Below are 72089 nucleotides of genomic sequence, written 5' to 3' on the forward strand. Positions count from 1 at the left end.
AAGTTGCACCATAAAGTTTCAACCTGGTTTTAGACATGTGAAAATTCTTGAAGTGGTTGAAGTATACTCTTCTTTAGGCGGAGTATGATAGTTTTTTAAAACTATGATTGTCGGTGAAAATAATGTGAAATTCTTGGAGTGGTTTACCTTCAAGTGAAATTTATTCTAGTATATGATTGTCAGTGTAATAATGTGAAATTCTTGAAATGGTTTATCTTCAAGTGAAATATATTCTTCATGAGAGAGTATGATAGTTTTTAAAATTATGATTGTCGGTGAAGACAATGTGAAAATTTTTGTAGTGATGTAGCTTCAAGTGACTATACTTTTTATGGTGGAGTATGATTGTCGGTGAAGACAATGAAACTTGATGTATTATTTTCAATCAAGATGGATATTATTGAGATTAGTTGAAAATATACATGTTGATACTATTTATGATGGAGTATGGTTGTCGGTGAAGACAGTGAAAGCTTATGCATTATTTTCAATCAATGTGGAGATTGTTGGGGTTGGTTGAAAATATACATTTTGAAGAAGTCTCACATCGCTTAATTTTGTGAATAAAGAGATAGTCAAGGCTATATATAGGATACAAGTTCTTTGAAGTCCCACATTACTTAGTTTTGTGAAGGAATAGAGTGTCCAAGACTATCTAAAGGATTCGAGGTCTTCATTCCAAGATCCATCAGTCAAAAACACTTTACACTTTTATTTGACTTTCTTTGTTCTCTTTATTTGTTCTCTTATACTCTTGTATTAGAATGTTGTGAGTTGTAGTTAAATATTTGTTTTGGAGGATTTATACTTTTGTATTAGAGTGTTGTGAGATGTAGTTAAATACTTGCTTTGGAAGGTGTAGGTGTATTGGGGGTTTGAGTTAGTTGGTATTATTGTGACAATTTTCACAGTGTTATTCTCTAGTTGTCTATTGATAGAAATGATCTATTTCTGTAACTATCAATTTCATAAGAGAAGAAAGATCGTAGCGTAGATTCCGTCCCTCCCAGTTCACAGATGTAGTTGCGTGTAGTTAACTTTTTTCTTCGAGATTGGCTTGGTGTTAAGTGTACCGCTTGTGTAGCCTATGTGAAGCGACCAAGCAAGGGATTGAGCTGCGCGAAAGCCGCGTTCGCGCATTCGTTTTCTTGCTGGGTACAAGATCGAAAAGAATGCATTGGATGGATGCCCGGGCATTGTTGTCTATTGATAACGACTGTGATTTTTTCTCCGATTTTGGAGTTTTCACGTTATATTTTTGTGTTGTGATTGTGTTTCTCCTTTTTCTCTATAATTTATTTGTTTTTTCTCAACATTTTTTTCCTCAATGGGATCATACAAATCTTTTTTGTATAACATATCTTCTATAAGAGTCTTTTAGAATGTATAATTAGTAGAATTGAGCTTAATCATATTAACTCTTGATTTTTCTCCATTTAAAATACACAAAACAAGTCAATCAAAAATTTTGATACCATTTTATTTAAAAATAATTAAATAATCATAATATTTTTCAAGCGAGTCACTTTTTTCCAAACATATGCAATTTAAAAGAACCATTCATACCACAATAATAATAATAATAATAATAATAATAATAATAATAATAATAATAATAATAGTAATAGAAACATAAAATTGCAAAAACACTAAAAAAATTTAACTTTAAAAATTTATTTTCAAATTGAGAAAATAAAAAACACGAGACCTACTCCAATAAAATATTTCCTAATATGCAAAATTCTTCCTAATAACACTTAGGAATACTAATGTTGATTGATAAACTATAAAATTAGAAAACACACTTCCCACAACACTTCACAAAAATTATCCGATCTTAATCAAGATCCAAATATTTAAAAGAATGATTGTGCTATACTCTAGACTACTCTAGACAATTTACTTCCCCATATTGACCTTCTCTATATAAAGCCACCAATAGTTACAAAACATCAATTAGAATTTAAGAGACAAAGAGTGAGTAAGAGAGGACCATCCTTAACCTCCACATATCACAATTCACACACACCTCTTCTCTCTCCTACAAGTTGTGTAATTTGTTCTTCAAAAATGTCCATCCTCAACATAAATCTTTGCTTCGTCAAAATCTAAAAAAATTCATTATGCATTGAGCATTTATTATGGCCACGTGAAGAATTTAATTCGAACACTATTAATAACTATACTTCATAACAAAAGTAGTTGAAATGTCAAATATTTGATGGGCCTCACAAGGCACCCCAATTAAAGTTTCTGATACAGACCCTTGGGATAAGATAAGATAAGAGTATCTATAATCTTTCATAAGGGAAAAATGATATTTGCCTTCCATCTAAAGACTAATAAAATCTTCTATTTTTTCTCACAATATCATTATATTATATTTTCTAAACCATAGTTAATAAGGAAAATGAAAATAATGACATATACCAATATTCTAAACCTTTACGTAATGTCTTTTAGAGCCATATGAAAGCATAATGTTTCAATATCAAATACCATATTAAGTTATGAACATTGTCTATAGAATTTTGTTCTCAAGCTCTATATTTTTTTTTATAAGATGTATCTAGAATTCCAACAATGTCTACACACTTCTTCACAGTTTAAATGCTAAACGTTATTGATTGAAAAAACAATAGCATGGCTAAGATGACCCATGCAAATTGCAGAACAGGTGGTCCCAGAGTTGAAACAAAAGCCTCCAATAACAGTACTTGAATTGGCCATGGACCCCATTTCAAACTAATGAAAAGATATGATGGTTACAAGACATAAGAAACACTTCAATTTGAATTTTTTTTAAATAACAATATTTTCAAATTATGTTCTAAAATAATTAATATTTCAAATAATTTACTAAATTAATCTTGTTTCAAACTAAAAAAATTGTTGACGAGAGGAATTGCCACTATGAGAGGCACATGCTTTCAAAATTTATATAGAAGCGTATACTTTCAAATTTTGTATAACCATCACTTGTGGTGACTACATATAGAAGATGCCACTGCCTGTGGCGAATAATTTATAATATTATTTTATAAAATTGAATTACACAACGATTGAATAGAAAATCAATAATCCGCTCGATTGTAACGCCCCAGGTTCCATATCCTGTCGCATCCGTTTGCCTTCGAATTCTCCCATGATTTCCTTTAGGATTTGGAGTCTCCTAGTATTGGCCTGAGGCAAAGGTGGTTGGTGCGAGGCTCCCGACATATTTAATAAATTTTCAATCATTTCTCCCCAGAAGTCGGAGATGTCGTAGTCGAGTTCGGTGTCCATGTTCTCGTAGTTGGGTCGTGGTGATTGGATTACGTGTGGACGAGATGATTGTTTGAATTGGGACATTGAATCATTTTGGAAACGAAGCAATGGTTCTTGTTGTGTAAGAAAGTCATGTGGTGGATGGGTGTTTTGGCGATGTGATGTTTGGGTGTACATTGATGGGGGACAATGGTGGGATAGGGTGGTGTCGTATGAATTATCGGGGCTATAATAAGATGTGGTGACGACATATGGTTGTTGGTGATATGGTTCGTGCTATTGGTTTTGTGTTTAGGTGTGTGGCATGAATTGGTTGTGGGGTTGGGTATTTGGTGGTTTGGTGTATCTAGTATGGTGACGTTGTGAGGTTGATCGTTGGATTTGGGTGGGTTGACATTGTTGTTGGTTTTGACAATGGTGTAGGGTTGGTTGTTGGACGGGGGTTTGAAGAAGCTCGATGGAGTGGGTCGATCAAATACCTCGACTCAAACATAAACTGTGTCTTTGTAACCGACCTATACAATTCATATAATTTTCAGTTGGTCTAGCACCCTGTATGATAGGTTCGTTTAAGACGTGTCGATGTCGATTCCTCCATTGATGACACATGTATTTAGCAAACTCTTTTCAATCGGAACAACCCCATTGGGCATCGATTCCTCCATTGACAGCATCTTACCAGAAGAGGAGTGATTCTTGGGATATAGGTTTTATGGGTCCAACTCACACTTGCATAATCATCAATTTGATGCAGGATCATCGCAAACTCAACTCTCAGTTAATATGCGATGAAATTTTGTCTGTCATTAGCAACAATATGTCGATGTAGGTGAGTATGATAATCTCGAATGTTGTTACATTATACAATTATACTCCCTCGTACAGGAAGGCATGAATAAATACGACTAAGGCAATTGAACAAGTATTCGGATTGGGAAGATCCGTACAAAGAACTTCCACAATACTTGGTGGAATTTAAGCATTATGCTTCGGGTACTGTTGCCATTTTGGAGACCTTGCTGACATATACCCCAAATAGGACTTGTGTTAGTGGAAATGACATATTCCACAGACTCTTTTGGGCGTATGAACCATGCATCAAAGATTTTGCTTTCTGTAAACCTATTATACAAGTTAATGGAACATGGTTGTACGAGAAATATAAAGGAGCTTATTTGCTCTTTTGTTTGATATCATTCTTCATGGCATTGTGTGGAGACTTGAACTTTTTTCTTTCATGAGAGCTAGTGGCATACTTGTTGAATTATTCAAGTTGAAGCCCTTCTCATGTAAGATGCCTTGGTTCAAGGATTCATACTTGTGAATGAATGGTTGAGTGTTCTCCAAAGAATGACTTAATCCATTAAAACTCAACACTAACATTTAACTAACCATTGACTAACTCTTATTTATTTTTGTTTTTACTTTCAAGTCATTTACTTTATGCAATTTAAATTTCAGTCATTTATCATTCATTGCCATTTACATTTCATATAATTTGTTTATGTTTAAGTTATTTTTCACTTTGCTCACTTGAGACATATCTTGTGATTGTACATATTGTTTGTGTGTTTTGATTTTGTTTGTGGTCTTAGGACCCTAAAACACCTAATAATAACAAAAACCCTAAAAAATATTTGGTGGACTGTTGGGACTTGATCTGAGCTTTTTGACTTAGAATTAGGTAACTTTCTTTGTGCTAAAGGATTTGGTCAATGCCAACATCTGAGACTGAGCTATCTTTGACAGTGACTTTCATCTGATGCAAGACTTTGGATCTCTTTGATTCATTTGTTACTTTTTCTTTGTGCTTAATTATTATTTTATTATTGTCTATGTTTGATGTTTAACTCTGAATTGATCAAGGAATATTTCATCTGATGCATTGGAAGACAATGAAGATTGCTAGCTATTGGAATGCTTGCTTGGATATGGATATCTTTATTTGATGTCTTGATCTTTATGATGTCTGGTTATTACTCATTGCTTATTGCTTGTTGCTTGATCAAAGTCCAAAGGAAAATGAGTTTCTATATGACATTCTTGTTTGTTGGATTGCGTCCCATTGGTCAGATCTTTTCAACTCTTAACTTTTAAATTTTTGCTTAGGTTCAAAATTTCTCCCTCTTTTTAAAAACCTTCTTTGCTTGTGATTTCAAACTTAGACATGTTTTAATGATTAGAAACTTTGGCCTTATGCCAATGAATTTTTAAAAAATTTCTTAATCAAATTTGTAAATAAACTTAACCATATTGACTTAAATTTCAAAATACAAAAAGAACTAACAACCCCCATTTAAATCTTTGGCTTTTCATGCCCTTTTACTTAAATTTTTTTGTTAAAATCAATTCACCAACTTCTTTGGAATTTTACCACGAACTACTAGGTTTTTATCCCTCATTTTTATGTTGGTACGTAGGCACAAGACCGAAAGTCTTGTCAAACACAAAAATATAATCAATGAATTCTTTTCTCATCCCCGCACTCTATATTTTCTCAAACATCTTTTATACCAAAAAACATATGCACACAAAAAAGGGCTCCCTAGGAGTACCTATGACACTTTGGGTGCTAACACCTTCCCTCTGTGTAACCAACCCCCTTACCTGTAATCTCTGACATTTTATTAGTTTTGATTTGAAAACTTCTTATCCTTGGGTTTTGTTCGTGCTTTTACCTTTTCCTTTGGGAACAATAAAAGCGCGGTGGCAACTCTGATTTTATTGACGTCAAGTTTGTCCATAGCTTAATGGTCATGAATTTACCCCTACACTATATTTGACCCAATTTTACCATATGTGTTATGTACGATGCATGGGCTTATTTAAGATCGTATTCTACACCAATGGTTATTTTGTGAAAGACATTAAGTTTAGGTATCAAGTTGGAGAGGTTTATGCATATAGTGAATAAGATACTGATTGTTGGTCCTATTTTGAAGCATGTTATTTAATCAAATGGATAGACTTAGAGTTTTATGTGCTAGTTTAAAAGAAGATTTAAAATCCTTTAGGAATAATGTGGATGCAACTGAATTATCTATGTTACTGAGAAAAATAGCTATGATGTTGAAATATTCACTGAGCCCAATCCATCTACAAGTGAGTCCACATTTATGGATAAGGTAAGAGGGGAAATAAGGGAAAGAAATATGATGAGGATGTTACTCACTCTAGTGAATCAAGTGATGCATATGTCAATGGTATACACTTTAAACACAATGAAGAAGAGATGATGAATGGATTTGATGAAGGTTTCAATGAAAGGTTTAATGAAGGGTTTAGTTTGGGTTAAATGAAGGTGATCCTAGACAGACATGTGTTGCTGATGGTGATTCCATAAGTGAACCACCCAACCATAACTTTATCACACAAGATATAGGTAAGAAATATATCATATAAGAAGAGTATGTGACTAATGAACTTGACAGTAGGGCATATGATGACAGTTGTAAAGATATGTCTAATGTGATTAGGTTCAATGAAAAAGATGCAATTACAAAGAATTTAATTTTCAAGGCTTGAAATGGAATTTTCCTCATTGAAGCAATTCAAGAATGATATACTAGAGCATAATGTCTTGAATGGTAGATATGCTAGATTTGAAGGAAAAATTGATGCAAATAGGTGAAGGATTGTTTATAATCACAAAAAGCATTGTAACTACACTGTGTTATGTAATAGAGTTTTAACCTCCACAACATATACGATTAAGAGTTGTTTCACAAACACAAATGTGGAAGACATGTCTTCAATAAAACTGCCAAGAAAAATTGGATTGCAAAAGTGATTGTTTATGGGTTTAAGAACACTAGCAAGATGAAGTTAAATGATGTCGTGCAAAATGTGAGGCTAAGGTATGAAACAGAGATCCTTGGTTGTAGGGCTTTTAAAGTTAGGCGACTTGATAGACAAATTATTGAAGGGGACTCTAGCAAGAAATATAGTTTGTTATGGTCATATGATGCTGAGTTGAGGAGGGTTTCACCATGAAACACTTTCAAGTTAAACATTGATTGTCCATGACCAGGTCTACATCCAAGGATTGAAAGGTGTTACATTTGTTTTGATGGGACAAAAAAGACTTTAGAAAAGGCCTGTAGACAATTTATAGGATTATATAGATGTCACCTAAAGAACAAATATGATGGAATATTTTTTATTGTTGTTCGGAGAGATCCTAATGATAAGTATTTGCCTATTAATTTTGGAGTTGTTGAGAATGAAACCACATACTCTTAGAGTTAGTTTATTAAGCTACTTCTTGAAGACATTGGTGAATTTAGGTGGTGTTTTGTTTCTAACCAGCAAACGATATGTTTCATTCTTAATAACTATGTTAATTGCTTCATTTCTTATTTTAGTAAACTGAAATTTTGTTTTATTGTTGAAGGGCTTGGTACAAATTTTTGAGTAGTAGTACCCTGGATTTGAACACATATTTTGTCTTAGGCATTTATATGCTAACTTTAAAAAGAAATTTAGAGGTAGAAATTTTTTTAGATATCACATACTATGTTTAGATTTCCATTTTTTTTTGGAAATAGCCTCTACTGCAATCCTACTATTTAAAAAAAATGGTGTAAACATATCTTATCATTTTACTCTAAGTATGATGTGCTAATGAACAATCTTAGAGAATATTTTAATGCAATTATTTTGTTACAAAAGGGACAAACATATTATAACCATGTATGATTGGATGAGAACTTATCTTATGGAAAGGTTTGTCACAGTTAGGGAAAAGTTAGATGGGGATAAAGGAGAGATAATGTCTAAACCACTTAGGAGACTAGATAAAGAGATAGAAAAAACTACAAGTTGTACTACAACATATGCATTGAGATTAATATTTCAAGTTACATGTGTATTATTTACTGATAGCTTTATTGTTGACCTGGTAAACACTACTACAAATATACATTTTATGACAAAATCGAGGTGTAAACTATAGACGCGTCATATTTTAATTTATTTTAAAAAAAGATCATATATTCCCTCGGTTTAGCTGAAAATCGAGGGGTAAAGTATTGGAATCTCAGCAACTACATTTTAGCATTTTTTAATTTTTTAATTTTTTTTATGATATATTACTTCGGTTTTGATGAAAGGGATAAAGTATGTAGAGAACACGTCTTTGTATTTCAACAACTACATTTAAAAAAAATTATGACTTATTATCTCAGTTTTGTTAAAAATACACGTCTTCGAATCCCAGCAACTATATTTTATCATCTTTTAATTTTTAAAAAAAATTATTACCTATTAGCTCGGTTTTTCTGAAAATCGAGCGGTAAACTAGCGTATTTTTTTTTATTTATGACCAATTTAATGAAAAAATTAAGTAGTGAATCATCAATCCACATGGAACATTAATGACCCGCGTGAAACTCTCACTTACCAATCAAAACATGAATGCCACAACTATCCATTTTGGATGCAAAGTACTTAAATTTATACTTAATATATTAAAAACAATGATAATGAAAGCAAGAGCAGAAAAATATTTTATGGTTAGTTTCTTAACGTAATTTTTTCTCTAGTAACTCTTGTTAAAAATGTTTAATGTTAGTTAAAAAAACATTAAATTAACTTATTAATGTTAGTGGTAGTTGTATCAAGTAAAATGTTTAATATTGTTGTTATTGTTGTTGAAATTTAATATTTAACGATTTTATTGATTTTGTTTATTTGTTGTTGTTGTTGTTGAGATTTAATGTTTAAAGATTCCATGGATTTTGTTGTTGTTGTTGTTGTTGTTGTTATTGTTGTTGTTGCTTTTATTGTTGGGATTTAAAAAGGTTAAAAATAAAATTTTGTAAACAGAATTTTACCCCTCGATTATTGTTAAAACCCGAGGTAAAAAGTAGCGTAGTTTTGAAATTCTAAAAAATGCAGTTGTTAGGGATCAAACACATTATCAGTGCCACTTTTCCCATCGGTTATTAAAAAATCGAGGGGTAAAGTGACAAATTTTCATGTCGCCCTTCGTTACCTCGCATGTGTAATCGAGGTTATATCCCATTTGCGTTCGAGATGAAATGAGATTGTTTGTAGTAGTGAAAACACACATGCTCACGTAACTTTTGAGACTTGGTTAGGATACCTTGTAGACATGGTGTGGCTACATTGCATAGGAAAGTTGACAATCCCATTAAATATGTCCATAAGTGATATCACAAAAAAAAATCTTATGTAAAATGTTATGACGAAGGAGTCACCCCTGTAAACAACCAAAACAAATAGTCTTTGATGTTCAAATGTTGATTAGGAATGCCAAAGAAACTTCGTAGAAGGGAGCCAAACAAGACAAACCAAATCAAATGAAAAACATCACATACTAACTACATGTGCAAGAAGTGCTTGGAATATGACACAATAATAGAACATGTAAGAAGGACAAACAACTTCTAATTGTCTCATGTGAAAATTCAATAGTTGAACCGCCTGCACAAACAAGCCAAACTACAAATATACGAGCAACATTAAAGAAAATGGTTAGGTTTTGAACTTATCTATTGTTTGAGTGTACACCATAATTAAGTATTAACACTTTATTCATTTTCCCACCGGTGGCGTAAAGAATCTGTGAATGAGAGAAAAAGTCAAAGGAGCACATCCACATTGAAAATTTTGGAGTCAATTTGATAATTTTAAAAAATATAGTGATCAACTTGTAAAACTTAAAATATTAATAATAATCAATTTGACATTCACAATAACTTATTTTTATGTATCATTTGATATTTCTTAATTTTAATTTGAACAAAATATTTTACAAATCTTCATCATTTTAATTTTTCTTCATATTTTATATCTAAATAATAGATTTTAATTAATTTTTACAAGATCATATAATATTTGTGCCATAGGCATATAGCAATGTTCTTATCATAATTAAATGATTCCTTCTAAAAATATCTCTGCAACTGAAAATAATGCAGAGCACGTATCCTTAAATAGTTCAATCAGTTAAGCAAATGAATTTGTCACATATATGCCACAAACATGCTTTTCATATGTACAAATAAAAAAAAAGGGTAAGGAAATTTGTGACTCAAATTTAGAAAAACGTACTACAAATTATTTTGAACCACTTAATTTGTAACCCTTCTGAATTGAAACTTTTTATTTCTGACAGAAACCTTCCATAACCAAGTTGCGAGCTATTATGCTTCCTTACCATGCAATTACGTGATCCAAGTCTCAAGTTGCATGTCACTGAAATTGAAAGAAAATGACAATGCTACCCTTTCTGTCTTATTGGCCCTACCCTTCACGTGCCTTGTACTCACTCTTAATTCAGAGGACCCTATTTTCATTTTCATGATATTTTATGGCCATTTTGTAGTAGTTAATTGTTGGTATATCAAGTAGTAAGAAGAGTCTTACATGGGATAGAAAAATTGATGTAACTAAACACTATATGATTGAGACGATGATTATTCAAAGTTAATTAATATGATGCTTTTTTACCTCTCAATGATTTATAATGGTATATTTAGAGAAAAACAACTGCGGGTTGGAAGAATTAAGAAATAAGTGTGTGGGAAAGTCCCACATTGATTAGAAAAAGGTAGGTGTTTGATGGATTGAATCATGTTCTTGATATCAAAAATTATGACAAGTGGTGCAAATAGATGAAGGTGATGTTTGGTTATCAAGATGTTCTTGAAGTATCATCAATTTGAATAATAGGTTTGCAGAATGTGAAACCTTTGATGCATGGGTCAAACGCCCAAAAGAGACGGTGAAAGATTATATTACCTGTAACACAGGTTCCGTCTGGCATCATTGCTGGCAATGTCTCCATAATTGCCACAGTTCCTGGGACATATGTTTTTAGTGCCCATAAAAACCGTGGAAATTCTTTGTATGAATCCTCCCAATTGTCGAATACCTGTTCAACAGCCTTTGTCCTCGCAATCCAGGATTTCTTGTAAGATGGGGTATAATTATATGTTATTCTGATATGGGATATAATTATACTCACCTTCACTTATGGGTCTTTATTAACCAACGGCGGAATGTCTTGACATATCAATACAACGCTTAATTTACGGTGATCTTATTCAACGTTAGTTGCAATGCAACTGTGAGGTGGGTCTATTGAAGCTATCTCCCAAGAGTCGCTTTTCTTTTTGTAAGAAGCGGCCAACCGAAACTTACAAAGGATGTTACAACATTCAATGACATACATTCTTGAATCAGTGCGTTTCACTGTAAAATCAGCAAAGTTGTTCATGTGGAATTTTTTGATAGCTCGCACACATTCTTCTTTGGTACGAAACATGTCTCCCACCTTTAATTTGCCTTCTGATTGTGGATACGAGTTATAGAAAACATTGTTGGATGTTTCATCGTCATGCAGATCCATGTTTGTCATATGTTGAGATGGATTATAGACATGACTAGGAGGTATTGGCGGTGGTTGATCATCATCTTCAATGTCGTTGTTCAGCATGTGATCAACCTGTATCTCGGTCTCCTCTTCTTCTTCATCAACGGCGTTCACTTCTGCTTCTGCTTATGGGTTGATGTCATCTGACCATTGTTGATCAAATTCACCAGATTCATCCTGACTGGTTATTTGAGACTGCTGAGATGGTATACATGGTTGAAGAGTAATATACAACTCAATACAACTGCAGCCTGAATGTTCATGACTAACAAACATGTATTCAACATCTTCATCATTTCGTACCTTAAGTGGGAAAAACTTGCATTGACTGTTCTCAAAAAATATTGGATTTTGATACGTGATCTTTGACACAATACCCGATCCTATACAGGATTGTATTCTTTTTTTCAAATGCAAGAAGGTTTCATTTCTCTTGATCGTAAGTCGAATGGTATCGGTGTTTCAAAAATAAAAACTGTATAACTGTTAGTTGTATTTTTAAGTGTCGGGTTTTTGTTATCGTATCCACAGGGATTGTAAGATATCACCGCCGTTCGATGGTTGTATTAATCTTAGCTTAAGTAACACAGGGGGTTTTGGTTTTAATCACGTTATCTTGCATAAAAAGGTAATACAATGCGGTAAAAGTTTGATTTGAATAAATGAGAAATATTGCCAAAGTTAGGGTTCGATGATCACTTTGCATGTATTTGTTCGATCAACAATCTTATAAACTCCTTTAGATGATAAATTATTTCACAAAGTCCTCCCAATATGTTTCTCTCGAACACACATTGTGAGTTTTCCCATTTTGATCCATTGTTTCTCTCGAACACAATCTATCAAAATGACAACTTTTTGGTTCAACCTTATGGTGAACAAAATCATTCATTACTATCTCTAGCTAACAAACAAGATTGGATGAAAACCTAGGTCAAGAGTTGGTAAACATCTCTCGATCATAAACCAACACAAAGAGTTTTAAATAGAAACAAAGTTTTCATCATATATTCACCATTAAAGAGTTTACACATGAAGATCCTTACATTTACACACAAAGCTAGTAATCACCTACATCTAACCTTGACAAATGGATGACTTAGCTACTCATTTTCATGGTAGCTTGGTCGGCAAGTTTCGGAAGAAGGTTGATCAACATCCGAGTCGAATAATCGAGATTGGATGGGAATCCACCTTCTTATAGAGCTGTACTGGGCTGTCATGCTCGCTAGGCGAGCAGAATGGCTCGCCTAGCGAGGGTCAAATTGAGGCACAAGAGGCACCTGCGCCCAGAGACACAGTCTATCTCAGACTGTCATGTTCGCCTAGCGAACAAAACCTTCGCCTAGCGAAGGGCACGCTTCAACCCTTGCTCCAGCGAGGTTGAGAGGTTTGGCTACTGGAATGCTCGCTGGGAACTCGCTAGAGCCTCGCCTAGCGAGTGAGTGCTGGCTGCGCTTTTCACCAAAACTGAACGAACTCGCTACCACCTTCGCTAGCAGCTCGCCTAGCGAATTTATTGATATTTTACTGGAGCTTTTCGCTGGGCGCTCGCCTAGCGAGTGCTTCGCCACAGCCCTCGCCTAGCGAGCAGGCTGATGAATGCTTGATTTCTTTGGTTCCTTTGCCAACTTTCTTGTGTCTTCATTTTCAATTATTTCATGCCTTCTTCCTGCACAATAACACACAAATCAAAGGTACCAAGATCGTTTATCAATGTAATGCATTTCATCTAAAACAAAGGTGGTTTTGACAATTTAGCAAGGAAATGGAGTGAAAGATGCCCACATATGATAGCTCAAATAAGCACTTTTGGGCATCTAACAACTCTCCCCAACTAGATTCTTGCTTGTCCTCAAGCAAAGTATGCCCCTTGAAGGACAAGAGGATTTGCTTTAAGAAAAAGGTTTCTCCGAAGTTGGATAAAACGGCTCAAACATAAGCGAATCAGCATATACAAGTTTCCAACGGTTCGAATAAAATAATACACAAGAACTAAAACTTAATAGCTATGCGAAATATTTATCTATCTACAACAATATTATTCTGAATGAATCACCCTATCTCTCCTCTTCGAATAAGGAATGAAGAATTTACGCATTTGCAACCGCGGGAATAATCTCACTCTCTAACAAATAATGAAGAAATCAATTCGATTCATACAATGTCTAACAATTATAAATGGTAATGTGGAAGCACGAAGATCACTAAGGGCTTTTCGGTTGAAGCTTGGTCAGGTTAACAAACAAGGGTCATTTCTAAGGCCATGGAAAACGAAATTGCCGATGCAAAAGAGACATTCACTGTACACATATTCACACATCTCGACTTCGTTCCATTTGTTTCTTATTTGAAACCTTCACAACTCTTATTTCACAACTCAATTTTTATTTTTCACTATTTTTCTTCCAAGCAAGCATTTATTTTCATTCTTTCTATTTTTGTTCTTTTCTTTCACATCATATTTACAAAACAGATGTTTCTTTTCTACATTTTTATTTTCAATGCTTGCTCGGTTTTTCATTTCTTTTTTCAAGAGTTGTGGTACTTACCGATTCTCCCCAACTTATTTCTTACTCACCCTAAGTGAATGCTCTTAACTTTTTACAGCAAAAGAACAATAATCAAGATTTTTCGGGTTGTAAAAAAAAGATTTTTGAAATCTCACTTTATTTCAAGCCGAGATTCAACTGTTTAAGCTCAAAGGGGTTAACGAATACTCTCTCTGCTCACAGGTAAGTTGTTTTTGGATGTAGTTGTGCTCGAAAGAAAACAAGTGCCTTGATCATTTCTAATTGCTTCCACAATTTCACAATAATAAAAGACAAAGCATGAATCAAATGAATCAACAAAACTTATTAGAATCCAGCATTTAAGTGTACAATGGAGGTTTCCTCACAATTTGTGGTTTTAAGTCCTAGATGACACATTCATTCAATTATGTTGCAAAAAGAAAATATTCAATTTACCAAAAAGAGTAAAGTTCTTAATGCATTCTAAAATTCTAGCCAGAGGTAACCATGTACCTTAGCCTCATTCACTTGTTTATTCTTATCATTGCCATCCAAGCTCGGATGCACCTTCATTGGGTACTTCTTTGAGGAGCAACCAATCTAGAAGGTTTGCCACTCAATCAACCAAAAATTTATTAAACAAACAAAATTAAAAACATAAATAAATAACATTACTGAAAATTTAAATTTGTTCATGGGGGACAAAACACCCCAAAAGTACAAAACCAAAGTCAAAATACAGAATCCGAAAATACAATAGAAATAAACATAAAAACTGAAAAATACAACAACTTAACCCTCCAAGGGCTCAGAATCCTCCTCGCTACCGGCTTCAGAACCGGTAGCCTCATCATCCTCAGCATCATCATCATCATCAGCTGCAGCACCCGAAGACGCACCAGCGTCCGCCCCCTCACCATACACAGGCCAGTTGGCGTTAAGCAGAAACTGCTCACGCGTCATCAAGGCATGAGCACCACTTCCCTGCAACTGTAACCGCTGCATAGAATCGTGCATATCTATCATGGCACGCTGGGATGCCGCCATCCATTCAAAACTGAAATCACACACAGCCTGCAGGTAAGGATCTGGTCCAGGAGTAGAAGTACCAGGACCATCAGAAGCCCGGGTACTCTCTGCAGCTGCACTGCCTCTGGCATTCTTCGCTCTATAATATTTGGCCACGTACCGGTCATCGATAGGTGGCAGGATCCTTACCTGACCCCGAGACGGTAGTTTCACCTTTGCCTGAATGCACAAACGCATGATCAAGCACGGGAAAGCTAGGGGACAATTCACACGAGCCCCCGACTTTAGCCCGCTTTCGATCACGGACTTAAGCTCATTAGCGATGATCCTCGCCACATCGATCTGGACGTTGGAGAGGATACTGTGAACCAAATGTGCCACTGGGATCGGCACTGTAGACGTGTGAGACTTTGGCTGGATGTTTGTTAGAACCAAAAGCAGTATCAGTTGAGCCAAGGGAGTCATGTCCTCCCTATGATACCTCATGGGAACCCCAGATGGGTTCCGCTCAACAGATTTCCCTCTTAATAGCAGGGCGGCAGAAATGGCTTCAACATCCCGGTGAAGCCGTAAATCAGTGTGGTATGTGTCTCTTTCCTTAGCTCCCAGCTGGAGCGGCTCACCAAGGACTCGGTTAATGGCATCCCTATCAAATGCAACTGGACGCCCTGCCACTCTAGATACCCAAGTAAAGGGCTCGTCGTCATCAGGCAGTGCATTTGCATAAAACTCACGCACCGTTGCTATGTCATAATGCTCAAGTGGGGAAATTAACCGATCCCACTTCATAGTGTCCATCAACCCGGCAAATGCTCTGTTTGTTCCTTGGGGGTTGATGAGGAATCGCTTCTCCAGAAGAATTTTCCGTTTCTCCAGAGCAACGTACCTGGCGGTCTGCTTCGCCCCGACAAATTTGTCATTATCAAATTGGATCGTTACTGGACGGGAAGTGCTCGTTCCCTTTCTCTTCTTTGAATTTCTAGACCTTGATTCCATCTGGTCCTTAGCGAGCAAATTGCTCAAAGGCTTAGCCACCTTTGAGAAGTCCTTGATAAAGCGCCGATAGAACCCGGCGTGCCCCAAAAAGCTACGGATGCCCTTCACATTCACCGGAGGAGGTAATTTTTCTATCACTTCAACCTTAGCTCTATCCACTTCAAGCCCCCTTCTAGAGACTTTGTGGCCTAGCACGATCCCCTCGGTCACCATGAAGTGACACTTCTCCCAATTAAGCACCAAATTGGTCTTCACACATCTTTCCAACACCGTTTTCAAGTTCGCCAAGCATAGACTAAAAGACCCACCAAATACCGAGAAGTCATCCATGAAGACTTCCATTGTTTTCTCTATCAGATCGACAAAAATGGCTTGCACACATCGTTGGAAAGTCGCAGGTGCATTGCACAGCCCAAAGGGTATTTTTCGGTATGCGAACACTCCAAACAGACACGTGAAAGTCGTCTTCTCATGATCGGTCGGGTCAACCGCAATTTGGTTGTACCCGGAGTAGCCGTCCAAAAAACAATAGTATTGTTGGCCTGAGAGTCTTTCGAGCATTTGATCCATGAATGGGAGTGGAAAATGGTCCTTTCGAGTCGCGGTATTCAATCGCCTATAATCAATACACATTCTCCACCCCGTTGCAACTTTAGTAGGGATCAATTCGTCCTTGTCATTTCGGATTACGGTAATTCCACCCTTCTTCGGAACCACGTGCACAGGACTAACCCACGGACTATCCGAGATCGGGTAAATCATCCCCGCATCCAACAGCTTTACAACTTCCTTACGAACAACCTCCTTCATGGTAGGATTTAAGCGGCGTTGTGGTTGAGCTACCGGCTTGAAATCCTCTTCCATCAAAATCTTGTGCATACAATAGGAGGGACTAATTCCTTTTAGATCGGAAAGAGTCCAACCCATGGCTTCTTGATTTGTTTTTAGCACGGTGATCAGACGGGCTTCTTCTTCATTTGTCAAAAGGTTGCTTATGATGACCGGCTTTGCCTCAGTCTCATCTAGGAATACATATTTCAAAGTAGAGGGTAGTATCTTCAATTCAATAGGCGCTTTTTCGTCCATAACCTCCTTCTTCAAGTCTTCTTCCTCTACTTCCCACGGTTGTAGGTCGTCTAAACTATCAAGTTCCTTTAAGCATTCCTCAAGAGCTAGCTCTTCTTCAACAGTGAAAACCTCCAATGAGTCGTCAAGAGCTAACTCCATAGGAGATATCTCATGAATATGCTTTGAAACTTCCAAAATAGCGTCTTCGATCACATCGATGCGAAAGCTATCATTTCTATCTTTTGAGTGCTTCATTGCTTCGAATAGATCGAATGTTACTTCCTCATTTTGGACTCTCACCTTCATTAAACTGTCATCAACATCTATCATCATTCGCGCGGTCTTCATGAATGGTCGGCCCAAGATGAGCGGAGCATCATCATCTTCCTCCATATCAATAACAATAAAGTCGACCGGGAAAAAGAATTTGTCGACTTTAACCAAAACATCTTGGGCTACGCCATGAGGATGGGTTGTCGATTTATCCGCCAATTGCAACGTCATTCGGATGGACTTAATTTCTATGTTGCCAAGCCTCTTAATAATAGACAAAGGTATAAGATTAATGCTCGACCCCAAGTCAATTAGTCCTTTCCCGACATAGATATCGCCAATTTTAACCGGCAAAGTAACTCTTCCCGGATCAACCTCTTTTTTTGGAAGCGTCCTTTGAATAATTGCACTACAGCTCGCATCAAGGACGATGGTCTCCGGTTCCGTATACCTCCGCTTTTTTGTTAGTATGTCCTTCATGAATTTGGCATACTTGGGCATTTGCTCCAAAGCTTCGGCAAACAGAATGTTGATTTGTAGTTGTTTAAAAATATCCATGAACCGGGCGTAATGCCGTTCATTCTCCCTTTTGGACGGGGCATGAGGATAAGGGAGGTTTTGGATTGGAGTAGTGCTCACTACCTCCTTTCCCTTTGCAACTCTAGAACTCCTCCATCTAGGCTTTTTCACTTCCTCACCCTTTACTTCATCACTCGTATTTTTCTCAATCTCCACACTTTTTTTCTTTTCAACTTCACCATTCTTTTCGTTATTTTCAACTTCTTCCTTCTCACTCCACTCCCCCACTTCACCATCAATATTTTCCTCCACTATTTCCTCCTCCTTTTCTTTCTCATCTCTTTTTTTATTCTCACTACTCAACTCCCTCCCACTTCTCGTCATGATCGCCTTACAATGTGCATTAGGATTTGTTTGCGTGTTTGCCGAAAAGGAAGGACCGGTTTGTTGTTCCGCGAGTTGCTTAGCAAGTTGCCCAACTTGAGTCTCGAGATTTTTTATGGCCGCGTCATTGCTCTTTTGGTTAGCCATTGACATTTGCATGAATTGCGTCAATGTCTCTTCCAATTTAGAAGTTACGACCGGCGGTTGTTGAGGTTGAGGTTGATAAGGATTTTGGGGAGGGTTTTGACGGCTAGAAGAACCACCTTCATAACCTTGGTTATGGTAATAGTTACTCCTAGGTTGGAACCCTTGGTTCCCTTGGTAATATTGTTGTTGATTTTGAGGGTGCGGTTGATAAGGTTGTTGTTGTTGTGGTCTCGGTTGGTAGTCCCTTTGGTTTGCCATGTAGTTTACATCTTCGAATCCCGGAGGTGGACAGAACCCGGTGTCATGCTCACCTTTACAAAGCTCACAGCAAGCTATTTGTTTAGCTTTAGACGGTTCTCTCAACTCTTTAATTTGTTGCGTTAAGAGTTCCACTTGTTGTGAGATGAGCTTGTTTTGGGCAAGGATGGCATTGTTCGTCCCTAGCTCAAGCACTCCCGGCTTCTTCAAAGAGTTGCCTCGACTTTGACTCTGAAGATCATTTAGAGCCATTCGATTTATAATGTTTGTAGCTTCTTCGGCACTTTTTGACAATAAAGAGCCACCCGAGGTAGCATCCAACAACGTCTTGCAATTTGGTTGAAGTCCATTTTTGAAGATATGGATTTGAGTCAATTCATCAAATCCATGCCCTTTACATTTCCGAAGCATGGACTTGAATCTTTCCCACGCTTCATTTAAAGATTCACTGGTTCCTTGTGAAAACACCGAGATGGCCGTCTTGGATTCCATGAACCGGTTATGGGAGAAGAATCTTTCGATGAACTTTTCTTCTAACACGTTCCAGTCTGTCATGACGGGTGGTGTTTGGTCTAAGTACCAATCTTTTGCTTTGCCGAGCAAAACGTGGGGAAATAATCTTCTGAATAACGGGAGCTCCTGAGCCTGATCCACTCCGGCCGCCAATGCTATCTCATAAAATTTTGTGAGAAAAGCAAATGGGTCTTCATGGTCCATTCCGGTGAATGGACTTCCATATAATAAATTTAGAGTTCCCGTTTTCATCTCAGCTTGCCTTCCCGTGTGGTTGGCAAACTGAGCGGTGTTTCTTGGACTGTTTATGCATGGAGTAGAAATAGGTGGTGGTGGTGGCTCCATGTTTGGTATGAATGGTGGTGGATTTATGGTCGAAGAACTTTCTCCTTGCTCTTGACGTTGTCTAGCCTGTTGCCTCCTACGTCTCGTTTTGCTATTGTTCCTCCTTGCGGTTCTTTCGATCTCGGGATCAAAAAGAAGTTCGTCCACAGGGATTTGCCCTCGCATAAAACGTAAGCTGCACACTAAACCAAACAAATTACAAGCACAAGTCAAAAATTCAAAAGCTAAAAATTAAGCAACCATTGCGATGCTCGCAATATCAATTTACAATCCCCGGCAACGGCGCCATTTTGTTAGTTGTATTTTTAAGTGTCGGGTTTTTGTTATCGTATCCACAGGGATTGTAAGATATCACCGCCGTTCGATGGTTGTATTAATCTTAGCTTAAGTAACACAGGGGGTTTTGGTTTTAATCACGTTATCTTGCATAAAAAGGTAATACAATGCGGTAAAAGTTTGATTTGAATAAATGAGAAATATTGCCAAAGTTAGGGTTCGATGATCACTTTGCATGTATTTGTTCGGTCAACAATCTTATAAACTCCTTTAGATGATAAATTATTTCACAAAGTCCTCCCAATATGTTTCTCTCGAACATACATTGTGAGTTTTCCCATTTTGATCCATTGTTTCTCTCGAATACAATCTATCAAAATGACAACTTTTTGGTTCAACCTTATGGTAAACAAAATCATTCATTACTATCTCTAGCTAACAAACAAGATTGGATGAAAACCTAGGTCAAGAGTTGGTAAACATCTCTCGATCATAAACCAACACAAAGAGTTTTAAATAGAAACAAAGTTTTCATCATATATTCACCATTAAAGAGTTTACACATGAAGATCCTTACATTTACACACAAAGCTAGTAATCACCTACATCTAACCTTGACAAATGGATGACTTAGCTACTCATTTTCATGGTAGCTTGGTCGGTAAGTTTCGGAAGAAGGTTGATCAACATCCGAGTCGAATAATCGAGATTGGATGGGAATCCACCTTCTTTTTGTAAAAGATGGTTACAAGATGAAGAGAAATGAAATCTAGGGCATAAAAGATCCTAAGAACAATGCTGGAAAATATCTCTAAGAAAGTACAAAAGTGGAAAAATTAGGTAAAACTAAGGTATGGCTTCAAAAGTGGCACTTGCTACTTATAGAGCTGTACTGGGTTGTCATGCTCGCTAGGCGAGCAGAATGGCTCGCCTAGCGAGGGTCAAATTGAGGCACAAGAGGCACCTGCGCCCAGAGACACAGTCTATCTCAGACTGTCATGTTCGCCTAGCGAACAAAACCTTCGCCTAGCGAAGGGCACGCTTCAACCCTCGCTCCAGCGAGGTTGAGAGGTTTGGCTACTGGAATGCTCGCTGGGAACTCGCTAGAGCCTCGCCTAGCGAGTGAGTGCTGGTTGCGCTTTTCACCAAAACTGAACGAACTCGCTACCACCTTCGCTAGCAGCTCGCCTAGCGAATTTATTGATATTTTACTGGAGCTTTTCGTTGGGCGCTCGCCTAGCGAGTGCTTCGCCACAGCCCTCGCCTAGCGAGCAGGCTGATGAATGCTTGATTTCTTTGGTTCCTTTGCCAACTTTCTTGTGTCTTCATTTTCAATTATTTCATGCCTTCTTCCTGCACAATAACACACAAATCAAAGGTACCAAGATCGTTTATCAATGTAATGCATTTCATCTAAAACAAAGGTGGTTTTGACAATTTAGCAAGGAAATGGAGTGAAAGATGCCCACATATGATAGCTCAAATAAGCACTTTTGGGCATCTAACAATAACTCAGACTCGTATGTTTCACCGTTGCAGTGAACGTTGACACTATATTTTGGTGAATATGACATTGTGCAGATGAAAACTATTTTCTTGCTGCAGATGAATGTGGGTTGAGTCTTGGATGTTGATAGTAAGACACTTAAATAGGTGAGTGATGTGTCTCACATGCAAGCTAGTTCGAAGTGATGTGTCGCACATGTAAGCTAGTCCGAAATGATGTGTCAACCATGCAAGCTACTCATAAGTGACATGTCCAGCATGCAAGAGAGAGGACAGCCACATGTCACACATGCAAACACACACTCCAAATGAATTAGCGCATCCTTTCATTCCTTGCACATGGGCGTCAATCCATTTGGTGACACCTTGTCTTGCATGCATGCAGACCTCGAAACCAAGAAATCATACCTATGTGTGTCATGCATGTCCCTATGGAGGCGCCAATTTGAATGGAGACACCATGTACAATATGCACATGGGCGCCAATTCAATTGGAGACCACATGCAAACACAACTTTTCATGCTCCAATTCATTTTCCTATAAATACATTCACACCATCAACACTTCTTCCACACCATCACTCACTACTTCTTCTACAATTTCATCTACAACAACTTCTTGTAGTTTCATCTACACCAACTGCTTTCATCCCCGATAAAATATCTATCCTCACAATGGGCGAATCGCACAGAGGAACGGTTGCAAACATAGCAACTTATGTAAGTGTTTTATTGTTTTGTTATTTGTTTTAATAGAGTCCCTTTTAATAACATACCAACTTAGTAAAGTTTTTTGTTCTTTCTTTTATAGGATGTTTCAAGGTTCCGGACTCGGGTCCACGAATATGTCCACATGGACCCGATGATTCAATCTTATGTTGAGCTCGCCGATTTTGGTCATATAAGCAAGATTTTATCTTGGTCGGTAGATAACAAATTCATTCTTGCTTTATGCGAAAGATGGCGTCCCAAGACACACACATTTTGGTTCCCAACCGATGAGTGTACCGTGACGTTAGAAGGCGTCTACATGATTTTGGGACTGCCCATTGAAGGTAAGGTTGTAAGTGGTAAAACCAACTATGCAAATTCAATTTGCATGGACCTCTTGGAGACTGATTTGTTAGATGATAACTCAAGAGGTCAAGGTATACTCCTTTCACGCCTTAAGTCATACTATAACAGTTTATACTTAGATGAGCATTCTACTGAAGATGCTTGAATAATAAAAATTAGGTGTTACATTATGCTTTTAATTGGTTCTTTTTTATTTCCCGAAGGTAGTGGTTCTAGTATGCATATTATGTATTTACCTTTACTTAGACATGTAGATAGAATAGGAAGTTACAGTTGGGGATCTGCTTGTCTTGCCTATCTCTATAGCTCTTTGTGCAAAAATTCACACAAAGACACATCTACATTTTCTGGATATGTTGTTTTACTCCAAGCATGGGGTTGGTCAAGATTACCGTCCCTAGCACCTGTCAACAACAACCCTTTCACATTCCCGTATGCACAAAAGTAAGTTGTTTAAATTGCTATATATTTACTTACTTCTTTAAAGATTATTATCTCTAACTAATATTTTTACCTTTTTGGTGCAGATGATCTGCACGTGGTATGAGTTATAACAGATGTCCTAGACACTGTATTACTCAATATCGTAATCTGTTGGATCACCTTCGACCGACAGACGTAAGGATAATAACCTCATTATTTCGTTATAATTTGTTAACTTCTTCTACCAAGATTATAATCCTATTTTCTTTCACATTTTAGTTCATTTGGCGTCCATACCTTAATTTGGATCATGACCATGAGGTCAACGCTGAAGACGCAGCCGTATGGACTGCATGCACACCGATAATATGATTCACAACTGTAGAGATGCACAATACTGATCGTGTGAAGTTACAGTTCGGTATGCCCTAAAACATCCCAGATCCCTCAGCAAGCCTAGGAGAATGGCATATGCGCAAAGTTAACGATCAATGGAACTTAAATCCATGGAAAAGCTTCGCAAGATCGGACTGTCGCAAATGGAAGCACCGCCACGACCATGTCTTAACTAACGTAGTCATGTCAAATGAAGAAAAACCAAGTCGTACTTATATGGCTTGGTACAGATCGGTTGGTTTTCAGTTTATCGCCGAGGATATGTACCTGTATGACCCACGTCAACAAACTTACACACCAGATACCTCAACATCTAACCCCCAACAACATTGTCAGACCAGATACACACAACCCCCTGTCCGTCAAACTTTTCGTTCCACCAACACACAAATATACAACCAAAACATGACATACACCCAACCCCGATACCAAAAGTATACCCCATACCACCACCAACAAATTGACCATCAACCTGAGACCCAACATCGCTTTGCGCCCAACACATCACCCTACCAAAGCCGCCTTAGCCAGAACACCCAACGATCATTCAACACCAACCGTCCCTCCTCCTACCATAGCCAAGAAGCCCAAACCTCACAAAACCAAAACCTCCAACAACCCTATCTCTACCAAACACCCCAACAATCTTTCCAATCTTTCCTCGACACATCATTCACAACCATGTATCCCTTCAACCGTCCCGGTCACCCACCAATGAGTCAAACACAACCCAACTACTCTGACATGGGTCATGAACTCAGCTACGGCGGTACACCCTCGATGCATACTGAAGACTATGCCGACTTGTCTGACTACCTCAACAGGCCATCTCCTGTAGTTGGTAGTGACGCTCCTGGCCCCTCGGATGCTCAAACACCAGTAATGAATCATCTACGTGGGTTAGGGTCACGGGTTAGGGTAGCTAGGGGATGTGGGACAGGAGGTCAGTTAGGTGATCCCGATCATCACCATTAGGCTTTTTTGTGTAAACGGAAAATTTTATTAATATCAATTGGTCCTATTTCAAAATTATGTATCTGTAGACCATTTAGCAAAAAAAATACATTTTAAACTGAGGTGTCAATCCAATTGGCGTCTCCTCTCAGGTAATACACATGGGCGCCAATTGGATTGGCTAAGGCATGTGCCATAGCCAATCCAATTGGCCCCTCCATTCAAGTTTTAAGAGGAGCCGCCAATTGAATTGGCGCCTCCTCCTAAAAGTTGGGTAATTTGAGAATTTTTTTGAAACCAGGGATATTTTGTAAATTTCCTTAAAAAATTGGGTTATTTTCGTAAGTCTTTCTCTTTTGGTTACTTGCAGCAATGTTGAACTTATTCAAAAGTTCAAGGATGGCATTAACCTAGTATTTGAGATGTCATATTTTGAAGAAATGTATTATTTCCTTGGTATGGAAGTTGAGCGGAAAATGGTGATATCATTGTCCATCAAAGGAATCATCCAAAGGAGATTCTAAAGATATTCGACTTGGAGAACTGTAAAATCATGAGTCTTCCTATGTGTCCAAAGGATAAGCTGTGCAAGGATTATGAGATAGAACAAGTCGATGAAACATTACTGCTTAATGTATCTTACAATTACAAGACCAAATGTTTTGTATGTTGTAAGTATACTTTCAAGATTCATGAATTTCCCTAAAGAATCTCATCTCAACGGAGAAAAAAGATTGTTGAGGAATGTCAATGGAGCCTTAAATTATGGTATCAAGTTATGTCTATCACAAAATTTCAAGCTTCAAGTTACTCGGGTTGTGATTAGGCAGGATCATTAGAAGACATAGAAAGCACTTCTGGCTACTATTTTAGTTATGGATCATACATATTCTCTTAGTATTAAAGAAAAGAAGTTATTGCACGATCAACATCTGAAGTGGAGTTTATTGTAGCCACTATAGATGTTAATCAAGCGGGCTAAGAAAAATATAGATTTTTTTCTTCTAATTTTTTCTGGAGTCATCCGCTTATTCACCAACATAGTTTTACAGTATTGTTTGATAATACGATATTATTGTAATTAGGTTATGGATAATCCAAACGTTTATGCTTTACTCTATATTATCTATTTTTGTCATTTTTATTTTTGTCATTTTTATTGAAACTCCAACCTCTTTTCTTTTTCTCTTCTTTCTTGTCATCATTATTATCTTGATCCAACGGTATAATTATGTAAAAGTATAATTGTGCAACTCTAGACAATCAGTACCCTCATATTGGCCTTCTCTATATAAAGTCACCAAGATTTACAAAACACCACACATAGTTTAAGAGACAAAGAGTGAGTAAGAGAGGACAATACTTAACCTCCACATATCTCACACACACATGGCTTCACAACTTGTTAGTGATGTAAGATGCCAACCATTACTAATGCAGTATGCAGCTTCTTATGGTGAAAGAGGAAGCAAACAAAAACCATTTCGTCGCCAAAACTATGGTTATCGTCGAATAGAGAATAGCATAATCCAACCTGAAGAAAGTGCCTTCAAAGAGCACAAAAATAAGAAAGAATCATCACAAGAAAAGGGTGCAAAACGTAGCACAAATCTAGCTCAAGCACAGAAGCTTCAGAGGTTGGGAATCTCTTACGTTGCAACATCTTTTCTTTACATGGTAATTAAGGTTAAAGCATTCTACAAAGGATTCATTGGAGATGTTGCTAGTGAATCAAGAATGGTGGGAATTGAAGCACCTGTGGCAGAGGCATATTTCTCAGTTCCAGTTCTACCAAATTGAGATAGCAACAATAATATCATGTTTGTAATGTCTAGTATTAGTCCAAAAAGTATATATATATTACTAGTATCAAATTTGAGCTGAACTATTGTAATTAATAAGCTTAGATTTGCTAAAATGTTCCCTGCTTTTGCAGTGAGATTACAATTATAGGAAGTGGTTAATTTTTATTTAATGAAGCAATATTGTGTACAAGGGCATTTTCTATTGTACAAGTTCTATCACCATAAGTAAAGTTTGGATATCTAAACTTGTACATTTTCATAAATCCCATTACTAAAAATTTCTCTTTTTGATCCAGAACATTCACCACTATTGACTCTACTTGATAAAAAATTAGTTAGTAAGGAAAATGAAAATAATGACATATATCAAATAACCTACTTCCTCTATTACTTAACCTTTTCGCATTAAGAAAAATAAATAAATATATTTTTATTAAAATATCCTTATAATGTATTGAGAACGATGAGAATAATATTAATTAAATGATAAAACTGAAAAATATGCATTAAAAAATAAAATGAATTATTTATTTTGGAATATTATTTTACTCCAAATAAATCATTTATTATTAGACAAAATAAATCACTCATTATTTAACGAATCGAGTATATTATAATCCTTTACTTAATGCCTTTTAATGTTTCAATATCAAATACCTTATTAAGATATAAACATTGTCTATAGAATTTTTTTCTCAAGCTCTATTTTTTATAAGATGTGTCTAGAATTCCAACAATATCTACACACTTCTTCAGAGACTTACCAGTTTAAGTGCTAAACGTTATTGATTGAAAAAGCAATAGCATTGCAAGTTGCAGAACAGGTGGTCCCAGAGTTGAAACAAAAGGCTCCAATAGCAGTACCTGAATTGGCAAGGGACCCATTTTAATCTAATGAAAATGTATGATAGTTACAAGACATAAGAAACACTTAAATCGACATGGACGAGAGCCGTCCAAATTTGAGATAATGCAGTGCAAATTAAGCTATGAAATAACGACCTTAATCTCAGTCAGATACAAGCAAAATAAGCTATGTACTAATGTATTTGGTTTACTGTTGGCACATGTTCCAAAGCACGCCTACGCAATAAATGGCTGTCGTGGACTGACGGGCATTTGCTCTCTTTTAACATTAATCAAAACATGCTAGAAGTGTAGGAGAGACTCGGAGGTGCGGGAGCAACAATCTCAACATTAGATATATAAATCATCTCTCTTATAAATTCAAATTGATGGTGAAAATTGCTATTTAGTCAAACCTACTGTCAACCTAAACATACACAAATCATTTTGGCAAAAATAATGTACAGAATAGCAATTCCAGAATGAATTCTGTTATTTACAGTAGCATATAATACAAGGAGATAGAAAAACAATAGTGATACATACAATCTGACAAGAATTGGCAATAGAAATTGATTTCTTGAATCAGATGGATGTTGTTAAACTGCTAGTCGTTATCTTAGAGCCATCAAATAACATCACTATTATGGTTATCAATCTCTAGCTGAACTGGCCAGTTTACCAAAATGGACCACATAACATGAAAAATTAATAACAAGGATTTACCAAAGAGTCTGGTAAGTGTGATAAATGCCTGGTAGAACATACCTGATAAGCACAATTGATAACTATCATTTGAAGATCAACAGAAAGATTGGAATATTTTACTTTGCCTATTTTCCTTAGAAATTAAAAAGAATATTACACAACAGAGTTTATTGCCTAAAATCAATGAGATAATGTTACATAAATCAGAGTATAACAAAAATTTCACTCTATCGAATTTGATATTATAATCACTTTCTTTCTTCAAAACTGCAAATTTATCGAAGGTAGGAAGTTCAACCTAAGAAATTTTAGTCATGGAACAAAATATCATACACTGTTTGCATTTTGGTGGTATTTCCCTTCTAGGCAAGTGGCTGTATTGAGCTCATGACCATGATAATACTTGTGCGCTTAGGCTTGCTCTCCTATTATTTCAAGACTGACAAAGGAGAAATGACATGGAACGTGAAAAACAGAGCTCAAATAGCACTTGCCAACAATATTTATTCCTTCACTATTTCGAATTCAGCACCAATGGGTAGATGATCACTTGGATGACTCAAGTTTGGCAGTCCACCAGCAATATCTGTCGCTTCGGAGTCTGGAAGCTCAAGATAGCTAATTGGTTTCATGTAGTCAGAGGGGCAACATAATATATAATCGAGTGTTCCGGTGAAGCCAGGTGTATAGTTTGTAAATGGTGGCTCTCCTCTAGTAGAAGCATAGACACTACTTAGAGGAATGGGAAGGTCCTCTATACAGTCGGTTATCAGTTCTGATGAAGGGTTGCCAGATATGAGGTACTGATAAACCTGTAAAACATGAGATCAAACAGTTAGTAAAATCTGACTCAAATTATGAGAGCCCATCTAAAGCTATAAACAAGTGTTCAAGCGTGAATCAGAGAAATGAGAATGAACCAATTGAAACAGCGAAAGAGCAATGCTAATTCAAATTCCTCATTGTTGTACATAATATAGTTTTATAATTATTAGTCAAAATTTGTATTCGGCTCATTAGTCCATTAAGGTCCATTAGGTCAGAATAGTCTATATATACAGATTAGTGCTTGTAATTATTCACATTTGAAATACTCTCAGTTTTCACACTCATAATATGGCATTGTTTGTTCTTGCTCTAACTAAAAAGTCCCCAAAGCTGCTATATTTTACACTCTACAATGTCTATCGATGGATTAATTTGGTTTAACCAATGGTGCAAAGGTTTATTAGAGTATATGGTGATTTCATATAACTTAAACAGAAAAGGTTATTGGTTTAGTTTGGTTATCAAATAAAATATATGTATGTATGTTCATTTTAACAAGAAAGAGGAGTGTAAAAAATTTAACTATCAGATCTGTGGCCACTTTTTGAGACTGAGGCTTGACTTATAGTAGGTATATGCGGCATAAAAGATTTCAGGGCAATAAACCTAAGTTCTGAAATAGGAATACCTTAATCAAGAAGCAAACATCAAGCATCAGGACAACAACCAACCAACATATGAACATGACAAAGGCACATGGACAAACGAATCTAAACGAAAAATAGGAAATGGACAACTTAAGATTTTAGAAATGATAGGTACCGGATCTCCTGGCTGAGAGTTGAAGTCACCGGCCACAATCACTTCAGGTGTGCATTCAAATCTATCAGATACCAGTGTTTTAAACTGTGACAGGCGAGATAGAAGATATTTAGCTTGTGCAAGTTTGACATCAGCCCACTCAGGATTCCTGTTACAGAAATTTGTATTTAACTTAGAAATGCTACAGCTTAAGTTATGCAAACTCAGATTTAGATAAATCAATCCACATCGAGTCAAAAATTCATTTCAAGTAACAGATGAGAAAGAACAAACTCGAAATCGGAAGCCGCTTAAGTACCAATAAATATGTGTGTTGGCTACAATAAGAAATTGATGAGGGGGACCTTTGAATTTGAATGCAGCCAGAATTCCAACACAATCACGCTTTAGTCTCACACGAGGATCATTTGGATCTCCATGATCATCTGTACTCGATTTAGGTCCTGCATCAGAAAACCAGTTAATTAAGAAGTAGAATGCTCATAAGCATGTACAAGTAACAGAAAATCTCATTTTCTGTGCTAAAACAGTCAATGAAGCAAAAGATACTAGAGAGGAAAAAACAGAAGATAATGTATCCAGGGAAGGAAAGCAAGAGAAAACAGCAGCAATATCAATGACGTGACAGAAAGTAAGTTTTACTTCCACAAGTTTATCAAAAAGATATGTAAGAACACCAAACAGTACAAGCTCGAGAATAAAGATGATATGAAAATCCTTGTCATTAAGAAAAGAATTATATAGAATAAACAGAACCATTTTATTTCAATTTGCATTTACCAGTATTGGTCGCAACATCCTTTTGTTTATCTAGCTGGGTTGTTTGGACATTGTTGTGTCCATCGTCTTTTGAAGAGTTCCCGTCTGGAATTGTCTTTACAAGATCATTGTATTCAATTTTTTCCTCCAAGACCAACTCTGCACTAAACAGCACAGGATAAGGATAAATTTCAATAGAGATTATAGGTAACAGACCAAAAGAGCACCAATGAAGATTGAATGACATTCATTCCATTGTTTTGGAAAATGAAAAAAAAAATGCAAGAATTAACCCCAAAGGACGAGAAGGGAAAGACAAGGCACAGAAAAAGATAACCATAGTTGCCCGAATACCAATTAACTGATAACAGCCACGACCCATGGCCATTTACAAAAGCAAGAGTGCCATTATTGCTGAATTCAATTACCATGCATGAAACTACATTCAGATTTTTGTTATTCACTTATCAGTTTATCTGTTAACCAAATTTTTCTTAGGAACAATATAAAATAAGTTCTCATGAAATGGAAATATAATAATAATAATAATAATAATAATAATAATAATAATAATAATAATAGTATTCAAATCTTTCCAAGGGTAAAACTTACACTAAACTAATATTTTGATATAAGAGAAAAGGGTTTTAAATTTTAAAAATCAATAAAACACAAACTTTTGGCTCTTGGATTAGCAAATTTATTGTAGTTGCTTTACTCAATAAGCATTTATCCTTGTTAAGGTTTTTATTAAATTTTGGGTATTTTATAGAACTCAACCTCACAAAATTGACTTAAACGTGACGATTGGCCAAACCTTATAAGCACTAGTTACATCATACTCTAGCTTACGTGGGACTCTTAACACACACCCTTACACTCTGTATTGGACATCTGAAACGAAACGTGGATCAATGAGGGTGGAACGAGAAGGATCTCAACACACCCCTTCAGGCGGAATAATAGAGATCTTGGCCAAATAATTGATCTATAATAAGCTCTGATACCATCTTACAATTCGAGTTATAAATCTAACTTAAACCTACAAAATTGACTTATTTAGCTCAAGTCTCATAAACACTACTTAAACCATATCTTTAGTCATCGAGGGATTCTCAACTGTTTTAAACAACACTCGCAAACGCATTGCAATTGTTGATATTGAATAAAATTGCAATCAAATATAACTAATGTATCCGCAAGCTCCTGACAACTCACAGATTATATCTCCGGTAACTCTAAACAAAATCTAAATCATAAACCGGTCTATGTAAAACTACAACTTCATCGAGTATTGCAAAAAGGAGTTGTACGCACAGTTCATCCTTGTAAAATATCCCACATCCATCACGCTTTTTCTCTCCGCTCCTCTTCATATAAATTGAAGAATATCCCAACTCCTGCATCTTTCCTTTGTAAAAGCTATCAAATTCATCAAGTTCCTGAAATAAATAAATAAATAAATCAACACAAAAAATAACACCATTTAAAAGAAAGTAACCAACTAACTAACTGAAACTCAGCACAGAATTCGAAATTAAATAAACTGAAAAGAAAAAAAAAACCTGCAGACAGAAAAAATCAGCTCCCAAATTCTTAAGAACATCTAAAATCGAGTTCGAACGACGACTCCATCTGCAGTAAGCAAAATCAATAATTACGGTTAAAATTCAGTTATTATGTTGTGAGTATTGAAATTCAAAACTGAAGATGAAAAGTTACCTGAGAGACGAACGAGGAGAGTATGGGAAAATAATGCTCTTGACATAAGCCTGCATTACAAAAATATTTATAAAAAAAAGTTAATTAAATATAAATAGTGAAATTATAAAAAGATTATGAGAAAATAGCATACCTGAGCCAAAATGTTATAGGAGACAAGGCTGAATCTGAAACCTGAATTAAAAAATTAAAAAATTAAAAAATGGAATTGGATTGGATTATATATTAGGATAAATTAGAAGCATAATATGAAGAAAAAAAATTAGTTACCGTCTGGTCTAGTTCTGGAATGTATATCAGCGGCTTCAACTGAAATGAATTTGGGAAATGTTGGTGAAGAACTCATTCTCCTCGCAACACTAGACGCAGTCAAAATAGATTGAATGAAAAAGATGGTTTGAATATTAATCGATTAATTGAATTGGAATGAGCTAAAAAAGAATGAATACCTGGATGCGGAGAGGGAAGGAGAAAGCGCAGCAAGAGGTTTTAGCATTAGCATGTTTCTTGATTATATATGCAGTAATTTTCTTCTATATTCTAGTATTCATTTGTGTTGGAAGACCAGACGACACTCACCGCGCCGACTTTTTTTACTATCAAATTTTAATTTTCTTTTTTAGGGTGACTCGGGAAGGGTTACTTCTCTAGCCCTAAAAATTTATTACTTCCGCTTGAAAAACTAAAAATATTTTTGGAATTTGAAATTGTACTTTAATAAGCACAATAATTCACACTTTTTTTCTTTGTATCGGTTGAATTATAGGTAATATGGCTCGGTTCGTAGGAAAAGAGTCCGACCTTCGAGATCATTGGGTGATGTCAGATTATTTGATGTGGATGCGTTAATTTATGGGGTTTAGGTGTCTTCGGGTTTGTCTTCCTGAAAGAGGCAGGTGTCACCTCTTGTTGTCCCGGAAGTTCCGTTTGTCTAGGTTGATGCACTTGTTGTCGATGTAGTTGTTCTTGAGAAGTTTTAAGGAGGCTCGTGTGACTTATCATTGTTGTCTCTGTATGAAAACCATGTTGTCAGGCATGTGTGGGATGGAGAGGTAAAACTTATATGTATTTAATCTTTGAAACACAATTATTATAATATTTGTAGTATCGTGATGCTTTAAAATGCATCAACACTGGTTTCACGATGGGATGCAGTTATCTGAGCTGCAAGATTTATGCATGATTGATTGTACCACTATTAACCATGGTATGCTTTCATTGTTCGTTGAGACATGGCACTCTAAGACATTATTTTTTCACACTTGATAATGTGTCATGTTTGTTGCATCTTCCGATCAAAGGAAGATTATTATACCACTTCATGATTACCATAGATGATGCCTTGGAGAAGATGATGGATATTTGGGAGTTGATTCAGATGATGCCCTGAAGGAGATAAAAGACATATGAGGGTGTCATACTAGATTTGGATTCCTAAAGAGGTTGTATGCACACTAGTTGAGTGTTGCATAGCAGGTCGATGGTGATGATGAACTGGTTATGCAGCATATAGCATATGCGTTAAGGAGATGCTTGTTGTACTTGGTTGGCATGTCCATATTTGTGGATAACAGTGGCTATTACATGAATGTGGTTTACCTCAAATACTTCACTGACTTGGAGTAGAAATATGAGTACAACTAGGGGTGCTTGTTTGGTTTGCCTCAAATACTTCATTGACTTAGAGCAGAATTATACAACTAGGGGTGCTTGTTTGATTTACTTGTACTCCAAGTTAGTTGAAGGTTGTCTTTAGAAGACCATACAAATTGTAGTATTGTTGAATTTTCTATGTATTTCTCATTACTGGCAAAGGGTACATATAGTACATTAGTGTTAACCTAATTTCCTTAATAGGAACGTACTTACAGGTAACTAATTATTACAAATTGCTTACAAAATAATTACAGAATAATTTTATCACACCCCCACATTCAAAATGGGAGGTCGACAAGGCTCTTATACTAGTCCGAAAATCATTAAAAAGAATTTTAGGAAGGCCTTTAGTAAAGATATCAGTAAGTTGGTGTCTGAAAGGAACATGAAGGATGTGGGTCTGACCACAAGTGACCTTCTCTCAAACAAAGTGAATATTCATATCAATGTGTTTAATACGATTATCCTAGATACGATTGTCGGATAAGTATATAGCACTAACATTGTCACAATACACCAAAGTAGACTCGAAAAGGGGAAAATGAAGCTCCAAGAGAAGGTTGTGGAGCTAACATGATTCTGAAACCATATTAGCAACGCCCTAGTACTCAACTTCCACACTAAAACGAGAAAGCATAGTTATCTCTTGGAAGACCATAAAATTAGGTTATCACCAAGAAAACACAATAACCAAAAGTAGATTGACGGGTGTCAGGATATCCACCCCAATCAGTATTTGTGTAGGAAACAAGCTTGTCGATAGAAGAAGGATAGAGATGAAAAACATATTGTAAGGTGACCAATACATAATGTGTGATGTGTTTCAATGCAAGCATGGGCTTGGTGCTGGGAACACGCATGTGAAGACACGTCTATTAGACAACCTAAGAAATGTCAGGATGAATAAATATGAGATACTGCAAAGCACCAGCAAAATATAAGGTAGGATTGTCATATGGAGTATCGGCAGAGGTATTGAGCTTCTGCTTGGTGTCAACTGGAGTAGTAGAAGGTTTGCACGAGGCCATGTCACCTCGAGCAATAATGTAACTGGCGTAGGTACTCTGACTAAGGAAAAGCACATATGCATGTCTGGTCACTGTAATATGTAACACCCCAGAATTTGATTAATTTATTTAATTAGATTATTTTTGTTTTTATTTAATTAATTGGTATTTGGTGTGCTTTTAATTAAATATGTATATTGAGTTCTGTGTGCATGCGGGCATTGGTGGGGTGTATTGAGAGCATTAGTATGGCGGTAGAAGGAATAGAATGATTAGAATAATTAAATAATTAGAAATAATTAGAATTATAATTATTTTTAATTAATTAATTAAAATAAATGAGAAAATAAGTTTTTGGGTGGAAAATAAGAAATATGGAGAAATAAGGAAAGTGGTGATCCTTTTTAAAAGAATTGGGTGTTAGTATAATTATCTAAAAATTAAAATTAGGTTTTTGCGATAAAAAGGGATTAGAGACCTAAGAGTTGACAGTACGTGAAATAGAGTTTGGAAGAGCAATGGTAGTTAGAGCTTGAAGAAAGAAGAACAACCATCGCCAATTCAGAATTTTGTTGGAAATCTAAGGTAAGGGGGAGGAATGGATTTTATATGGGTGTATAGCATGAAGGATAGAGAATAGATACCCTTACTCTCTTTAGGGATTATGTGAACTCCTCATGAATTATTATGGTTACATGTTGTTCTGTAAATTGATTAATTTAGGTGTAATTATTCAATTTTCGTGAGTGAAAGTGTATGTATAATATCTTGTTTGTGCACATATGTGTTTATGTCATTGTTGGAGTTGTTGAAGGTTTGAACATGAACATGATTTTGATGAATTTGGTAAATCAATTGTGTAATTATGTGATTTGTCATGTTGTTATGATGTGATAACCTGCTATATAACTTTTTGGCCGTGTTGGGGATCGGATTTTGGAGTTCAAGAGGACTCTCATGGCAGAAATTGCATTTTTCCCTTCTGGTGAAGGGTGACAAACGTCACCCCAGATGGCGGGTTACCCGTCATGCACCTTGAGACGCTAATAGGCGCCAGTGCTCTGACGGGGATACCTTCGTGATCTCCAGGATTGGTTTCCCAAGTCAGTCATCATTTCAGTGACGGTCTGAGAGTTTGAGGCGGATGACAGGTTACCCCTCATGCTGTCCGAAGGGGTGTTCTCTTCCCCGCTGCATGGCTTGAGCTGCCGATTCAGATTTTTGATGATGTATTGTTGTTTGGGTGATAATTAGTGATTTCTTGACTGTGTTGAGATTGTTAATTAATTATCATGAATTAATTAATTTTGTAGAATTATCGTTATTGAAGGATAAATTGTTTAGTTACTTATTGATGTTATATGATGTGAATACGGTTGGCATGTCACTTGCAATGCATGATTATATGATGATTAATTATGTATTGTTGATACACATATGTTGTAATTATTGATAGATAGTAATTCATAAGAGGGGGTTCCTAGTGTGCCAATGCATGTTGTTTATTGTCAGAAAGGGGTCGTAAACATTGTTATTTTTGTTGCATTAATTTGTATGGACATGTTTCATTATGTCGTGTCATTGAAAGAGACATGTTCACTAGCTCAGAAAGGGGGGTTAGTAGCTTGTCCCAAGCTCAGAATGGGGATTGGAGCTTAGAAGGGGGGCTCATAGGTTCGGAATGAGGGACCCGGTTCCAAAGAGAACCAAATATTGAGTTGGTACAACATTCATAAGTGTCACATTATGTCGTGAGTCGCATTACATATATAATTGGATATTGTAATGAATGGGTGTGAGATTATGGTGATGTTGATTATGTATTGTGTGTATTTCTCTACCTTCACATTCTTTACACCGTTCATATTGAAGTTGTTTCTCACCTCTTTTCTCAATGTTGTCCCCCACTGGCATCTTGCAGATACTCGAGAGTGGGGTTGTTACGGTGTGTGGAAGGTGGTTTGTTGGAGCTATTCTTCATTTTTAGTTTTCATTTTATCCCTATTTAGTGGTTTTTAGTTTTCATTTTATCCTTGGGATGAACTGGTTAGAGTTCAGCCATGTGCATATCAACTATTACAACAAATTTATGTCGTTCCTTGAAATCAATGAAGACGAGGGAGTGTTTGTGTCAGCTAAGAAAATGAATGAGGTTGTGAATGATGATGCAGATGTGTTTGTGATGTTGGAATCTATGAGTTCATAAACCAGGGAGGTGATTAATGAGTTACCGGTGGCATGCGAATTTCTAGAAGTATTTCTAAATGATATCAATGATTTGCCACCAGAGCGAGAGATTGAGTTTACTATTGACTTAGTACCTGGTACTAGTCTTGTTTCAATGGCTCCGTATAGAATATTTGCTTCAAAGTCGAGCAAACTAAAGAAACTGTTAGAAGAGTTACATGAGAAGAAATTTGTTCGACTAAGTATTTCTCCTTGGGTGTGCCGGTGTTTTTAGTGAAGAAGAAGGGCGATAGTATGAGGTTGTGCGTTGACTAACGATAGGTGAATAAGGTGACTATCAAGAACAACTATCCACTTTCGAGGACTAATGATTTAATGGATCAGTTGGTAGGTGCTTGGGTGTTTAGCAAGATTAATTTGCAGTCGGGATACCACCAGATTCAAGTGAAACTATAAGATATTACGAAGATTGCATTCAGAACGAGATATGGTCACTATGAATATTTCGTAATGGCGTTTAGAGTGTCAAATTCTCCTGGAGTTTTCATGGAGTACATGAATAGAATTTTCCATCCGTACTTAGATCAGTTTGTGTGGTGTTTATCAATGATATCCTTATATATTTGAAATCTGATGAAGAGCATAAGGAACAACTGAGGGTGGTGCTTCAGACGTTAAAAGATAACAAGTTACATGCCAAGTTATCCAAGTGTTAATCCTAGTTGGAGAACGTGAGTTTTCTCGGGCATGCGATTTCTAGTGGTGGTATTATTGTTGATCTGGCGAAGGTTGATGTTACGTTGCAGTGGGAGACTCTAAAGTTTGTTACTGAGATTAGAAGTTTCCTTAGGTTAGTTAGTTATTATCGCAGGTTCATATAAGGTTTTTGAAAAATGGAAATGCCTTTGACTCAGTTGACTTGAAAGGGTCAAGCTTATGTGTGGGATGCTACTTGTGAAGAGAGTTTTGTAGAGCTCAAGAAGAAATTGACAATTGCTCCGATTTTGATCCTACCGAATCTAATTGAACCTTTTATAGTATATTGTGATACTTAGAAGATGGATCTTGGAGGTGTACTAATGCAGAACATCAGGTTGTTGCTTATGCTTCTAGACAGTTGAGAGTTTGTGAGAGAAATTATCCTACACACGATTTAGAGTTAGCAGATGTTGTGTTTTTACTTAAAATTTGGAGACATTACCGTTTTGGTTCCAGATTTTGAAGTGCTCAATGATCACAAGAGTTTCAAATATTTATTCAATTAGATATAACTGAACATGAGGCAGAGGAAATGGCTCAAGCTCCTGAAAGATTATAACTTTGGTCTAAATTACCATTCGGGTAAAGCAAATGTGGTAACTGATGTGTTAAGCAGGAAATCCTTACATATGTCGATGCTTATGGTATAAGAATTATAGTTGACTGAGCAATTAAGAGATATGAGTTTGGTGTGTGAAAGAACTCCTAACAATGTTAAGTTTGGTATGTTGAAGTTGATTAGTGGCATTCTGGAAGAAATCAGAGAATGCCAGAAGACTGACTTAGGATTGATTGACTAGTTAGTGTTGATTAACCGAGGTGAGGGTGGTGACTTCAGAGTCGATGAGAACAGTGTAATCAGATTCAGAAACAAAGTTGCATTCTAGATGTACCATAACTTAAAAAGAGTATTCTTAAAGAAGGCTAGAGAAGTGGGTTAATTATTCATCCAGGTGCTAATAATATGTATCAAGACTTGAAGAAATTATTTTGGTGGGAGGATATTTAGGAATCCTCTGTGTTGGTACGAATCGGGCGAGAGAGCTGTGCTTAGACCGAATATTGTTCAACACATGACGAAAAAGATTAAATTGATTCAGGAGAAAATGAGAGGTTCTTAGAGTCGACAGAAGAGATACCGTGATAAGAGAAGGAAAGCCATTGAGTTTGAAGAAGGTGATCATGTGTTCCTAAGAGTTACGCCAGTCATTGGGGTTAGTCGAGCTTTGAAATCTATGAAGCTCACTCCACATTTTGTTGGTCCATACCAGATCTTACAGAAGATATGAGAGGTGGCCTGTCAAATTGCCTTGCCACCACCGCTTTCTAATCTTCATAATGTGTTTCATGTATCCCAAATGAGGAGATACATTCTGGATCCATCTCATGTGATCCAAGTGGGCGATATGTAGGTGAGAGAGAACCTAATTGTTGAGACATCTCTTGTGCGGATAGATGGTCGGGAAGTGAAGCAGTTGTGTGGTAAGGAGATTGCCTTGGTAAAGGTGGTTTGAGGAGGACCAGTTGATGGAAGCATGACTTGGGAGCGTGATGAGCAGATAAGGGAGTCGTACATGACTATGTTTTCCTCAAGTGTTTTTTTAGGGTAGAAATTCTTTAAGTGGGGGAGAATTGTAACACCCCGATTTGGAATTATCGATTATTTTGTTTATTTATTTAAGTTAATTGGTGTGAAATTGATTAAATAATTATTTTGTGTGAATTATGTGAATTAATTAGTTCGTTGGGTAGATTTAATTAAACTAAAATAATAGAAATAGAGAATTAGTAAGAATTTGGTGGAAAGTTTGAATTAATGGAAATAAAGGGGAGCAAAGAGTAAGAGATTTAGTTAGTTGGGCCAAAGATGTAATTAGAGAGAGATAAATAATTATTTGTAAAAACATAAAATTAGAGATAAATAGATATCATTCTAACAGCACGTGAAATAGAAAAAGGTTTTGAAGAGAAAGCTTGAAAAGGATTGCTAGGGCTTTGAGGAAGAACATCAATTCACTTTGTTTTTGCTGAAAATTTCTGAAATCTAAGGTAAGGGGGAAACTATTCATCCATGGGTGCTAAATCATAAAAGGGTAGAAAGGTTTCATTAACCTCCAATAGGGTTTGCTCTTAAATTGATGTTTTGGTGAATGTTGATAAAATTTGATGTAGGTTGTTGAATATTGGTTGATTGTTGATGAATTGTATTATGATAATTTTGTTTTCACATGATTGAATTGAATTGCAATGGTGTGTTGTTGTAACATTGGTGTGTTCTTGAGTTTTGATGAAAATTTGGTGTTTTAGAGTAAGATTTTGGGTGATGAAATCATGAGGAAAACTGTAGTTGTGACGATTTTATTATGTTTAATCCATTGGTGATGTTAGATGTGATTTTGAGAGTTTTTGATTGGTTAGTTTGGTTCTGGTATGAGGTTTGAAGGTTTGGAAGTGGTTCTGTAATCGTAACAGCGAAAATCATTTTTTTTAGAAAATCCTTCAGTGTCAATCGGCTGCACCCTGATTGCAACCGATTGCACTAGTGTAATTTTTTGGAAAATTCTTCAGTGATAATTGATTGCATCTTGACTACAATCAATTACACAATGATTTTATTTGGAAAATCCTTCAGTGACAATCGATTGCACCCTGATTGCAATCGATTGTATAGTATAATTTTGTGAAAAATCTGTTTTCAAATTAGTTGACATTTCCCGACGATTTTAGTCATAATTTTCATTTCATAAGTCTGATTTAGATGTCGTTCAAAGTGTTGGAAAGATGATACAATGAAATACACAGTAGTAGTGAAAGTTAGGATGATTAAATTAGTATTATATGTGTATTGTTATTGTGTTTTTCATGATGATGTGACAAACCGCTTAGCGAAACGTTGAGTTTCTGTTGTTGATGAATTGACATGGTAAATTTCTAATATAATTGCAAGGTGTTTAATTGTTGTGTTTTGATGACATATGGGTTGTGATGTATAGTTTAGATATGGAATTGTCCTCTTTATGTTGTACAGGAAATTATACGGTTCGATGTGATATTGTTTGTGTTGTTGACTTATTGTGATGATGCATACATTCATTCATGCATCATGAGTTATTGTTATTTTGAAAGAGGCGATTACATGTTTCGAAGTTGGTGACCTATAATTGTATCAAGCTTTATGTCGAGGCTTGGAGATTGGCGTGAGGCTCATGGGTTGGGAAAATAGAACTTGGTTCATAAAGAGAACCATTTTTGAGATCGGTACCACATGCATATGAGTCTATAATATTGTCGAGAGTCACATTACATATTGATTGTATATTATTGTGAAATGGGTGAAACTTGAATACATGTGTTATGTTATATAATGGGTTATGTTTGAACTGTAATGTATTTATTTTACTCTGATTGTTCATGCACCGTTTATTATTTAAATGTATCATTTCTCACCCCTTTGCTTGATTGTTGTCCATCATGGACATCTTGCAGATATTCAAGAGGCTGCAGTAAGTAAAGTTAGCTCAAGGAGTTACTTCTTTAGTTTTCGTTGTTTTTAGTCTCTGATCTTGTAACATCAGGGTCGGGAACGTTTTATTTGATTATTCTGTTGAAATATAATAGTTCATTGGCTTGTGTTGAAGTGTTTAAGAGTTGAGTTTAATAACTCTTGTTTTTGAATAAGGTTAAATACTAAATGTTGAGTTTATGTTTACTTATCCAATTAGGAAAGATACCGCCGCAATAATACCATAGGTGAATGTGAGTGTGTGATGACATATGTTATATGACGTTAGTATACTCCGCTGCATGGTTATAAGCCGTTGAATGATTTTAGAGGTTTGTCGTTGGTGACACCTTAAATTATCGTATAATTCTTAATACATAAGTTTCGGGGCTTAGGGTGTTACAATCATGGGTTCAGAAGGGGGGACTCGGTACCAGCGAGAACCAAATATTGAGTTGGTACCATATGCATAAGTGTCATGTTGTGTCGTGACTCATATTACATATATAAATGCATATTATTGTGAATGGGTGTGTGGTTATAATAATGTCGATTGTGTATTGGATGTATGATATGTTATGTATTTCTCTGCCTTTGCGTTCTTTACACCATTCATATTGAAGTTGTTTCTCACCCCTCTGCTCAATGTTGTCCACCATGGATATCTTACAGATACTCGAGAGTAGAGCTTTTGTGGTGTATGAAAGGTGGCTTGTTGGAGCTATTATTCACTTTTAGTTTTCATTTTATCATTATTTAGTGGTTTTAGTGCTTTGATCTTGTAGCATAGGGAACATGGAGTTTGTTGTGTTTTTTAATTAATATCGAACTATGTTTTTTTAGTTGATAATTTATTTGAGAAGTTTAAATTGAAGTTGACATTATATGATTTTCCGATGCACGATGATAATTGTTTGATAGTTGTTGTGTGGGTTGTCATTGATGACACCTTAATTGTGGTGTAATTCTTTTTACATAAGTTTCAGGGTTAGGGTGTTACACAATACCCAGAAAATAGCTCAACGGTCCCACATTCTTCATAGCAAACTCTAAGGCAAGAAGTGTAACACCCTTCTAAAATACCCCAAGTATATAATTAAAATAACACATATCAATCAGAGTAAATATGCAATCAAGGGTGTCACACAACATTTCACACCATAATAACTGTCATGCTCTTTCATTAACTCAAAACATAAAACATTTGCACAATACGCAGCGGATAGAGATCAAATCGATCATTCAAAACATGCAACATACTACATGTAAACTGGTTCAACAATCATCAACAACAATATTAAAAATGTTCCCTCCCGATGTTACATCTATCAGAGCATGACCCACTTAGGAGACTACACTAGACTCCAAGCATAAGCTTCCACTCAACTCATTTGTTCGTTACCTGAAAAAATAGTTGTAAGGGTGAGTTCCTCAATCGATACAATAAGCATTATAAATCATCATGTAATGCTAAGTAAATTCACACATTTCATCACCCTAATCGTAACATACATCCAGTAACGGCACATCAACTCAAACGTCATACTTAATATCAACACAATTCCACTCCTCAATTAAATTAAATATCCATACAACAAGCCAACAAGATGCAACTCTAATGAGACTCGACTCGTCATGCATGTGGTACCATTCGGAGTAAAACTCCCAACTTAAAATCATTGCCATTTTATTGGGCATCAAGGCATAAGCCTTCAACTTTCAACTTAAAATTTGCCAATCCAGGCCAACGTGGTGTGAGCAAAGCTCCGACTTAATGCATATGAATGTACATGGCATACACGACTTTAACTGTCGACAACATAATAATAATAGCAATACAACAATGTTTTCAACAACATCAACTTATAATCAACTTTGGCTCACCAAGCCTACAACTCAGTATTTTCAACAACTTTCCATACACGGAACAACTCAGCAACATAATTGTATCAACACTTCATAACATAAATCCAACAAAATTACTCATCACAATTAACGATAATAGGCCAATCGCCAATTAGGTTCACAACATTAAAAATATCAATTTTTTCTAATTTCCAACAGTGTTAACCGGTTAACGCCCTAGGTTAACCGGTTAACGCAGGACAAAACACACTTTCTGGCAAAACGCAACAGTGTTAACCGGTTAACGCCCTGGGTTAACCGGTTAACGCAGGCAAAACAGCACATTTTCACAAAATATAACAGTGTTAACCGGTTAACGCCCTGGGTTAACCGGTTAACGCAGACAAAACAGCAGTTCCTGCGCTAACACAAGGCAGAATGCAGAGTTCTCCGCATTTTCCGCCGTTGGAGGACTTCCGGACCTCCGATTCAATTTCCGTAAAAAGCTATACGTTCGGGGGAACACGACTCACACAATTACGGACTCAATTACAGCTTTAATACAACTTATTCATCACAATATTTCAGCATTCAACATCCCAATTAGGGTCACTTCAACGGTTTATCACTACCCATGACATGTTAATCTATAATACCCATTAAACGACGATAAACCCCCCTTACCTGAGATAATCCGGCAATCTCTAAGCTTCAAGCTTTTCCGTTCTTCAACCTTTGCTCTCTAGCTCTTCCTCTTTGCCCTTTCTCCACTTTCCACTTTTCAGCCGCTTCTCTGTTTCACGTGAAAACTCTTTACCAACAATGAAAACCCTTTTCTCTTATTCCAACTTATATATTTTCCACTAATTATTATTCCAAATAATAATAATAATAATAATCCAATAATTCAATTTATTTAATTAAATTAATAAATATATTATCAACTTAATTTAAATAATTCTCTTATTTTATTCGGGGTGTTACAACTCTCCCCTACTAAAAGAGTTTTCGTCCTCGAAAACATACCTCAAGCAAATAACTCTGGATAAGACTCTTTCATCTGACTCTCCAGTTCCCAAGTCACATTGCCACCTGCTGGTCCTCCCCAAGCTACTTTCACTAAGGCAATCTCTTTACCCCGCAACTGCTTCGACTCTCGATCCTCAATCCTCATAGGCGATATTTCAACAGTCAGGTTATCTCTTACCTGTACATCATCTACTTGGATCACATGCGACGGATCATGAATGTACCTCCTCAACTGAGACACATGAAAAACCTCATGCAAATTCGCAAGTGACGGCGATAAAGCGATACGATAGGCTACCTCTCCTATCCTCTCCAAAATCTGATAAGGACCAATAAATCGAGGTGTCAACTTCTTTGACTTCAAAGCTCGACCAACCCCAGTTATCGGAGTAACACGAAGAAACACGTGATCTCCCTCTCGGAACTCAAGTGATTTCCTCCTCTTGTCATGATAACTCTTCTGACGACTCTGAGCAATTCTCATCTTCTCCTGAATCATCTTAATCTTTTTCGTAGTTTGTTGAACAATCTCCGGTCCAACCACATCACTCTCGCCGGACTCATACCAACATAACGGTGTCCGACATCTCCTACCATACAAAGCTTCAAACGGTGCCATACCAATGCTTGAATGAAAACTATTGTTGTAGGTAAACTCAATCAAAGGTAAATAACAATCCCAAACACCTCCCTTTTCCAAAACGCAAGCTCTCAAAAGATCCTCTAATGACTGAATCGTCCTCTCAGTCTGACCATCAGTCTGCGGGTGGTATGCAGAGCTCAATCTCAGTTTAGTTCCCAAAGCCTTCTGCAAACCTTCCCAGAATTTCGATGTAAATCTAGGATCTCTGTCCGAAACAATACTCGACGGAATACCATGCAAACTTACAATTTTCTCAATATACAACTCAGCTAATTTCTCTAACGGATAGTCCATTCTGATCGGAATGAAATGAGTCGACTTTGTCAATCTGTCAACAATCACCCAAATAGCTTCAAAATTCTTAATTGTCCTCGGTAAACCAGAAACAAAATCCATACTGATACTATCCCACTTCCACTCTGGAATAGCCAACGGTTGCATTAGCCCAGACGGCTTCTGATGCTCAATCTTTGACTTCTGACAAGTCAAACAAGAATAAACAAAACTCGCAATTTCTCTTTTCATTCCCGGCCACCAAAATAACTTTTTCAAATCATGATACATCTTCGTAGCTCCAGGATGAATACTCAGACCACTACGATGTCCTTCTTCAAGAATACTCTTCTTAAGTTCGATAACATCCGGAATACACACCCGATTACCAAATTTCAAAACATCATTCTCATCAACTCTGAATTCGCCACCTTGACCTTGATTCACTAGAGTCAACTTATCAACCAAAAGCACATCGGATTTCTGACCCTCTCTGATCTCATCCAGAATACTACTTGTTAACTTCAACATTCCCAATTTAACACTATTGTGAGTACTCTCACACACCAAACTCAAGTCTCTAAACTGCTCAATTAAATCCAGTTCTTTAACCATTAACATAGACATATGCAATGATTTCCGACTCAATGCATCAGCCACTACGTTTGCTTTACCCGGATGGTAATTCAAACCAAAGTCATAATCCTTCAGAAACTCTAACCATCTTCTCTGTCTCATATTCAGCTCTTTCTGATCAAACAAATACTTTAAACTTTTATGGTCACTGAAAACCTCAAATCTTGACCCGTACAAGTAATGTCTCCATAACTTCAGAACAAACACCACAGCCGCCAACTCTAAATCGTGCGTCGGATAGTTCCTCTCATGAACTCTCAGCTGTCTTGAAGCATAGGCTATAACCTGCTTATTCTGCATCAACACGCCACCCAAACCCAACAATGAAGCATCACAGTAAACTTCAAATGATTCCGACGAACTCGGTAATATCAGAATAGGAGCAGTAGTTAACCTTCTCTTTAACTCTTGGAAACCTTCTTCACATTTTGAGTCCCAAACAAACGCTTGCCCCTTCCTAGTCAACATCGTCAATGGTAACGCCAACTTAGAAAATCCCTCAATGAACTTCCTATAATAACCAGCCAAACCAAGGAAACTTCGAATCTCAGCAACAGACTTCGGAGCTTCCCACTTAGATACCGCTTCTATCTTAGAAGGATCAACAACAACGCCACCTCTTGAAATCACATGACCAAGAAAACTCACCTCTCCTAACCAAAATTCACACTTGGACAATTTAGCAAATAACTTCTTTTCTCGTAGAACTCCCAAAACCACTCTCAAATGTTCAGCATGCTCTTCTTCGGATTTCGAATACACCAAAATATCATCAATAAACACCACAACAAACTTGTCTAGGTACGGATGGAAAATCCTATTCATGTACTCCATAAATACTCCAGGCGCATTAGTCACACCAAAAGGCATTACAGAATACTCATAATGTCCATACCTTGTTCTGAAAGCAGTCTTCTGAATATCCTCGGTTTTCACACGGATATGATGATACCCAGATCTCAAATCTATTTTGCTGAACACACTTGCACCAACCAACTGATCCATCAAATCATCAATCCTCGGCAAAGGATACCGATTCTTGATCGTCACTTTATTCAGTTGCCTGTAGTCCACACACAACCTCATCGTACCTTCTTTCTTTTTAACCAATAGCACTGGTGCACCCCACGGTGACACACTCGGACGAATAAATTTTTTCTCCAACAGATCTTCCAACTGACTCTTCAATTCAGTTAACTCAACAGCAGACATACGGTACGGAGCCATCGATATCGGCCTAGTACCAGGTACCAAATCAATCGAGAACTCCACTTCGCGCTCTGGCGGTAATTCATTCACCTCTTCCGGAAACACATCAGGAAAATCACACACCACGGCTAGATCGCCAATCACCAGTTTATCTTTAGCCTCCAAAGTCGCTAACAGCATAAACAACTCTGCCCCATCAGCTACTTCCTCATTCACTTGCCTTGCTGATAGAAACAAACTCTTTCCCTCCTCAATCTCAGGAAAGACCACCGTCTTATCAAAACAATTGATAGAAACTCGGTTAAACACCAACCAGTTCATACCCAGAATAACATCAATCTGCACTAGTGGAAGACACACTAGGTCCATCCCAAAGTCTCTACCAAAAATACTCAAAGGACAATTTAAACAAACCGAAGTAGTAGTCACTGAACCCTTCGCAGGAGTATCAATTACCATACTACCAAACATCTCAGATATCTCTAACTTAAGTTTCACAGCACAATCCAAAGATATAAAGGAATGAGTCGCACCTGTGTCAATAATAGCTACAAGAGGAAAGCCATTAATATAACACGTACCTCGGATAAGTCTGTCCTCACTGGAGGTTTGAGTTCCAGTCAATGCGAACACCTTCCCCGTCTGAGATTTCTTTGGCTTCTGACACTGACTTCCAATATGCCCTTCTTCGCCACAATTAAAACAAATCATTTCCTTGTGCTTGCAATCAGCTATTGCATGGCCAGTCTTACCACAGCGAAAACACCTCTTTACTTCAGCAATGCATACATTACTCTTATGACCAGCCTGACCACATTTGAAGCAAACTATACCAGCAGGAGCACCTCCCCTACTGGTCCTCTGAGCCGGAGCAGCTCCTTGTTTCCCTTTTCCCACTGGGGCATCATACGGCTTTCCACGGTTTTGATGTTGCTTGCCCCTGCGGTCACTGACAATCTTGTAATGAGCATTATTGTCTTCTTCAAATATCCTGCAGCTATCAACCAATTCAGTAAAAATGCGTATCTTCTGATACCCAACAGCCTTCTTAATTTCAGAGCGCAGTCCATTTTCAAACTTGATGCACTTTGAAAATTCAGCACCAGCACCAGTGTAATGAGGATAAAATTTGGACAGCTCCACAAATTTCGCAGCATAATCAGTGACAGACATGTTTCCTTGCTTCAGCTCAAGGAACTCAATTTCCTTCTTACCACGGACATCTTCCGGATAATACTTTCTCATGAATTCCCTACGGAATACATCCCAAGTAATGACTTCACCTGCCACGGTCAACCTCTCGTGAGTCTCTAGCCACCAGTCATCAGCTTCGACTGCTAGCATATGAGTACCATACCGAACCTTCTGAGCTAGAGTGCAATCCATAACACAGAAGATTCTCTCGATCTCTTTCAACCATCCCAAGGCTGCATCTGGATCATGCTTCCCTTTAAACACCGGCGGATTCTCTCTCTGAAAAGTCGCCAAGCTACGTGATCCAGCATCTCCACCAGCATTTGGCAAGTTCTGCACAGCTTGTGCCATTGCTTGCATTGCGGCAGCCATTGCAGCATCATTCCTTCCAGCCATTTCAACTTAACAATACAACACAACTTAAAAGTTAGATTAGTAACAATACACAATTGTTAGACAGTAACGACACGACAACTGGCCGGACAGACCGACCTGCTCTGATACCACTAATGTAACACCCTTCTAAAATACCCCAAGTATATAATTAAAATAACACATATCAATCAGAGTAAATATGCAATCAAGGGTGTCACACAACATTTCACACCATAATAACTGTCATGCTCTTTCATTAACTCAAAACATAAAACATTTGCACAATACGCAGCGGATAGAGATCAAATCGATCATTCAAAACATGCAACATACTACATGTAAACTGGTTCAACAATCATCAACAACAATATTAAAAATGTTCCCTCCCGATGTTACATCTATCAGAGCATGACCCACTTAGGAGACTACACTAGACTCCAAGCATAAGCTTCCACTCAACTCATTTGTTCGTTACCTGAAAAAATAGTTGTAAGGGTGAGTTCCTCAATCGATACAATAAGCATTATAAATCATCATGTAATGCTAAGTAAATTCACACATTTCATCACCCTAATCGTAACATACATCCAGTAACGGCACATCAACTCAAACGTCATACTTAATATCAACACAATTCCACTCCTCAATTAAATTAAATATCCATACAACAAGCCAACAAGATGCAACTCTAATGAGACTCGACTCGTCATGCATGTGGTACCATTCGGAGTAAAACTCCCAACTTAAAATCATTGCCATTTTATTGGGCATCAAGGCATAAGCCTTCAACTTTCAACTTAAAATTTGCCAATCCAGGCCAACGTGGTGTGAGCAAAGCTCCGACTTAATGCATATGAATGTACATGGCATACACGACTTTAACTGTCGACAACATAATAATAATAGCAATACAACAATGTTTTCAACAACATCAACTTATAATCAACTTTGGCTCACCAAGCCTACAACTCAGTATTTTCAACAACTTTCCATACACGGAACAACTCAGCAACATAATTGTATCAACACTTCATAACATAAATCCAACAAAATTACTCATCACAATTAACGATAATAGGCCAATCGCCAATTAGGTTCACAACATTAAAAATATCAATTTTTCTAATTTCCAACAGTGTTAACCGGTTAACGCCCTAGGTTAACCGGTTAACGCAGGACAAAACACACTTTCTGGCAAAACGCAACAGTGTTAACCGGTTAACGCCCTGGGTTAACCGGTTAACGCAGGCAAAACAGCACATTTTCACAAAATATAACAATGTTAACCGGTTAACGCCCTGGGTTAACCGGTTAACGCAGACAAAACAGCAGTTCCTGCGCTAACACAAGGCAGAATGCAGAGTTCTCCGCATTTTCCGCCGTTGGAGGACTTCCGGACCTCCGATTCAATTTCCGTAAAAAGCTATACGTTCGGGGGAACACGACTCACACAATTACGGACTCAATTACAGCTTTAATACAACTTATTCATCACAATATTTCAGCATTCAACATCCCAATTAGGGTCACTTCAACGGTTTATCACTACCCATGACATGTTAATCTATAATACCCATTAAACGACGATAAACCCCCCTTACCTGAGATAATCCGGCAATCTCTAAGCTTCAAGCTTTTCCGTTCTTCAACCTTTGCTCTCTAGCTCTTCCTCTTTGCCCTTTCTCCACTTTCCACTTTTCAGCCGCTTCTCTGTTTCACGTGAAAACTCTTTACCAACAATGAAAACCCTTTTCTCTTATTCCAACTTATATATTTTCCACTAATTATTATTCCAAATAATAATAATAATAATAATCCAATAATTCAATTTATTTAATTAAATTAATAAATATATTATCAACTTAATTTAAATAATTCTCTTATTTTACTCGGGGTGTTACAAGAAGCGTCATGATAGATTTGTGTAGGTCATGAGAGGAACTTACCAGGATAATGTCATCAACATAAAGCAAGATGTAATACATGTCAGAGCCACGCTAGTAGATGAAGAGAGAGTGGTCTGAGGTGTTGTGCTGAAATCCAATGGTGGAGACATAGTCGGTGAAACACTGGTACTAGGCAGGGGCGCTTACTTCAAACCATAAAGAGATTTCCGCAAGCGGCACACATAATCGGGGTGATGAGGATCACGGAAACCCAATGGCTGATGCATATATACAGTCTCATGAAGATCATATGTAGAAAGGAATTACGGACACTTAATTTATGAATGGGATAAGACTTGGAGAGAGAAATGGTGAGATCAATGTGAATGGTCACAAGTTTCACCACAGGGCTAAAAGTATCATCACAATCCACTCCTACAACTTAAGACTTTTCATCACCTACAAGACGAGTCTTATAACTCTCAAAACAACCATTATATTTCTTTTCATGCCTGAAAACCCATATACAATTATTAACTTTAACATCACAATGTCAAGGAACTAATCCTATGTATTATTTCTAATAAGAGCATAATATTCATACTGCATTACGAATCTCTAATTAGGGTCATCAAAGCCAAGTTTATGGTTTTGGGAAAGAGGTGAGATGATCAAATCATCAATGGTAATAGACAGGTTAAAAAGTTTCCTAGATTTGTAAATACCTTTCATGTTGTGAGTGACCGTGGATCGGGTAGGAGGTGCGGGTTGGGTCGATGGTGTAGGTGAGGGAGAGGTGTCCAGGTGATTCGAAGAGGACGAGAGGATAATGGCTGGGGAGGCTGGTGATATATGGTGAAGGTCAGGTATAGGTGATTGTCTGAGAAGGCCATCTGGTGGAGTCTGTAAAAACTGATGAGTCCACTGATGTATACTATAGAGGCGTAAAGCATCAGTGACACAGTCATATGTAGGGGCAAGTGTGGAGGATAGACATGCAAAGGGAAATTGAGTCTCATCAAAGATAACATGTCGTGAGATGATGGTTTTTTTGTGCGATAAATCAAAATATTCATAACCTTTGTGATTAAGGGGATACCTTAGTAAAAAACATAGAGTGAAGCGAGGTTATAATTTGTTAATGTTAGTGGAGGGAAGCAAAGGATAACAAAGACAAGCAAAGACGTGAATATGTGTGTAAGAGGGATCACAATGACACAAAAGTTGAGTAGGAGAGAGATTAGACAATGTTTTTCAGGGAAGAATGTTACGAAGATAAGTAGCCACTTGAAGCGCATGATTCCAAAATAAGAGAGGAATGCAAGCATGGGCAACAAGAGTGCGAACCATGTTGTAAATGGTGCGTATTTTTCGTTATGCCTTGCCATTTTTTGATGAAGTGTGAGGGCAAGAGAAGCGAAAATGAGACCATTAGCAGCACAACATTTGTGAATATTCTAGTCCATAATCATAGTGAAAACATTTGTCAATTTGAGAAAATTGTGTGCGAATTTGATTTGATAGATAAGTGAACATTTTAAAAACTTGAGAATTATTTGTTAGAGGAAACGTCCACAAAAAATTAGAAGAATCATCCAAAAATAAAACATAATAATGATGGCAAACTAAACTTAAAACTGGTGATGTCCATAAATCACTATGTAAAATATCAAAGGGCGTCACAGTAACATTATTGGATGAAATAAAAGGCAACCTAACATGTTTGCCGAACAAACAAGAAATTCAAATTGTCCTAGAATTTAAGTGTTCATAACTAATGAACTTGTTACAATGAAGTGACTGCAAAAGTAAAGAACTGGGATGTCCAAGATGATTATGCTAGATACTGTAATCAAGACCAGCAAGAGGATAAAAAGTAGTAACTAGAAAGAGGTCGCCAAGGCTATCACATATCATGAGCAGAATCCCCATATGGAATTCATTGACCGAAAAGCCAAATGTATCAAAAGAAACATAAATATTATTGTCAGTAGTGATTTCTCGCACAAAAATCAAAATTTTGATAATTTGTGGTGTGTGTAAAACACGGGTAAGGTTCAACGACTTGTGTTTATGGGAGGTGGATAGGTTTGTGTCTTCAGAGCCTAGAATTGGAATACCTCGTCCTCAACAAACAAACAGTTTCTGAGAGATTATCATGTAACATTGTTATATAGGAAGAGGCATATGTGTCTATCTACGATGTGTCGTCCATATGAGTGAGAGACATGGTGTGCATAACAGTTGTGATGTTAGTGGGTGTTGGTGAAGTCGTGGCAGCGTAAGCCTGAGGACGCTGGCCCAAAATTCCATGTTGATGGGGAGAAGTAGAATGGTGAGTTCGCTAAGAAGTAGAATACAAACACAAAGGCATGATCATTGGTGGCGAAGTCCAAATTTGATGATGGTAAGGGGGATACTAATGTTTTTACCAAGGAGGAGAACCATGTGTGTTGCCACTATGAGGATATCCATGGTTACGATGATTACCACTCTGGTTCTGAGTGTTGTGAGAATGGGAGCAGTTTCCATAGTGGTGGTTGGTGCTCTATGATGAGTCGTCAGGAAGACATTGTTGGGTGACAAGATAAGATGCAGGAGACTCGGTAGGCGTTATCATAGATAAATTGGCTTCTTACAATGTGAGAATGGAATGAGCCTGATGAAAGAAGGGGAATATATTGCTCTGTCGGATCAAGGTGGAAATACCCTAATAGTCATCAGTAAGGACGAAGATGAGATGAAGGACCAAACAATGATTATTCACAGGAGCACCAACATCTCATAACTTGTCAGAAAGCGTATTTAGAGGCTGACAATATGCAAAGATATTTAGAAAAGTATCCATGCGAACACTAGAGAATTCATGCTCAATAGCAATAACATGTGCATTTTGATTATCCTGGAAGAGGTCATCCAAACACTTCTCGGAACACACGAGGCTTGACCTTCTTATCGAATGAGTTCTTCACTCTCTGTTGATGTAACTGACCTTGCCACATGGCAGTTAATCTCTTCTTTTCGATCAGATTCACTTGGTCGTAACGACTCTGAATCCATTCAGCATCAGTCAACTTGGAACTTTGAGGGTGCTATTTTTCTTGTTTCTTTCTTTCTTTTGACTTTCTTTTTGTTCTTTTTTGATTTCTTTTGATTTCTTTTGACTTCTTTTGATTTTGCACCCTCCTCTTTCTTTTTTTTTGTTTTTTTTTTGTAATGCCCTAGTTGGTTGTTCTGCTGATTCTCGAGATGCAGCTGAGTGATCTTCCTTTCTTACTCAAGGAGTCGGGAAATACCGTCAGGAATCCCTTCAATATCATCTTCTTCCGCTTCGAATACAGGGAATTCAAAATTGGGAGATGGCGTCGGATCATTATGTTCAATGGGTTTAAGAAACAACCTGCATAATGATTTTGATATGAAAAGCTTTTTGGAAATCAAATAAGACAATCGTTATGCAGATGAAAAGATTGCTTTTATTCTTGTCTTTGGGTTTTTTTGTGATCACCAATTTCATGCAAAAAGCGAAAAGGGAAAACAAATGGAAAAACAAATGTTTTAACATGCTTTTATTTGAATGAAAATATCATTGCACAAAATGTTGCCAACAATGTCATCACTTCTCCTTTTGGCATGGGAGAAGGGTTTTTAAACAAAGTGATTATTACTCTGACTTATGAACAACTGTAGGAACACCCACAGTGACCCAATTGCGATAGATCCCACCAGGGATGACAAATGTCAGAATCCTTTGCACCAGCAGCTCCTACTCTTGAATAACTCTTTTCGTTGAGGACTTCAGAAGAAAAGCCACCGCCAGCCCGGGGCTTGTTATCTTCAAGCTTGATTAACATGGGGACCCAAGTCCTCGAAGCTCAGAATCCCTGCTCTGATAAGGTCCTGCACCTTATTCTTCAACTGAAAACAGCTTTCCACATCATGACCAGGAGCACCCGAATGATACACACAATGCTGATCAGGCTTATACCACCACCGAGGGTTGACGGGTATAGCCGACGGGTCTCTGGGAGTAATCAAGTTCCGCTCTATCAAAGAGGGATACAACTCTGTGTACGACATAGGGATCGGATCAAAAATGATCTTCTTCCTCTCATTACTTGTACTGGCTTGATTACCATTGTGGGGCTGGTAAGCCTGCTGTTGAGGACGATGTTGTTGTTGCTGATATTGCTGAGTTGATCTTCTCTGCTGTTGGGGTTGAGTTGCTGGAATAGTCACAGCAGCAACCTGACGGTATTATCCTCTGTTCACATTCCTTCGACTGTGCACAACATTTGTTTCACTCTCTCCCCTTTTGGGTGCCCCAAAGTATGTCTTCTTAGAATTCGAAGAACTTGAAGAGCCATGATCTTGTATCTTTCCTGATTTAATGAGACTCTCAGTCCTCTCCCCACAGACAACAACATCAGAAAAACTAATGAATGGGCAACTCCCCATGCGGTCCATGAACACACCTTGCAAGGTCCGATGAACATGTCAGTCAGCTCTCTCTCCAACATCGGAGGTTGTACTCTTGCGGCTAGCTCACGCCACCTCTGGGCGTACTCTTTGAAGCTTTCACCAGATTTCTGAGACAAGCTCTGCAGTTGGGTTCGGCTCGGCGCCATATCCATGTTGTGCTTATACTGCCTCAGAAAGGCTTCACCCAGATCTTTCCAGCTTCTGACTGATTCTTTCTTCAGATCCATGTACCAGTCCAAAGACGCTCCAGACAAACTGTCTTGGAAAAAGTACATCCACATCTTCTCATCATCAGTATATGCGGAGATCTTCCTGTAGTAAGCCTGCACATGGGTGCGAGGACAGGAAATGCCATTGTACTTGTCAAAGGACGGCGCCTTGAATTTGTGGGGGATCCTCAACCCATCAACCAAGCCCATATCGGTTACATCGAAGCCCAAAGAATTCTGACACTCCATGGCACGGATTTTCTCAGCAAGGGCATCCATTTTTCTATTCCTCTCTTCAGTTCTCACAACTTCATCATCCTCACTGAGCAGAGTGAACATGTCCTCTTGCCTATCAACAAGCAGAGCAGGATGACGAACAGGAGCCCGGGTAGCTCTGACATTGACAGTCTCTGCAGCAAGAGGTTGTCCGTTAATTCTTATCCCCCTCAGCTCATCACCTACAGCGTAGTCGTTGGCGGGAACGGCAGTAACATTCTCATGAACGGGTGCACCAACGGGTGAAGCACGGTTGGACGGCGGAATCGTGGTTTCCAGTCTCTGGGCTAAGGCATGCAACTCCTCTTGCCCCATGAACTGGGCCATGTTTGCCCTCATCTCAACTAATTCTGCCTGAACCTGGTCCATACTTCTCTCATGATTGAGCCTGGTTGAGTAACGATGCGGTCTCTGATCAGCTATCCTGTCTCAGTCAGGAACCAAAGTGAGAAGTCTCTCCCAAGCATGTCTGTAATGATATGTGCATGATATGCATGATACGGATGTTATTTTATCATGAATGATCCTGATAAAGGATATGCACATGCAAGTTAACTTTTTTCTTTTTCATGCATTATTATTTTTTTTGAAAATAAATATGCTATGATGCAAATGATGGAGCCATGACTGGTCGGCTGAGTATCACGCGGCACGGGATCAAAGCTTCGGCCTGAATTCTGGCATCACAAATCATCTGAAACCCAAAGTCGTCTGAGACCCATAGTCATTTGAGCAAGTACCCTCAAATTCAGCCCAGGGATCCGAAATAAATGGAACCCTCTGATCAATACCAGGGTCAAACCTCCGGCGTCCAGAAATAACGATCCATAAATCCGACTTAAGATCATCAACACAGCATCACTGGCAGAAACCTGTACTTGCAAGGATCAGACCCTCCCCTCACAGGTGAATTCTAACAAGGTCATCCTAAGGCGGACAATGGTCTCGACAATCGGGCAAAGATACTCAACGGGTTTGCCCTTTCGGGTGTGCCGTTGCAGCTCTCTTAAGATCGTCTAAACCAAAGATCCGGGAAAGAACGGTCACCGAAGTCAATAGCCCAGATGAGGTGAATCAACCAAAGTGGATACTCCACAAAGGAAGAGCACACTCAACTGAACCTCGTCCGGCTTGTGGTATGTCACGTCGCCAAAAACATGTTGACCTAACATGAGAGGCAACATGAGACCACACTAATCCTAGGTGTATACTCGGGCCTGGGTTTTAGCCCCACTCAGAACACCCACCCCAAACAGAGGAACCAACCTGTACAGGATCAGCACAATGATAGTATGATGCATGCAAACAGATATGCACATATATACAACATAATAATCATAAATGCAATAAATAACAGCAAACAGCAACCAAAACCCTAACCTAGAGAGTGCTAGGAGAGACTCGCTTAGGGAAGATGGACCAGCAAGAGGTCAACTTCTTCTAGTCCCCATCAGAGTCGCCAGCTGTCGCATTACGCGAAAAACCGGCGGGAAAACGAAACAACAGAGCCGCCACCATGCGTTATTTATCCCAAAAGAGGGAAAGGAAACGCTCGAAGTAAACCTGGAAAAGACATGGTCTCCCGACCAAAGAGAATGGGATCGGGAGTCGGTTATGGGAATGGAAGGTATTAACACCCCTACGCATCCGTCGTACTCGACAGGATCCACGCACAAAAGGAAGGATAAAGGTTGCTAAAACACTGCTCACAAACAAACACACTGGCTGAAAGAGACACAAGAAAACAAACGAAACTAACTCGGCAGGATATCGCATCCTGGGCCTACGTAGTCTATCAGGCATAGACATCAGAGTCGACGTAGTTCGGACAGGGGGAAACGTGCTCCCTAGGATGTCGCATCCTATGCATACGTATCTTCTCGGACTAAAGAAGAATTAGAGCACTCGTAGCTCGGCTAACGCACGCCAAACAAAACCACACCGGAAACCGACGGCCAATCGCTGGACTTACGTCAGACTCCACACAAAACAGGCAAACATGGAAACCGAATGCCAATTGCTGGACTTACATCAGACTCCGAACCAAACACACACACACTAGAAACCAACTGCCAATCGCTGGACTTACATCGGACTCCAAGCACACAACAAGAGGATACAGAATGCCAATCGCTGGTCTTACATCCATCTCCTGACACACACAATAAACGAAACAAAAAGGCGCCCGGAGAGATCAGCTCATCTCCTGCCTACGTACCTCATCTGGTATGAGGATCAGGGCGACGTAGTTCCCCTACGCAGGGACAAAGGACTAGCCTAGCCAGATACAGAGGGAGACACAAACTACTAGGGAGACTACGACTCGAGCCTAGAAGTTGTCATGCATATCATCCCTAAGTTAAGGTTGCTATCTAACTTGCACAGGGAGCAAGCTATCTTAAACAGCACAGGCAAAGTAAACAAATCACACAAATAGCATACACTATATACACACAAAGTGGGCTCACACAAGGGTTAGGCTGTGAAACACAAGCCAACTGGAATCGGGTGATGTTAGCTCTTAACCCTAACATTGAGAGTTAGGGTGAAGCAGATGAAATGGGAAGTGAAGATGAGACTTCACAGCTCTTATCCCTGGCCTGGGAGAGCTTTAGACAAATGAATGTGTGGGTTCAGAAAGTTGGAACCCTTCTACACATATGACTGACTCAACAAGGATCTTGGGTTAGTATCCACAATGCATCAACATGTAATGTGAGCAAAGGGATGACACACTGAATAACAGGAGATGGATTGCACATCTCTTTTATCTACCAATTGCCTTATCAAAGGTCTTTTCCTGCTTGGCACAAATATAAACAATCACAAGCATTGCCTCTTAAGGAGGACTTCAGACAGGTGCCTGCCCAAGTAACAGGACAGGTCTTCCAGACTACATGGAGTTAGTGGAATTTTACCTCAATGCTCAAGCTATCAAGCAAAGCAAAAGTAAGTTCACAATGAACTATAGCAACTAAGGTACCTGAAAACAATCCAACACAATCAGTACACAACTCAAAAAGAAAGTCAACAGACAGTTAATAACCAATGGTCAACAGACATAGTCAAACAGACAAGCAAGCAATGCATCAAGGCAAAGCACAAGCTCAACTCAAAGGAGCTAATCCACCTACAAAACAACTCAATGTTAATCAACATCAATCAAATAGGCAACTCAAACCAATGGATCAATTCCTCAAGGCCATATGCTTCTTAACCTGCAAACCAAGCTCAAACATGAGAAGCAAACCACTAGGACAAGGCCTAGGGTCAAAGTTGGAGAAATAATTCAAAACAGAACATGAAAATTGACAAGAATCAAGCTCAATCCAATAAGAACAATATCCAAGTGGTCTCATATCAATAGAATCAACCAATTTCATTTCACAAGTCACATAAGGCAAAGCATGTAAATTGAAAGCTCATTGAAGCAAACAGAATGAACCAAACCACATCAACTCAAAAATGATTCAATAAATCTCAAGAAAACTCATGGCTAAACAGCACACATAACATGATCATCACACCAAAATTCAAGGCATTTGGACAAGTTTAAGCATAGCAAATAAATTCCCTAAGGCAAGGCTAGCATAAACAAGCTCAAACAAGGCACAATTGGATGCATCATCTTAACACAAGCCTAAAACAGAATCCAAACATGATATGGACATCAAACTAAAGCCAAGACAAACTTCAAAGTGTCTAGAAAACATGTGCAAATTTTCAGGTTCATATGATAAACATCCACCATTTCACAAATCATTTAAGTTCATGACTCTCAAAAAGTCCAAACATGACCAATCAGCAAAGAAAATCTCAAACAAATTGGAGATGCATTCAAAAATTCTACCAGAATTCATGAGCAATCCTAACATCCAGAAGTAGCATCACACAAAAAATCTCATCAATTGGCATTGAATTGGCATGGCAAATTAAATCAGCAAAGTCAAGCAATGAAAGGTGTGACATACATTGTCACACCTACATTAACCACATCATATCTCCATAACCAGAAATGCGAAAAATGCAAACTCTATACCAAAATGACCATCAGGATGTCTATTTTAAGCACACAAAATTTCAAGAGTGTTGGATAAAATCTCATCATTTCACAATCAAAATGGCAAGGTAGGTCAAGATAGGACATGTATACACAATCCCTAAGCAACATTAAAATCCATGCGTGCACAATTTCTGGAAAAATCATCAAAAAATAGTAGACATGATAAGGAACATTATCAAAAAATCCCAGGCCAATTGGATCATTATTCATGGAGTTATGCATTTTTGAAATGAATGAAAAAATTAAACTCAATAAAGCACATGGCATGAATAGCATGTAATGAAAATGCAAAGGCAATATTGGAAACATTCGGAGCCAAGGATCGATCCGTGTTAGGATTTGAATTTGGCGCTTTCAATGATACGCGTCATTTCATTAAAGCCTCAGTGGCAAGGCTTATGCGCCCAGAACCAATCGAAATGCCACTCAATGTCCAGCGTGGACCAATGCATGGTCATAAACAACAAATTACATGCAAAACGCGCTAATGAGAATCAAATCACTTTCTGGAAACAAAAACCTAAAACCTTCATACGTTTTCATCAACATTCATAGGCTCAAGAACAAATTTGCACAGAAATCAAAAACTCTTATATCATTGGAATCCTCTTCTAATGTACATCACTAATCTAAGATCAGTTCAACCTAATTCTCAATAACATGTCTGGATCGAGCAAAAGAAATTTCATGTATCAAACTTAAATTCAACATATCTTGCTCGTTTCTTGATGAAAATACACGATACAAAGCTCAGTGCAATCAGTGATCCAAGATCTACAACATGCATATCATGATTTCAAGAATTACAAGATTCGAATCCTAACCTTCAAAGAGATGCAGAACTGAAATTGGTTGTTTTAAGCCTTGTAATGTCCAAACAGCTCCTCCTCAACTCTTGGATGAATGAATGGATGAAGGTTCAATGCTCAATCTTGCACGATTCTTGCAGAAAATCCAACTGCCATTGATGATGCTAAGCTCCAACAGTTCCAAATTCTGCTCGAAAATGATGGATCCTTGCTTCAATCCAGCTCCAATATGATTGTGGATGATGATTCAGTCGAGAAAATAGCAATGGATTTGAAGAAATTTGCAAAAAAAAGTGAGAGAGCAAAAAATGAAGATTATGCAATTGGATCTAGATCTGAGCCAAATGAAGTGTTAACCCTGAATTCTATTTTGATTATCTTTATATATGGTGTGCTAATGAAGTTTTTAATCATAATTAACCAAATGCAAATGGATTAAGTGAAATGAAGGTGTTATGCCAAATTTGCAAATTCACCTTATATGCATGAGATGAATGCTACAGTGCATGATTTTTGAGCCAAATCACTTGCAAAACCTGTTTTAAGCCAAATGCACATGATTGGAAGTGAAAACAATGCATGGTTTTTGAATTGTACTTTTCCCTCCAAAATTCAAATGCAAAATGCCAAAATTTTGTAATGGAAATTCATGGTTTTTGATGTATGTTTTGGATAGCTCATGTTAAAACAAGAATGTTGCAAAAAGAACCATTTCATTTGGCCTTTTGGTTCAAAAGTTATGCACTTGTGAAGTTCAAATTTGCTTGACAATGATTGATCCATATCTTGCCAACCATACATGAGAAATTCATGTTCTTGGACTTTTTGGAAAGGTGAGAGCAAGATCTTCAACTTTCATGTTGGATAAAATTTCATTTGAAGCTTTCTTGATGATGTAAACTTGAGGAGAAAACCTTTCCATTTTTGACAGTTTGAAATTACAGGTCACTTACTATTTTTGGAAACTTTTCATCTGACCTCAAATTCTTCATTGTTGATGTTTGAAATGTCAAATGAGACTTGTATGGACATGAATGAGGCCTCTCTAACCATCTCCCACCTTCAAATCCATGGTTGAATGCACAATTGACTTTGGTTGACTTTCTAGGGTTTCAGATGAATTGGTCATTGACTGATGATCTCTGAACATCCAACCTTTGGCCAAACCACTTCAAAATGATCCCTAGGTCATATTAACTCAATGAACCAACCCTAGGGCTTTACTTCAATAGGAAATGCACTTGCTTGCTTGCACAACTAGATCTCCTGACCAGTCTTGACTGATGACTTGCACCTGGGCAATGGACAATGCAATGCTATGCAGTGGACAACACAATGCTAATGACCTAAAATGAAAATGAATGTACAAAATGGGAGGTGCAAATTTGAGGTGCTACAGCTGCCCCTATTCAATCAACTGGGAACCCGAACGGATGAGAGCAACGACTGTCAGACTTTCAGGGTAAACAGGGATTGAATACCAAGAACCGTAGAAATTTGCACAATGCAGGGATCCACCAACGGAAACATCCACTGGGATCTGATATTTATTACTGGGGATTTTGATTTTTTTCAAAAAGGTACAACCACATCCAGACATCGAAAGACGATGAATGGGGATAGGAATCACAACTAGACGTCAACGGACGACCAGGAAAAACTCGACGTTTATCGAAACCAACGGAGAGGTAACCAGTCATTAATGAATGACTGGAAGAGATACAACCATACGTCAACGGACGAATGGGAAAAACTCAACGTTTACCAAAACCAACAGAGAGGTGGCCAGACATTAACGAATGACTGGAAAGACTCGACCAGACGTCAACGGACGAACGAGAGAAGCTCGGCGTTTATCGACACCAACGGAGAAGGAGAAGCTCGACGTTTATCGACACCAACGGAGAAGGAGAAACTCGACGTTTATCGATACCAACGGAGAAAGGTGACCAGACATCAACGGATGAACTGGGAAATAAAGAAATACATCTAGATGTCAATAAACAACTAGGAAAAACTCGACGTTTATCGAAACCAACGGAGAGGTAACCAGACATCAACGGATGAATGGGAAGACTCGACCAGACGTCAACGGACGAACGGGAGAAGCTCGACGTTTATCGACACCAACGGAGAAGGAGAAGCTCGACGTTTATCGACACCAACAGAGAAAGGAGAAGCTCGACGTTTATCGACACCAACGGAGAAGGAGAAACTCGACGTTTATCGACACCAACGGAGAAATGTGAAGCTCGACGTTTATCGACACCAACGGAGAAGGAGAAGCTCAACGTTTATCGACACCAACGGAGAAGGAGAAACTCGACGTTTATCGACACCAGCGGAGAAGGAGAAGCTCAACGTTTATCGACACCAACGGAGAAAGAGAAGCTCGACGTTTATCGACACCAACGGAGAAGGAGAAGCTCAACGTTTATCGACACCAACGGAGAAGGAGAAGCTCGACGTTTATCGGCACCAACGGAGAAGGAGAAGCTCAACGTTTATCGACACCAACGGAGAAGGAGAAGCTCGACGTTTATCGACACCAACAGAGAAGGAGAAGCTCGACGTTTATCGACACCAACGGAGAAGGAGAAGCTACTGGGGAAAAGTTAACACAACCAAACGTCAACGGACGATTGGGAAAAACTCAACGTTTATCGAAACCAACGGAGAGGTAACTCACTGGGGAGAGAATATACAACCAAACGTCAGCGGACGATTGGGAAAAACTCAACGTTTATCGAAACCAACAGAGAGGTGGCTCACTGGGGATCAAGGTCACGACAGGGAGCAGACAGGAAGGAACACCAAGGATACCGGGTTGTAGGCATATAACAGGTGATCGACCAAAGCGTGAATTGGTTTGTGTTCCAAAACACTCATCATCCTGAAGAGGGCTAGAAAAGCAATCTTGTTAGAGGATGGATATTCGATTCCACAAGGAATACGAATCTTACTCAGTTGGGGAAACAAACAAAGGGTTCAGCCAAAGAGTGCATGAGATATATTATCTATAGCCGTCAAAACGTAGATAACATACTCGCATGGGAGATTATCCATAACCGGTTTGTAGGTTGTTAAATGGATAAATCGACCGAAAACGTGAATTGGTGTGTGTTCCAAAACACTCAACATCCCGAAGAGAGCGAAAGCAAACTTGTTAAAGGATGGACATTCGATTCCACAAGGAATACGAATCTTACTCGACTGGGAAGGACAACACTTCGACCAAAGAGCGCATGAGATATATTATCTATAGCCGTCAAAACGTAGACAATACACTCGCATGGAAGATTATCCATAACCGGGTTGTAGGTTGTTAAATGGATAAATCGACCGAAATAGAAAGGCATCGGGATACCAGGACTAGGTATGCAAAGATGACCAATCAAAAGGGGAAACCACAAACATTACCAGCAAACGGTGAATGAAAGAGGACCCGCTGGGGATAAAGTTGCTTACTCGGAGCAAATATCCGAAAGGTGAAAGGAATATCAGTACCGAAACCGGGTAATGATAACCACAAAGAGGGGATTACATCTACCGGTTAGTGGGTAGAAAACCACAGAAAAGTAACCGTCATCACCAGGATGAGCACAAGGGGTTAACTCCACAACAGGGGAGAACAGAGGATTCACATCTACCGATTAGTAGGTAGAAGATCACAAAGATAGGACTTACAACTACCGGTTCGTAGGTAGAAGCCAACAAGACAATCTGCTGAGGAACAGAGTGAGAAAAAAGGATTTACAACTACCGGGTAGTAGGTAGAAGACTGCAAAATCCGCCAACAACCAGAATGAACCACAAAGGTTACCTCTGCTAGGGGATGAAAGTGGGATTTATAACTACCGGTTAGTAGGTAGAAAACCACAAAGATAGGACTTACAACTACCGGTTCGTAGGTAGAGGCCAACAAATTCCACTGAGGATAAGATGAATGAGTGTCGGTTAGTGAGCAACTATTCATTTATACCACAGGGAAGCACAAGAGACAGCCACAAGGAAGCCAATTTAGGATTGATCCAAAAAGGCAGACTGAATCACGACTCATCCTAATGAGGAAAGAACTCAATAGGGAAAACCCATCCCATTACGTATGGGGAGGGAACGGAAACAACCGTCATCCACGAGGATATAACTCAGTGGGGAGCGCAGAAGGAAATGACAGACACTTTCTGCTTAAGGGGTCGACTCTATATGGAGAGATCAGACACACCCACATCTGCTAGGGGAGGATCTACTGGGGAGATCTGTATCACCAATTAGCAGGAGACAACCATCAACAGATACACGACAAAAGATGCAACAGGAGTACCTGAATGTTATGATTATGCATGTATGCATTATGCATGAGGAATGTATGATGAATGCTGACGAACAGGCATGTTTAACACACATAGGTCCAGGAATCAACCATCCGGTGCTACTCTTCTTCCATAGGGAAGGTCAAAATCACCAGAGAGAAAACGGGATCTGCTGGAAACTGGGATATCAGGGAACAACATCTTCCTGCAGGGGAGGAAGGCCACCAGAAGCTTCCGGAGGGATCATCAATCACAGCCGGGTGAAAGAGTTCAAAATACAGGCAGACACGCCACAACCACAACTCATGCTGGAGATCAGCGATACCAAGAAGCAAACAGATCTCTGATGAAGATAGATAGGCATTGAGAAAGCTCATCATGCCAACAACTTCTGCTGAGGAATCTATCCGAGGGAATGCCGGATTACTGGGATATCAATCCACCAAGTACCGAATCTTCCAAAGAAAACCACCCATGCCGGGGAGAGGAGAAGACTGCTCTGCTGGAGAGACGAAAGTTGAAGTCTTCGATAAACACTTTGCTTGGGAACTACCCCACAAAAGTATTTCAACAGCAACCTTGCTGGGGATGCCCCACGATAGGGCTCAAACAGCACTCTACTGGGGATGCCCCACAATAGAGCTAACAGGGACCTGGAGGAAGCATGTTGCACTGCCGGGGACATGAAGATGAACAACTTCAACCGACACTGCACCGAGCAACCTCACTGAGGAGAAACCATAAAAGATTCTACAGGAAAAAGATACAGTTATGCTCGAGATACGAACAAATGTCTTACCTGTTGGTAATCATACCACCCTTGGGAGAGCACTGCGGATCTCCTAAGTATTCTTCCATCATTGTGAATGTTCACTTTGTTTAAGAACAATTTTTGAAAAATTTGTTTATTTTGAAAACAATGATACTTCATCAATTAAAACATGCAAAACATTTGTTGAGTTGAAACAAATAAGAGTGCGAATAATCGGATAAAAGCTCAAATTGATGTGATGGAATGGTAGTCTGCAAATGGCAAGACTCCATAAATCTGTACAAGTTTGAAATCGGTGATATATATTGGAAGAGGGCTACATTGAACATAATGACCTTTTCTCTACCATTCCGAATTTCGATGTATCCGGAGCTTCAGTCGACGACGAATCGAGAATCCCTGACGGATAACAGATGTAGAGCACAGTCTTGTCAAGATGCAGTTACTTGCCAAATCCCTAACTTTTGCCTAGACTGCCCCAGTGTGAGGTGCTCAATCTAGCGGGATGCAAATTCTTTTTTCAATGTCTCTAACTTTTGCCTGGATCGCCCTTTCGGGTTTTCAATCCACCGAGACGCTCTTTTTTGCCTAAGTCGCCCTTTGGGGTGTTCGACTTAGCGAGCTATTCTGCTTTTTTTTAGGCGAAGTATTTCTTGACTGCATCGGAATTCACAGGACGAGTGAACTTCTCCATCCATTGTTGTAAGTGTCAGAACACTGCCTGAAAAGGCTCTCTTGACAACATATGGACATTCATAGCTTGGGGTTCACTTGCCCCTGGAATCGGGCACGAAAGACAAGACTTTCTTGAGCACAAGGTCACCTTCTCGGAACACACGAGGCTTGACCTTCTTATCGAATGAGTTCTTCACTCTCTGTTGATGTAACTGACCTTGCCACATGGCAGTTAATCTCTTCTTTTCGATCAGATTCACTTGGTCGTAACGACTCTGAATCCATTCAGCATCAGTCAACTTGGGACTTTGAGGGTGCTATTTTTCTTGTTTCTTTCTTTCTTTTGACTTTCTTTTTGTTCTTTTTTTATTTCTTTTTATTTCTTTTGATTTTTCACCCTCCTCTTTCTTTTTTTTTGTTTTTTTTTGTAATGCCCCAGTTGGCTGTTCTGCTGATTCTCGAGATGCAGCTGAGTGATCTTCCTTTCTTGCTCAAGGAGTTGGGAAATACCGTCAGGAATCCCTTCAACATCATCTTCTTCCGCTTCGAATACAGGGAATTCAAAATTGGAAGATGACGCCGGATCATTATGTTCAATGGGTTTAAGAAACAACCTGCATAATGATTTTGATATGAAAAGCTTTTTGGAAATCAAACAAGACAATCGTTATGCAGATGAAAAGATTGCTTTTATTCTTGTCTTTGGGTTTTTTGTGATCACCAATTTCATGCAAAAAGCGAAAAGGGAAAACAAATGGAAAAACAAATGTTTTAACATGCTTTTATTTGAATGAAAATATCATTGCACAAAATGTTGCCAACAATGTCATCACTTCTCCTTTTGGCATGGGAGAAGGGTTTTTAAACAAAGTGATTATTACTCTGACTTATGAACAACTGTAGGAACACCCACAGTGACCCAATTGCGATAGATCCCACCAGGGATGACAAATGTCAGAATCCTTTGCACCAGCAGCTCCTGCTCTTGAACAACTCTTTTCGTTGAGGACTTCAGAAGAAAAGCCACCGCCAGCCCGGGGCTTGTTATCTTCAAGCTTGATTAACATGGGGACCCAAGTCCTCGAAGCTCAGAATCCCTGATCTGATAAGGTCCTGCACCTTATTCTTCAACTGGAAACAGCTTTCCACATCATGACCAGGAGCACCCGAATGATACACACAATGCTGATCAGGCTTATACCACCACCGAGGGTTGACGGGTATAGCCGGCGGGTCTCTGGGAGTAATCAAGTTCCGCTATATCAAAGAGGGATACAACTCTGTGTACGACATAGGGATCGGATCAAAAATGATCTTCTTCCTCTCATTACTTGTACTGGCTTGATTACCATTGTGGGGCTGGTAAGCCTGCTGTTGAGGACGATGTTGTTGTTGCTGATATTGCTGAGTTGGTCTTCTCTGCTGTTGGGGTTGAGTTGCTGGAATAGTCACAGCAGCAACCTGACGGTATTGTCCTCTGTTCACATTCCTTCGACTGTGCACAACATTTGTTTCACTCTCTCCCCTTCTGGGTGCCCCAGAGTATGTCTTCTTAGAATTCGAAGAACTTGAAGAGCCAGGATCTTGTATCTTTTCTGATTTAATGAGACTCTCAGTCCTCTCCCCACAGACAACAACATCAGAAAACTACTGAACGGGCAACTCCCCATGCGGTCCATGAACACACCTTGCAAGGTCCGATGAACATGTCAGTCAGCTCTCTCTCCAACATCGGAGGTTGTACTCTTGCGGCTAGCTCACGCCACCTCTGGGCGTACTCTTTGAAGCTTTCACCAGATTTTTGAGACAAGCTCTGCAGTTGGGTTCGGCTCGGCGCCATATCCATGTTGTGCTTATACTGCCTCACAAAGGCTTCACCCAGATCTTTCCAGCTTCTGACTGATTCTTTCTTCAGATCCATGTACCAGTCCAAAGACGCTCCAAACAAACTGTCTTGGAAAAAGTACATCCACATCTTCTCATCATCAGTATATGCGGAGATCTTCCTGTAGTAAGCCTGCACATGGGTGCGAGGACAGGAAGTGCCATTGTACTTGTCAAAGGACGGCGCCTTGAATTTGTGGGGGATCCTCAACCCATCAACCAAGCCCATATCAGTTACATCGAAGCCCAAAGAATTCTGACACTCCATGGCACGGATTTTCTCAGCAAGGGCATCCACTTTTCTATTCCTCTCTTCAGTTTTCACAACTTCATCATCCTCACTGAGCAGAGTGAACATGTCCTCTTGCCTATCAACAAGCAGAGCAGGATGACGAACAGGAGCCCGGGTAGCTCTGACATTGACAGTCTCTGCAGCAAGAGGCTGTCCGTTAATTCTTATCCCCCTCAACTCATCACCTACAGCGTAGTCGTTGGCGGGAACGACAGTAACATTCTCATGAACGGGTGCACCCACGGGTGAAGCACGGTTGGACGGCGGAATCGTGGTTTCCAGTCTCTGGGCTAAGGCACACAGCTCCTCTTGCCACATGAACTGGGCCATGTTTGCCCTCATCTCAACTAATTCTGCCTGAACCTGGTCCATACTTCTCTGATGGTTGAGCCTGGTTGAGTAACGATGCGGTCTCTGATCAGCTATCCTGTCTCAGTCAGGAACCAAAGTGAGAAGTCTCTCCCAAGCATGTCTGTAATGATATGTGCATGATATGCATGATACAAATGTTATTTTATCATGAATGGTCCTGATAAAGGATATGCACATGCAAGTTAACTTTTTTCTTTTACATGCATTATTATTATTTTTGAAAATAAATATGCTATGATGCAAATGATGGAGCCATGACTGGTCGGCTGAGTATCACGCGGCACGGGATCAAAGCTTCGGCCTGAATTCTGGCATCACAAATCATCTGAAACCCAAAGTCGTCTGAGACCCATAGTCATTTGAGCAAGTACCCTCAAATTCAGCCCAGGGATCCGAAATAAATGGAACCCTCTGATCAATACCAGGGTCAAACCTCCGGCGTCCAGAAATAACGATCCATAAATCCGACTTAAGATCATCAACACAGCATCACTGGCAGAAACCTGTACTTGCAAGGATCAAACCCTCCCCTCACAGGTGAATTCTAACAAGGTCATCCTAAGGCGGACAATGGTCTCGACAATCGGGCAAAGATACTCAACGGGTTTGCCCTTTCGGGTGTGCCGTTGCAGCTCTCTTAAGATCGTCTAAACCAAAGATCCGGGAAAGAACGGTCACCGAAGTCAATAGCCCAGATGAGGTGAATCAACCAAAGTGGATACTCCACAAAGGAAGAGCACACTCAACTGAACCTCGTCCGGCTTGTGGTATGTCACGTCGCCAAAAACATGTTGACCTAACATGAGAGGCAACATGAGACCACACTAATCCTAGGTGTATACTCGGGCCTGGGTTTTAGCCCCACTCAGAACACCCACCCCAAACAGAGGAACCAACCTGTACAGGATCAGCACAATGATAGTATGATGCATGCAAACAAATATGCACATATATACAACATAATAATCATAAATGCAATAAATAACAACAAACAGCAACCAAAACCCTAACCTAGAGAGCGCTAGGAGAGACTCGCTTAGATAAGATGGACCAGCAAGAGGTCAACTTCTTCTAGTCCCCATCAGAGTCGCCAGCTGTCGCATTACGCGAAAAACCGGCGGGAAAACGAAACAACAGAGCCGCCACCGTGCGTTATTTATCCCAAAAGAGGGAAAGGAAACGCTCGAAGTAAACCTGGAAAAGACATGGTCTCGCGACCAAAGAGAATGGGATCGGGAGTCGGTTATGGGAATGGAAGGTATTAGCACCCCTACGCATCCGTCGTACTCGACAGGATCCACGCACAAAAGGAAGGATAAAGGTTGCTAAAACACTGCTCACAAACAAACACACTGGCTGAAAGAGACACAAGAAAACAAACGAAACTAACTCGGCAGGATATCGCATCCTGGGCCTACGTAGTCTATCAGGCATAGACATCAGAGTCGACGTAGTTCGGACAGGGGGAAACGTGCTCCCTAGGATGTCGCATCCTATGCATACGTATCTTCTCGGACTAAAGAGGAATCAGAGCACTCGTAGCTCGGCTAACGCACGCCAAACAAAACCACACCGGAAACCGACGGCCAATCGCTGGACTTACGTCAGACTCCACACAAAACAGGCAAACATGGAAACCGAATGCCAATTGCTGGACTTACATCAGACTCCGAACCAAACACACACACACTAGAAACCAACTGCCAATCGCTGGACTTACATCGGACTCCAAGCACACAACAAGAGGATACAGAATGCCAATCGCTGGTCTTACATCCATCTCCTGACACACACAATAAACGAAACAAAAAGGCGCCCGGAGAGATCAGCTCATCTCCTGCCTACGTACCTCATCTGGTATGAGGATCAGGGCGACGTAGTTCCCCTACGCAGGGACAAAGGACTAGCCTAGCCAGATACAGAGGGAGACACAAACTACTAGGGAGACTACGACTCGAGCCTAGAAGTTGTCATGCATATCATCCCTAAGTTAAGGTTGCTATCTAACTTGCACAGGGAGCAAGCTATCTTAAACAGCACAGGCAAAGTAAACAAATCACACAAATAGCATACACTATATACACACAAAGTGGGCTCACACAAGGGTTAGGCTGTGAAACACAAGCCAACTGGAATCGGGTGATGTTAGCTCTTAACCCTAACATTGAGAGTTAGGGTGAAGCAGATGAAATGGGAAGTGAAGATGAGACTTCACAGCTCTTATCCCTGGCCTGGGAGAGCTTTAGACAAATGAATGTGTGGGTTCAGAAAGTTGGAACCCTTCTACACATATGACTGACTCAACAAGGATCTTGGGTTAGTATCCACAATGCATCAACATGTAATGTGAGCAAAGGGATGACACACTGAATAACAGGAGATGGATTGCACATCTCTTTTATCTACCAATTGCCTTATCAAAGGTCTTTTCCTGCTTGGCACAAATATAAACAATCACAAGCATTGCCTCTTAAGGAGGACTTCAGACAGGTGCCTGCCCAAGTAACAGGACAGGTCTTCCAGACTACATGGAGTTAGTGGAATTTTACCTCAATGCTCAAGCTATCAAGCAAAGCAAAAGTAAGTTCACAATGAACTATAGCAACTAAGGTACCTGAAAACAATCCAACACAATCAGTACACAACTCAAAAAGAAAGTCAACAGACAGTTAATAACCAATGGTCAACAGACATAGTCAAACAGACAAGCAAGCAATGCATCAAGGCAAAGCACAAGCTCAACTCAAAGGAGCTAATCCACCTACAAAACAACTCAATGTTAATCAACATCAATCAAATAGGCAACTCAAACCAATGGATCAATTCCTCAAGGCCATATGCTTCTTAACCTGCAAACCAAGCTCAAACATGAGAAGCAAACCACTAGGACAAGGCCTAGGGTCAAAGTTGGAGAAATAATTCAAAACAGAACATGAAAATTGACAAGAATCAAGCTCAATCCAATAAGAACAATATCCAAGTGGTCTCATATCAATAGCATCAACCAATTTCATTTCACAAGTCACATAAGGCAAAGCATGTAAATTGAAAGCTCATTGAAGCAAACAGAATGAACCAAACCACATCAACTCAAAAATGATTCAATAAATCTCAAGAAAACTCATGGCTAAACAGCACACATAACATGATCATCACACCAAAATTCAAGGCATTTGGACAAGTTTAAGCATAGCAAATAAATTCCCTAAGGCAAGGCTAGCATAAACAAGCTCAAACAAGGCACAATTGGATGCATCATCTTAACACAAGCCTAAAGCAGAATCCAAACATGATATGGACATCAAACCAAAGCCAAGACAAACTTCAAAGTGTCTAGAAAACATGTGCAAATTTTCAGGTTCATATGATAAACATCCACCATTTCACAAATCATTTAAGTTCATGACTCTCAAAAAGTCCAAACATGACCAATCAGCAAAGAAAATCTCAAACAAATTGGAAATGCATTCAAAAATTCTACCAGAATTCATGAGCAATCCTAACATCCAGAAGTAGCATCACACAAAAAATCTCATCAATTGGCATTGAATTGGCATGGCAAATTAAATCAGCAAAGTCAAGCAATCAAAGGTGTGACACACATTGTCACACCTACATTAACCACATCATATCTCCATAACCAGAAATGCGAAAAATGCAAACTCTATACCAAAATGACCATCAGGACGTCTATTTTAAGCATACAAAATTTCAAGAGTGTTGGATAAAATCTCATCATTTCACAATCAAAATGGCAAGGTAGGTCAAGATAGCACATGTATACACAATCCCTAAGCAACATTAAAATCCATGCGTGCACAATTTCTGGAAAAATCATCAAAAAGTAGTAGACATGATAAGGAACATTATGCAAAAAATCCCAGGCCAATTGGATCATTATTCATGGAGTTATGCATTTTTGAAATGAATGAAAAAATTAAACTCAATAAAGCACATGGCATGAAT

At 38.5% G+C, this 72089-nt stretch overlaps 2 protein-coding genes across 2 annotated transcripts; one reads left to right on the forward strand and one right to left on the reverse strand.

Moving 5' to 3' along the window:
- The first annotated feature begins 25569 nt into the window (after positions 1-25569).
- LOC127119886 (uncharacterized) lies at positions 25570-26413 on the forward strand. The gene has a single exon (XM_051050246.1). It carries the CDS (start codon positions 25735-25737, stop codon positions 26143-26145), a length of 411 nt encoding a protein of 136 aa, XP_050906203.1. The 5' UTR covers positions 25570-25734; the 3' UTR covers positions 26146-26413.
- A 1395-nt stretch (positions 26414-27808) lies between these two features.
- LOC127119887 (carbon catabolite repressor protein 4 homolog 4) lies at positions 27809-32384 on the reverse strand. The gene is made up of 10 exons (XM_051050247.1): positions 32225-32384; positions 32046-32134; positions 31909-31949; positions 31776-31825; positions 31619-31688; positions 31371-31495; positions 30075-30217; positions 29593-29737; positions 29295-29442; positions 27809-28516 (listed from the first exon to the last, which is right to left on the reverse strand). Exons 1-10 carry the CDS (start codon positions 32275-32277, stop codon positions 28208-28210), a joined length of 1173 nt encoding a protein of 390 aa, XP_050906204.1. The 5' UTR covers positions 32278-32384; the 3' UTR covers positions 27809-28207.
- Positions 32385-72089: the final 39705 nt, after the last annotated feature.

Source organism: Lathyrus oleraceus, chromosome 2 (genome assembly GCF_024323335.1).
Source record: "Lathyrus oleraceus cultivar Zhongwan6 chromosome 2, CAAS_Psat_ZW6_1.0, whole genome shotgun sequence".
In the NCBI taxonomy this organism is placed as follows: Eukaryota; Viridiplantae; Streptophyta; class Magnoliopsida; order Fabales; family Fabaceae; genus Lathyrus; species Lathyrus oleraceus.

Excerpts from the sequence above, each read along its gene's own strand:
- LOC127119886 (XM_051050246.1), top strand. The coding sequence starts at position 25,735 with ATGGCTTCACAACTTGTTAGTGATGTAAGATGCCAACCATTACTAATG.
- LOC127119887 (XM_051050247.1), bottom strand. The coding sequence starts at position 32,277 with ATGCTAATGCTAAAACCTCTTGCTGCGCTTTCTCCTTCCCTCTCCGCA. Across the intron at positions 31,689-31,775 it reads TCTCCTCGTTCGTCTCTCAG|ATGGAGTCGTCGTTCGAACT; the intron begins GTAACTTTTCAT and ends TGCTTACTGCAG. Across the intron at positions 30,218-31,370 it reads ATATTTTACAAGGATGAACT|TGCAGAGTTGGTCTTGGAGG; the intron begins GTGCGTACAACT and ends TGTGCTGTTTAG.